The sequence below is a fragment of the Enhydra lutris genome, unplaced genomic scaffold, assembly GCF_002288905.1.
Source record: "Enhydra lutris kenyoni isolate GAN:26980312 unplaced genomic scaffold, ASM228890v2 scaffoldscaffold5, whole genome shotgun sequence".
NCBI lineage: Eukaryota > Metazoa > Chordata > Mammalia > Carnivora > Mustelidae > Enhydra > Enhydra lutris.
The window spans coordinates 28,847,928-28,920,016 of NW_019154089.1; the positions used below are offsets into that span (position 1 = coordinate 28,847,928).

The window sequence follows — 72,089 nt, forward strand, 5'->3', positions numbered from 1 at the left end:
TGAGGCTGTAAATAAGGCAGACCCCACTAAAAAGTGACTTGAGCAATAAGCAGCTATAAGGGTGCCGAACAAGAAGTCTGGAGGTAAGGGGGTGGCAGGATGTAATTCAGCAATTTGATGACATCATCGAGAGCTTAGACGCTTCTCAGCTTTCTTCTCCACTAGCTTTGGTATGCAGGCTTTTGTCCTCATCTGTGCCCCTCGAGATGGCTGCTTCGGCTCCCTGTGTCATTCCTCATATCATCGTGCCCAAAGACTGGAAAGGCAGTTCCTCCTTGAATACTTGTTTTTAATCAGAGAAGACAGTCTTTCCAGAGTCCTTTCCATGGGCAGACATGCCCATGCCCGACCTACTAGGAGGCTGGGAAAACAAGAATCTGGCAATCGCTCCCTCTGAAGTCAGAGGCAGGCCCTGACAGAAGGAGCTGAGTGGGAAATGGTTCTTGGTTAGGCAATCAACAGTGCCACCCATGGGACTGCAAAGGAGGGACCCAGAACCTCGGTTTGAAGGTGGGCATCGGTGGCAGAAAAAATAATGCCCCCCCCTCTCCCACAAGATGTCCATGCCTAGTCCTTAGAACCTGTGAATGGGATGAGATCGTCCCAGATAATCCAGGTAGAATGAAGGTAATCCCATGAGCCCTTAGAAGTCCGAAGCAGTAGAGGGAGAAGGGACCGACGCCTGAAGCACGAGAAGGATTTGACCTTCAAGCTGTTGCTGGCTTGAACAGGAAGGGGCCACGTTTCAGAGAAATGGGGACCTCACTCCCACAACCACACAGAACTGAATTCTGCCAAGCACCTGAATTAGTTCAGCACCAGATTGTCCCCCAAGAGTTTCCAGAAAGGAACACAGCCCTGCCTTGTGAAACACTAAGCAGAGAACCAGCCAAGCCCACCTGGACCTCTGACCTTCGTGACAGTAAATAGGTATGGTTGTTAAGCAGCTAAATACACAGTAGTTTGTTGGAGCAGCAATAGAAACTGAAACAGATTCCCAAATGAGAACATATCCATGTTGTGACCGCAAGAATTAAGAGGAATTGCCAGGTAAAGGGAGTAGCATGAGCGCAAGTCTGGAGGAAAGACATGTTTGGAAACCAGCGAAAGCTCTTCTGAACCGAAGTGAAGTGTGAGGGACAAGAAGGAAAGGAGAAAAATAAAAAATAAGGAAGGGGAGCAAGTAGGAACTAAATCCTCCTAAATAAACTAAAGGAGGTGTGTCCTCAAGTGTCAAGCTTGGGCTTCGCCACGTGGCAAAAGAATGCCGTTGAAAGGTTTTAAGCAGATGGGTAAAATGAAAATCTGAGCCTATCACTTCACTGCTTAAAACCTGAACCCATCGATGGGTTCAGAGCCCATGTGTGAAATGTGGTCTTGAGATAGGGAGCTGGGGATCACCGTTACATGCAAGAAAATCCCCTTCAGCCATTCAGAAGACAACGCCTAGGGGGAGAAGGGTTAAGAACTGAAACATGGGAATGTGCTTTCAAAAGCTTTCACCTCCACTTTGTGCCTTGGGAGCAACCTTGAGTAAGAGACAAACTAAAACTGGGCCTGTCCTCTTCATATCCCGCTGGCTGAGCCTGGAGCCAAGAAGCCCAGGGATGCTCAATAAAGGTTAATTGAATGGGAGAATGACTCAAGAAGGCAAACAAGATGGACCCCAGTGGGCAATTCTCTCTGATTATTTGCTATCAAACGGAGGAAACGTTTACTCTCCACTTTCCTTAAGCAGCGCCACCGCCCCAGGACGCGGTCCCGCGTGATTTGAATCACTGAATTTAATCCCGATATTCACTTAAATCATTTGCTCACTTTCAAAATGGAACCTCTCCTTGGATGACGAACGCTCCTTTCTTGGGAGGACTAAGACGTCGGATGTCAAGTGTTTCCAAATAAGCAGGCATTTGATCTCACCATGCTGGGGTGACCGCAGAGAAACGGGAGGTGAGTGAACAGGGTTTGGCATCCGCATGTGTACTGTACTACTTTTCATCCCTGGGATTTGTATATAAGGTATAAAGAGAAACTCATCAAAGGCGACCATTTGACAGCTCATAAGAGGCCATTGGGAATGAAAGCCAGGGATAAGAAGATCCTGCCGTCCCTGGGAATTCACGGGCGTCACTGTAGAGGTTTTAACCCATTTGGCCACTTACTAGCTGTATGTAGTTCCCTACCACTCTGAGCATCAACTCTCTCGGCTATCATTTGGAAGCAGTAAGAGCACTTTCTGCAGAGGGCGGAGTGGAGATGAAATGAGATAATGCATGTGAAGAGCTCAAAACAGAGCCTTCTGTATTGCACGTTTTCAGTGCACGTTAACTCGTGTGTTCGTGTGCAGCGGCCCATTCACAAGGTACCACAAACCACGTGGTGTAAACAACAGATGCTTATGTCTCACTGTTCTAGAGGCTGGACATCCAAGATCAAGCGGTTGGCAAGGTTGGTTTCTTCTGGGGACTGCAGGGGGGTGGGGGGATGTGTTCCACGTCTCTCTCCGAGCTCCTGGCGGTTTGCAAGCCATCTCTGGTGACCCTTAGCATCTGCTGCATTACTCGGGTCTCTGCCCAAGTCTTCACATGGCATTCTCCCTGTGCCCACCTGTGTCCAAACTTCCCCTCTTCTGTAAGGACACTGCCTAAGAGACTATCCTACTTCAGGATGCTCTCATCTGAATTGCATCTACAATGACCCTATTGCCAAGTAAGGTGATATTCTGAGGATGTTAGAACGTCAACATGCGAACTAGGGGAGGGACACGGTCCAACTTACAGTAGAATTATTACTAGAAACATTACTCCTATGCTTGGTTCACATTGCTGAATCAATATACCTATATCTGTATTTAGCTTTTTTTATTTTGAATTCATTTCAGACAGAGAGAGAAGATTGCAAAATAGTACAAGAGCTCCCTTTAACTATTACCTAGCTTCCCCTAGTATTAACATCATCCATAATCTTAGTACAAGTATCTGGAGCAGGAATTTAATCTTAATACAATGTGATTAAATAATCCCTAGACCTGATTCGAATTTTGTCGATTGTCCCACCAGTCCTTTTTCGGCCCCAGGATCCAATACAGGATGAACACTGCGTTGAATTTCATTCCCCCATAATCACCTCAAATCACAGAGTTTCTTGGTCTTCCCTAATCATTTGTTATCTTGACATTTTTGAAAAGCAGTGATCAGTTATTTTGTAAAATGTCTCTCCACTTGGATTTGCCTGATGTTCCCTCATGATTAAATGTGGGTTCTGCATTTTTGTCAAGAATCCCACACCAGGGGCGCCTGGGTGGCTCGGTGGGTTAAAGCCTCTGCCTTGGGCTCTGGTTGTGATCCCAGGACCGTGGGATCCAGCCCTGCATTGGGCTCTCTCCTTGGCGGGGAGCCTGCTCCCCCCGCCACCCTGCCAACACACCCCGCCCCCCATCTGCCTCTCTGCCTACTTGTGGTCTCTGTCAAATAAATAAATAAGATCTTAAAAAAAAAAAAAAAAAAGAATCCCACACCAGTGCCATTTCCCCCTTCTCAGCAAATCCTAGCAGGAGGTACCCTGAGCTAGATTATCCCAGGACTGGTGACGCTGACTTTGACTACTTGGTTTGGGTGGTGTCCACCACTTTTCCCCACAAGAAAGCTTCTATTTTTTCCTTTAGAATTAATGTATCTAGTAGAGAGATAGTCTGAGAGTATGTTAGTGTGCTCTCTCTTGTCATACTTTAGCCACAAATTTTAGCATACACTGACACTTGCTACAACAATAGCTTTCCCTGGTGGTGATCTTCTATTTTCATTGTTCTTTCTACATTTATTAACTCGCATTCTACCATAAGGAGGGCTTTCCCTTCTTCCTGTATTCTTTTTAACACAACATCCCCAAATCTGAGGTTATATCAGAATAAGCCATTGTGTTGACTTTCCCAGGATCCTTGAGTTCTGATTCTTGGGTCTGCACAGTTCTGAGCTATTCACTTACATGCCTGCAAAATTGGAAAAAAAAAATCTTCCTTATTCTGCATTTCAACCTCATGGTTTTAGTTCCCATTAATAGAATCTTTGAGGGAACCACGTGCTAAACGCTTTGTGAGGTGAAGACGGTGTTTAAATTACTCAAGAGAACTGCTTTTATACAATTTGGATGTACCTATTTGCACATAAAAATTAATGCTAATTAGATATAATTCCCATTTATTCATTAAAACAAATCCCAGAGCATTTCAGAAACTTTAGTTAGCCTCATGTTATTCTAGGCACAACTATTTTTCTTAAAACAGAAAAAAGCCTGACTTCGTCTTTTATGAAAACCCTGTCGCACTAATGGTAATGCCTTGCTGCTTCTCTTTTGTGGCCACCTCCCCCTGTCCTCCTCCTAATCAGGCAGGCACTCGGTCAAACCTACTGTGCGCCAGCCTCCTCTCCAAGTGCTGGGCCAACACCACGAACAAAACAGCCCCAAACCCCTGGCCTATGGAGCTTCCAGAGTCAGGGCGGGAGATAAACTGCAAACACAGTAATGAATCCCGGAAACAGTAGCTTCATGAGGGAACATGAAGCAGCGGAAGAGAAGAGAGTAAGGGGCAAGGGAAGCTCTATTTTCATTCAGATAGCATGGACAGGAGACCCCTCCGATGAGGGTAGGGGGTCAGATGTGACAGAGAGCTGAAGGATGTGAGAGATGAGCACCGAAGTTGGGGGGGTCGGGGGTTGGGGGCTGGGCAGAGAACATTCCAGAAAAAGGATCAGCAGGTGCCGAGTTCTGCTTCAGGGGCAACGATTGGGCCGTATTTGCTAGTGGGAGGAGTTGTATGTCCTTCCCTAAACTGGTGCGCTTTTGCTATACATATACAGTCTTGTTTTACTACGTCTTAAGCTTTTAGTGTTTTATGATTTACTTACTCTCCCCCCACACTCCCGCACTGAATTTTTTTTAATGTGTAATTTTGAATATGTTTCACATGTGGAAGAGTACAGTATATTGGTAGATACATAGATGATAGATAGATATTAATAAAGATACATATACAGAGAGATTCCAACTCTTTTTTTTTTTTGATGATTGACAGTCGATGGATTTTAATCCCCACCCCTCCTTCTTAACTCCTGCCCCACACCCACATTTGGGCAAGCTCATAAGAAAGCCTGGGTGCAGTGTTCATAGCAGCAATGGCCACGGTCGCCAAACTGTGGAAAGAACCAAGATGCCCTTCAACGGACGAATGGATAAGGAAGATGTGGTCCATATATACTATGGAGTATTATGCCTCCATCAGAAAGGATGAATACCCAACTTTTGTATCAACATGGATGGGACTGGAAGAGATTATGCTGAGTGAAATAAGTCAAGCAGAGAGTCAATTATCATATGGTTTCACTTATTTGTGGAGCATAAGAAATAACACAGAGGACATGGGGAGATGGAGAGGAGAAGGGAGTTGGGGGAAATTGGAGGGGAGATGAACCATGAGAGACTATGGACTCTGAAAAACAATCTGAAGGTTTTGAAGGGGCGGGGGGTGGGAGGTTGGGTGGGCCTGGTGGTGGGTATTATGGAGGGCACGTACTGCATGGAGCACTGGATGTGGTGCATAAACAATGAATTGTTACACTGAAAAGACATTAAAAAAATAAAAAATTTAAACTATAAAAAAAAAAAAAAGAAAGAAAGCCTGGTTGCTCCTCCTTTGCTATAGAATCAGAACCAAATTTTGAGTTCAACACACACACACACACACACACACACACACACACACACACACCCCTGCACTGTTCAGTACTAGCACCAGCCACATGGGGCTACTGAGTATTCGAAACATGGTGAGATGTACAATACGTGTAAAACACACTGGGTTTCAAAGATACTATGAAAGAATGTAAAATACCCCATTAATAACTTTATGTTGATTACATGTTGAAATGATATTTTGTATACATTAAGTTAAAGTACTCTTAAAATTCATTTCACCTGTTTCTTTTAACCTTTTTAAATGTGGGTACTAGAAATTTCTACATCACATGCAGAGTTCATATTCGTGGTTCACTTTCTCTTCCTGTTTGAAAGTACTAATACACCAAGGAATTAACAATGGGTATATCTTAGGGTTTTTAAAAAATATCCTTCTTTCATCTTCTCAGTATTTTTTTTGAAAATGTATTTCAAAGTAAAAAAGATACTTTCTTTTCATACAGTTGTCAGTGGAGGTAGGGGAGCTGTTTGGGGGATCAGAAGAGGAGAGATTGCCCTGCTCAAGAATTCCAGACAGTGAAAATATGTTCCAGTCAGTCATGATTCTAAAACTGAAGTCCAGCCCCTCTCTGCACACGCTCTGTGAGGGGCAGGAAGCCTCTTGGAAGCTTTGGAGGAAATGACTTTCCAAGGGTGATTCTAGAGTTTGCAACTGCATTGATGAGCCGCAGGCTGTCAGGCCCTGGGTCGTTAGCTAGAGGACCTGCGAATCTGGGGTGCTGTCTTTTGAAACAAGGCGTGGCTGGCTCCACTTTTTTGTGTACCTCCCTGGGGTGGTCATTTGCACTTAACCCAAACCATGGTCTTTACAAGACTTCAGTGTTTAGATCCTTGTTGACAAACCAGGAGGACCAAGTCAGGATGGGGATCCAGGTACAGACCAGCCTGCTCTCCTTGGTGATGCTTTGGAACAAACTGTGCGTACTTAATCATGAAAAATGCTATTGTTTTGAATAGGTCTGACTTCAGAACATGCCTGACTAGTCCAGCAACTGAGGTCTTTATTGCCACTGACTCTCAACCCAGCCCTTTCTTCCAGAAGAAGAATGGATAGTAAGAGAAGAGGAGCAGAAGAAAAAAAAAAAAAAAAACCCAAATGGATTTAACTGGATCATCGCATAAAAACCACAAATGTCATATCACTTTTCAGAAAAATTCACCATCTGCTTTCAAATTATTTTGTAATTTGTCTCTTTACACAAATAAATTTAGAAAACTCAATCTGAGTAATTTCAATTCTGTAAATTTTAAAACTTGATTGGGTAAGAAAAATACTGAGTACTGAATCTCAAAAGGCAAGTCTATACAGATAAGCAATTTGTGAGTTTACATTTGGCCCAAAAAAGGGAAGAACTGCACTTTGAAATAATGACAAAGTTATTCAAATATATACAAACAAATGCTCATTTTTGGCTTTATTCTTTCAACTCTATAGACTGAAGCCATCATTAGCTACTAGAATTTGAATGCCAAGTTTTTAAAATAGTTCTAATGAGTATAATTCACATATTACACAATTGACCGTTTAAAGCATACAACTCAATGGCTTTTGGTATATTCACAAAGCTGTGCGTCCATCACCGCAACCTATTTTAGAATGTTTTCAATACTCCAAAAAGAAACCCAGCATTCCTTAGCCATCAGGCTTCAATCCCAGCACCCATCTCCTCTCTGGGAGCCTGAGGCAACCACTATCTACTCTCTGTGTCTGTGGTTTTGCTTGCTCTATACATTTCATGTACATAGAATTACACAATACGCAGTCCTCTGTGACTTCCTTTGTAGCATAATGTTTTCAAGGTTCAAACATGTGATAACATGTATCAGGACTTCATTCTTTTTTTTAAAAGATTTTATTTATTCATTAGAGAGATTGAGAGAGAGCACAAGTAGGCAGAGCAGCAGGCAGAGGCAGAGGGAGAAACAGACTCCCTGCTGAGCAGGGAGCCTGATGTGGGGTTCGATCCCAGAATCCTGGAATCACGACCAGAGCTGAAGGCAGATGCTCAACTGACTGAGCCACCCAGGTGCCCCAGGACTTCATTCTTTTTATTGCTGAACAGCATTCCATGGCATTGATAGGCCATGTTTTATTTATGCATTTATTAGTTGATGGACATTTGGGTTGTTTCCGTGTTTGGGCTATTATGAAGAGTGCCCCTAAGAATATTCGCGTACCTAAGAATAATTTTAAACTTAAGTAGTTCTTGCTTTATGGTGTGGATGCATCCAAAGAAAGTGGGTACAAAGCAAACTTCTGCAAAGCAAACTTTGCTTGTCAAAGATTGCCAACCATAAATTGTGTTTTCCCAGGGAAACGTCTCACAGCCTGATTTGGAAACATAAAGAAAGCCTCTCCTAAAACCATTTGGTCCTTTAACATTTTCAAACACACACTACTGCATGCCTACTAAATGTACCATGCTGTTTGTGGTGGGTTAATAGTTTTGAAATATTAAACAATATTTTTCTGTGTATTTCTTTGTACCCCCTTCTCCTCTCTCCAGCCAGCCATTCCCTGTCTCAGGCAATGGATAACTGAGAAGAGGAAGAGAGGGGAGGGGAGGAGAAAGGGAGGGAAGGGGAAGGGGAGAAGTGGGGAAGGGAATGGGAGGGTAAGGGGAGAGCAGAACAAAGTAATTGGCTTTTGGCCTTTGAATCTCAAAAGCCTGGTAATAAATTTGGGAACTTAAGTGATGAGTCAGATCAAAGCTTCCTGTCCCTCTGCCCCCCATCTAGATTAAGTTCTTCCAGAATTGAAGAAAAAGGAGTGTAGGAGGAGGAAAAATGAGCCCAGGAGGGGAATATGAAAGAACTCTATGAAGGTCTGTGAGATCAGAGAGCACAGTTAAGGCACGCCTCTCTTTTCAGGTGGAGCCCATGAGAGGTTCCCCGATCTCAGAGTAGAAATGGCTGCCCGGTGTGCCTGGGGAGGGAGCCTAGACAGCTTCATCGACTTCCTTTGGCTCCGTTTCACCTTCTGGGAAGGCAGAAGAGTGACTTGCTGCTGCCAAGAGCGGCTCTGAGGTAAGCACAGGGTTTTAGCTCCACTGAGTGTCTCAAGACTGAGGGAAGCACAGGTTTTCTGTACATTCAGCACAGACACAAGGGGTGTCCTTCAGACCTGACGCGGAACAAGGGATGATGCAGCACAGACCTATGTGGACTAGTGACGAGGTCTGGCCCAGATTGGGAGACCTTATATCAGCATGGCTAAATACCAACCATAAGACCAGACACCTCCCCATCTCAACCCCATGTCCCCAGTGTCTTGGCATACATTAAGACCACAGACAGACTCAACACTGGGGAAAAGAGAGGCAACTATAGCTGACCAACATTAATTGGTCAATTGGTATAGGTAACAGGCAAAATTTAAAAAAAAAATAGGTAAAACTATAATTTACCAAGATTAGGTTTCTACTACTCAGAAGAATAGGGGCTATTAAGTGACATGTAAGAAAAGTATATTTCTGAGTTAATGGTCTAGGATTTGTACATGTAGGGTTTTTAAAAGAGTACTACTTCAATGATACCAGGAACATAGCTCCGACATTGTCAAAGTTCTTCTTATTCCCTGGATCATAAGATTTTATCTCTTTTCTAGAGGTGACCTACCTGTTCTCCTTGGCCCCCAGAACTTTGATACCTTCCTGTCCTTGGATATTACCTCACCTCACCCTCCTCATTATATCAGGCCTTCCTATAATATACATCCCAAACTTGGAATCATTTAATGCCTATAATCTTTAGTGGACTGTAAGCTCCATGAGGGAAGGGACCATATCTGTCTTCCACACCCAGGACTTAACATAATGTTTGATACCTAATTGGCTCTCAATAGATGGTTGAGTAACTTTTTCCTACAGAAACACTCAAGTGCCTAGATGTAGAAGAATTTTTATTGCAGGATTGCTGGTAATAATACTAAATGATTCAAACTAAATGAGCATCAACAGGGAAAGAGTCAAGTGATTTAGAGTAATTAGACTACTCTGTAATATGGAATAATGTGCCTAAGCAAAACAATCAGAGAAAGAAAATAAATCTTACCATTTATTTTAAAGTCAAGTTAGATATTATTCTTGAAATATATCCTGCCTTAGATAATCAATGCCTTTCTTTGCCTTCCTCTCCATATCACAGATAACTGGTTTGATGCTATCCTTTGAAAGACTCAAGTTCAAAACTCAAAATTCTCTACAGTCTAAGGAGTTCTTACAAGGGCCGTGATTTAGAAAGTTTGAAAGTAATTATCAGAATATTCATGGATTATCACCAATGATTCTGACCATGATCATCACTGACATTTACTGCATGCTCATGATGCCCCAGGCACCATGCCAACACTTCATAAGTGTCATTCATTTTGAATCTAATCACCTTGTGAAGTATTTTGATACCAACTTTACAGATTAGCATCAGGGACTGTGGCAGAGAAACCATAAAATAAACCTCAATGATTCTATCATTCCATCTCCTGGTGTTCACAACTTTGTGTAATTCCCTCCCCTAAGGGTGGGAAGGATTGTCACTTGATTCTAACAGAATATGGCAAATGTAATAGGATGTTGCTCCTAGGATTACTTCGTATTACGTAAGACAACTCTGTTCTGGCAGATTGGAGTCAGAGACTCTCCTTGAAGGCTGGATGAGGTAAGTAGCTATATTGGAGAAGCTCGTGTGGGAAGGAATTATGGGAAGCCTCTAGAACCTGAGAGCTCACAGCCACTAAAAAGTAGGGGGGCCATCAGTCATACATCCAGCCATATAGCCTCAAGGAAATGAATTCTGCCAACAACCCGAATGAGCAGATTCTTGGGAAGCAGATTCTCCCCCCAGGCAAGCGTTTTCATGAAATCCAGCCTGGCCGGTACCTGATGCAGCCTTGTGAGACCCTGAACAGAGGATCCAGCTAAACTGTGCTAATCATGGAAATTGATGAGATAATCAGTGCATGCTGTTTTAAGTCACCAAGCTTGTGGTAATTTGTTATGCAGCAATAGAAAACAAACACAGGGAGGTTAAGCTTTTAATCCTAGATTCTCCCAGAAGTTATGAAACTGGCTGTCTAACCCAGACCTATTGACTCCCAAGTCCATGCTTATGGGCGCCATACCCTCACCTACTGTCCCCAAGTGCTGCCTTCAAGACTGCGTGAGATCCCAACCTGCACTCCAAAACGTGACTTAGCTGAGTTCCTCCAGTCACTCAAACCACAGGATCATCCGGGACCCAGATCCCCCAGGAGATCCATTTTTTCACGTATGCCAAAGCTGCCTGATGCAGCAGCAATCATATGGGGCCATTTCGGGCCCTATTTGAGACGCGTCAGAGCTCAGTGGCCCTGGAAGGAATTCCTCAACACGTGGGCTCCCATGCACATTCACTGCCCTCACAGTGCGGCTGGATGTGTGGACGCTTAGTTAGTTACTCAGTGAACTGGATGGCGGCAGGCAAATTGCAGCACTTTGCTTTCAATGGTTTGCTGTTCAGTGGCATCAGTATAATACCTACCCGTGTCCTATTAATCAGAACAGACAATCATCTAGTCTTGAGCTCCCAGAATTCCCTGAGAATATCAGTGTATGAGAAATAATTGACATTAGATATGGTGCTTGCACTTCTATTACTGTCTGGTGAAGGCATTTGTAAACCACATGAATCAATTTACTACTACACTAAAGGCAAAATGTTATCTAAGAGACAGATGAAAATATCTCTCGTATATCATGGAGACCTAAGACTATTACTAATCCACCCAACATCACTGTATCAGTAACCAGAACTTACAAATTTCTTCTTTACAGTCAGCTTTCATGAAAATATTTTCCTTATATCCTCCTATTAAGGTAGATGGAAAAAATCAATACGGGGATTGATTCTTTTGCAGGGATACAAAACGAAAAGGGAAATAAATATATGTATTCTATTCCGTCATGAGTCGTGTTATAGTTGGAAGCATTTAAAGAAGCAAATGTTAAAAATAATGACATTAAATAAGTGCATATTTTATGGTTTGTTTATTTACACATCTGTTAACTTCTTATTTGTCATAGATCTGCCAAGTTCAGAAATTTACTATGTACCTGGAAGGAATACACAAGCAATAGAAATGCGATCTCTGTTTCCAGAGCCTTTTGATTGTATGTATCTAAAAATAACCACACCGGCTAATTCAAGCACGAAGAGCCACTGAGACATGTCTAGCCATTCTTATACAAATATTTCATCAGTACACATGGACACAGAGAAAAGCCTGGAAGGAAGTGCATCACAATGTTTTTTTTTTTTTTAAAGATTTTATTTATTTATTTGACAGAGAGAGAGATCACAAGGAGGCAGAGAGGCCAGCAGAGAGAGAGGGGGAAACAGGCTCCCTGTTGAGCAGAGAGCCCGATGTGGGGCTCGATCCCAGGACCCTGAGATCACGACCTGAGCCAAAGGCAGAGGCTTTAACCCACTGAGCCACCCAGGCGCCCCATGAAGTGCATCACAATGTTAACTGGGTCACCCCAAGATGGTGAGATTATATATAATTTTAAAAAATTATTTGTATTTCTCAAATAAATAGTGCTTAAAAACGAAAACAAAAAGTCTTTTAATTAGGTCTAACATTGACTAAACAGATTCACCAAATCCACCAAAAACAATGATGTACACTCATCCTTCTTTGAGCAAAGAACCAATTAGGGGGAAATAAAGAATATTCACAGTCCCATATTCTTTCTCTTTGTCTTCTTGAAACAGTAATATCAGCAATGGCACTTAAGTGTTCATTATTTCCCCCTCAGCAGAAGCTCCAGCTTAGTTTTTTATTTTGTTTATGCTTTGACTAAAATTTCAAAGATTTTACAGCAGTGCATGCTCTGAAAGATTGGATTGTAACGCAGCACCTTTGAACCCGAGTGTTGGAGGAAGGGTGTCTGGGACTGAGAGTTGAGGAAACATCTGGCAGTAGAACTCAGCCACTGACTAAGGGCATCCACTGAAGCCCCGTTAAATGCTGGGGAGGAAGCGGTTATGTTGAGCATAAATACAAAGTCCTCCGTAAATGACTTTCTCTGCTGCCCATGTACCAAACAGCTAGAAGGATGTTCTGTACTCCCTGCAACACTCCCTAGAGAAATGGAAAGGGGTCTTTGACCTTTCTGCCTGCCTGCTCCCCTCCACACCGTCCCAGGCCATGCATGCTTACGCTGCCCGCGTCAACACAGGGCCAGCCTCTGGGCAGCAGGGTTGGCTGAAGCTCCAGAGGGCTTTTTCACTATGGGTGTAGATGGAGTAAGGAAGGTTCTTTATGCTGACTTTCGGTAGGCTGAGCTCTCCATTCTTCAGATGACATACCGTAGCAGGTGGTGAAGCCCCCAGAGGGATGAGTTTGCCACGCACTGTCCCAAAGCCACACGCTCCCTAGGGCAGGGATCATGTCTGCCTCATTCACCACTGGAGACCTGGCAGCTCAAACAGGACCTCGCATGCCACGGGGCCTCCACAGGTAGTGAGGAAGTGATGCACGGAAGGAGTGAAGGAATGCAAACTTTCCTTTGGCACTTTGGAAACCTCTCACCTGGATGAGAGTAACCTCCTAACTGATCTTGTCCTTTCTACTTTTGCCCCTCTACAGTCCATTCTCCACACAAGAGCCAGAATGATCTTTTTTAAAAACAAATAAGGTTCTAAAATTAGATCATGGGGATGGCTGCACAACTCTGTAAATATACTAAAAATCACTGAATCGCATACTTCAGATGCATGACTTTTAGGTTGTGTACATTTGATCTCAATAAGGTGATTAAAAAATTATCATTCCCCTACTTAAAACCCTCCACTGGTTCCCCCTATTTCACTTAGAATTCACCAGGTTACCTATGGTGACCTGCAAAATCTTATCCCATGGGCTCTGGCTATCTCTCCTACTACCTCTCCTACCCTCTTCTCCCACCAGCCATCACTTACCTCTCACTAGTCTCTGAACCTGCCTACCTTGCTCCTGCCTTAAGGCCTTGCCCATGCTCCTGGCTCTACCCACAGTACTCTTCTCCATAATATTCTGAGTGATGCCTCTTTGCATTCTGGTCTTCCCACTCTGGCCTATGCTATTGCCAATCACCAACCTTCAACTCTACTTTCTATCATATTGTTTTTATAGCACTTCTCACTCTCTGAAAATTACTATATCATATTGTTCCCTTTACTCAAAGACAAATTCTGTGAGGGAAGAGAATCTTTTGGTGATTACCTCTGAAGAACGGCACCGACACGCAGTAGGTACTAACAAATGTCTGTTAAATGTGGACTGCCCGGTTCCTGCACAGTTTATTCTGCCAAGCCTGTCCAGAAAAACTAGTATCTACCTTAGTACAGCTTTACAAGAAAAATAATGTTGAAAAAAATTCTTATTGCTTTGGAATGATTATTTTTTACATGCATGGCAAAATTAGTTAGCTTCTGTCTGCAAACAGCTGTTCCCAAAATTTTCCACTATCACAAAGAAGTGTGAAGTGTGCGATTTTATATATACACACATATATATATAAAATCGCACACTTCACACATACATAAATATATATATATAGTGTTGATATTCCACTATACAAGCTGTAATTATAATGCCCCTAAAGTTTCAAACATACCTACTTTGGGGGGGTTAGGAGCAGGGCTGGCAGATCTTCCAGTCCAGACAATTACTAAAAGCAGCTGAATACTTAGAAAAACATGTAGACTGTAAGAAGTTGTCCTCATTCTACTTTCCTTGTTTGGAACTCTCAGAAAGCCATGGTGATATTTGTAAAATATACATACTTACAAAAACATACACATATTTACAAAAAGTTTTCCTTTTACTACTACACTCTTGGTAATTATCATTTCAGGAATGATGTAACTCAATCACAGTCACAACCTCTGAACCACTTCTAATAACATCTAAGATTCACATAAGCTCGATCTCCTTCAAAGTACTTCCTCATGAATTCTCATTTGACCTTTGCAACAGCCTATGGCAAAGAAAAGTGTTATTACTAGTACTTTTTTGAGGAAACATAAGTTCAAAGAATTAGAGAGACTTGTGCAAGATCCCTCTGTTAGGAGGGATTCTAGCCAAGGGTTTTTCTGACAAATCACTTGCCTTTTCTTCTTAAGGCCTCATCTGGGAAACTATAGCTGTTGCTACATACTATGTAATAAGAAGTATTAGCAATCAAAAGTGCTCCAGGGAATTAAGATTTGGTAATAGGATTAAGAGGGATTTATATTCAATTAAACTGTTTACTTCATTTTAATAATCGGTATGTTCCTAAAAAGTCCTCAGCTTGGCCTTTACTGTCACAAATTACACACATACAATGTAACTCTTTGTTGTAGCCATACTGACTCATGGAAATAGCACTAATGTTTAAGCAATCTGTTTTGGATAATTTTTGTTTTTGATATTTTTAATGACTGTGTTCCCACTGTTTACAAATGGTTTTATAAACAATAGGTTGAACTTTTAAAGATTTTTCAGAAGGAAATAAGGTTTTAATAAGTAACACTTTATATCAGAAAGTTATCTTCATACCAGCACTTGAGAAGTGCTTGCTTACTTCCAAAGAGTTTTAAAAAATCATCAGTGTCAGAGATTTTCTAAGTTTTACATTCTACATGGAAACTCACGGATATTAAGTAATTGACAGTCTTTTTTTTAAACCCACAGGATGTTTGACATTTCTTTTCTAGTTCTTATCGTGCATTAATTTCTCATAAGTCTTGGATAAATCTGTCAAACTAATCTTCAAGGATTTCTCCTTAAGCTCTAAACATTTAGCATTCCCATCAAGACCGACACAGCTTCTCCAAAGCAATTCCCAAAACTAGTATATCCTTACATAAATTTCTAAGTGTTTATTCTCTAGAGATAACTCTTGGGCTGTTATTCCAGTTAATAAGAGTAAATTCTGATGTAAAATATACTTCAGGGGAAACTGCAACAATTTCTTCCTTGAGAGTTCTGTTGATTACTTGGGATGAGAAAATCCCTCAACCAATCTAGTCACTATTTGCGTGTTTCATTACTATTCTTGGCAACCAACTGTCATTTTAAAACCAAGCAATAACCTACGTAATTTCCATTTTCCTTTTTTTCTTTTTGCATATCCTTCTTTCCCAGTCCCCCTCTCTCTACACAGCTCCACCTCCTCCACAAAACAGTCATTTCACTTTTTGTGAATTAAGAACGTTTCAGGGGCACCTGGGTGGCTCAGTGGGTTAAAGCCTCTGCCTTCGGCTCAGGTCATGATCCCAGGGTCCTGGGATCGAGCCCCACATCGGGCTCTCTGCTCAGCGGGGAGCCTGCTTCCTCCTCTCTCTCTGCCTGCCTCTCCGCCTACTTGTGATCTCTGTCAAATGAATAAATAAAATCTTTAAAAAAAAAAAAAAAAAAAAAAAGAACGTTTCAGTTGCTCACTGTAATGATCCGTGTATCTATTCTTTGCCTTTAAAACGGAGTAACCCCTATGGGTATCATTAGTCCAAATAACTGATTTTCATAAAGGACTTGAGGAGCTACAAGATCTCAAAGTGCCCTCTGAATCAAAGGTTTAATGGTGTTCTGCAATTTTTAGATTAAATATACTTTACTAAGAGCCAATTGCTTAAAAGTTTGGAAAGTAATATATCGTAGAACTAACTTGTTTCATCAGCCTATGAATCTGAATTAAGTCATCTCCTGGTTCTGTGGTATGAGCCACATACACAAAGATAGACTGATCTGCTCAGTAAATCATGAGATGCAGAAAACAAAGTAAAACTCCCAATACTCTATTAGAAAACACATGTGATTTCAGTAAGCTGACACGTGATCTCAGTAAGTGACAATGTTCCCCCAGAACTGCTAAATTGTACATATCAGCTAATAAACTTTGGTTTGAGCACCACCTAATGGCAGAGGATTTTTTTTTAAAAATCCTACTTTGCTTTCTGAGGCTTGCTTACCTTTGTATTTTATATTCATTTAGAAAACGTTCTGCTCTTTATTGAACTGAAGAGTTCTAAGTGTTCAGTTTTCTCAACAAGATTAAAGCCCTTTCCATGCCTACCTTGGAATGATAAACTGCCTTTTATAATGGGAAAATGCCCCAGTGAAATGAATGTTCCAAAAAATTCTACTCCATCTTTAAATATTTAAATTTAGCCTCATAATTTAGTAATATGTTTTTAATTGAATCATTTTAATTATTTAAGTGTTCTCAAACTCTTCTGCACCATATATCTTTATAATAACTTGTCACAAAGAAAACAGCTTATCTTCCCGAAAACATGGTACTTACTAGTAGAACTAAGTAATTTAACATATCTAAGTAGCTACTAAAACCAATTCTGAATGAATAACGATAGGCACACTTTTAAACCATACACGTTCAGTTTTTTTTCAAGAGGTCCCTGCTTCAGCCTAAAGTTTGTTTCACTTTGTGATTCAATAAAGAGGCAAAATATTTGGGACAGTAGAGAGCAAAACCAACGTTTTAAAAAAAAGTATTTATTATTTACACCACTGAAATAGTCCCGTAAGAACAATATACACCAAGTTTATTTGAAAGGGTCAGATTCCTTTCAAATACAAGAACTGTATAAAGCAATACTGTCAAGACAAAACAGTGGTCACATTACATATCTGCAGGCGTAAGCATTGCAAATAATTTTTTTTAATCTTATGGCTAAATATTTTCACTGAGACACAGTGTTTGCACTTAGATAAGATATAGGTGGAACAGAACAAAAACTCTTTGTTCATGCTTTCTAGGGCTGAACCAGTGAGATGTCCCCTTAAAAATGTATTGCCTTTAATTGCTTTTATGACAATGGTTTTAGGCAGAAGTGCTTCTACTTAGCCACCAAAAAAATAACTTTTGTTCCTTAGTTTTTATTCTTCAGTCTTATGTTTTCTATTTCTCATACTATGAGACACACTTGTATCACAGCTGACGTTTTCCAGTTTTACTCAAAGAACACAGACACACATATAGACCAAGCTGAGACAGCTCAAAATTTAGAGATGTAAATAGTGCACAATAAAAAGAGAAACTGTGTCTATGACAAAAGAATAAAAAATTCTTGGTGATTTTAAGCATACCAAACTAGATTCCTTACACACAAAAAATTTTTTTTGGTTTTAAAGGGAAAAGCAGTAGTTTCAAGATGGATTTGGTCTTAGATTTAGTCAGACAATAACACAAGGAGACAAAAACACAAGACATAACTTGTTTCCAAAGCCACAAAATGACATTGTTGAGTATACATTTTTGTCGACTTGTGTGTGTGTGTGTGGAGGGCGGGGGGACTCAGTACTCAATGCTGGAGAAAATATTTTTTAAGAGTAACAGTATATTCATATAGGGGAAAAAAGGATATTTTTAGCATATTGCTATGATCTTCAAAAAATATAAAATTAAATTTACAAAAAACTGGAAGACCAAGTATAAGCAGTCTGATATTCACTGCAGTGTCCAGCACTATCATAATGATTTCTAGCATAAAAGCAAGAAGTTCGTGATCTCAAGTATCCTCAATAACTGCTAGTACAGCTTGTAACTACTGTCCTTGCTTCTTTGACAGATACCTGCAAGAAACAAAGATGTCTTAGCTGAATCATGATACATTCACAATACAATCTAACTCTGCTCCCAAAAGCAGTGGTTCATTTTAATAATAAAACTTCTCCAGATGAGTGATAATGGTTAGTAATCGCTCATATCTGCTGATTGTTTTTATGTGCCAACCACTATTTTAAGTACAGGTATTAATTCATTCATCCCCACAACAGCTCTGTGAAGAGCTTTCTTCTAGAACTTATTCCTATTTTACAAGCACGAAGAGGCTAAGAAATTTGCCCAAGTTCAACCAACCAGAAAGTGGCAGAGCTGAGATTCAAAACAAGGCTCTGGAAACTGCGCTCCCCTCCCTTTGTACTGCCTGACTTCCTAACGTGAAAGTGATCCATTAACAGTGTAATATCTGAAAAGAACCTCAAACTCATTTAAAGATCTTATTTTTCTTGAGTAAAGACTGTGGGAAACAGACACTAAAGGACTCTGATCAAGAGTGTAAAAATAGAAAGACTTTTATTTACTAAGCAAATAATTTTTCCTTCATATTATTTGATAGAAATCTACCATTAAATTCAAATTTTTACATTTCTACTTCTCACGTTTACAAATTACTATACTCAGTAGTATGGGGGGTGGGGAATGAGGTCTTAAAATCAGAAGACCTGGACATGTTTTAATGGTGCAAAACTTGCTTACTTTGTGGCATTTATTAACTTCATGCCTTTGTTACATCATCAATAATTTGGAGATAAGGATAAAAATGCCTGCCTTACCTCCCTAATAGGATTATGAGAATCATCTAATAAGAAGCTATCTATCAGAGTGATCTAAAAAGCTAAACTGTTGTTATTACATGAATAGTTTCTTTTGTTGCTGCATTAATGCAAGCAGATCTTTAAAAATCAAATTCCAAAAACTGACTTGCAGTATACTATAATCCTGTCCACTTCCCCAGAGGTTTTCCCTGCTTCAGAATCTTGATGTTCATATGTGTGCTATATGTAAATGTGTGCATATGTTGTGCTTAGAAAAAAGACTAGAAGACCACACATCAAGATGGTTATGGTGGTTCTCTCTAGAAAGTAAAATCATTAAGTGATTGTTTCAATACTGGATTACAGTTTTGTAATTTTTCTGCTATACAGAAAGGTTACCTATAGAGTGATTTTAACAGGAAACTTTTTAGTGTGTTCTATCGCGACTTTATTTTATAGTATGAGGAACAGGGACTACCTTCCTATATGATTCATAAAACAGTGACCTATCCAGTGTCACAAAATAACTTATAAGTAGCAACACAAGTGTATACCAGTCTCAAATCTTCTCTCCTCTAAGTATTAAAGATCTTAAGAGATGCAGGTTTATGAACAAGGTAGAGATTAAGATGAAAGGGAAACAAACTTTTGGGAGAACAGTCACTGCATTAGAAAATAGTTTTAGAATTCACCCATCTTAAATAAAAGTTCAGAATTATGTGTATACCAGGGTCACCAGACAATGTTTTCATTCACTACTGTGAAAAGGAAATGAATAAGCATTTAGCACTTACCTTTCCCAGTATTTGTGATTTAGGTCCAAAAAGTCATCTAATTTTGCTATCTCCTTGAGGTACTGAGTTAACTTTAAAAGTTCTTTGTCTTTATCTCGATTTAGGTGCGCTTTCATAAAAGGCCTTATCTGTTAGAAAACAAACATTCAACACTTCACATTGCAATAAGGAAACTAGCACAAATCTACACTATCCTCTCATTCAAATTCAGTTAACAAGATGAAAATATTACTAAGGATGTCAGTACTAAAAATGACTTCTGCACTATCTCACTGTAATAAACTGAGAGTCCATGTACAATGTTTACAGTGCCCAGTTAAGAGCCCTTCTACCTCATGTACCTTATTGTTATCTTTGCAGTCTGAACCTGACAACACCAACTTTCTTCTAGCATTTGAGCCCTACATGGCTTCTTACTTTACAAAACTGCTAGATTTTTTTCTCTTCTATCAACTCAGCTGCTTCTTTCTAAATAAATACCTTAATTTATGTCACCCAGTTTATAAAAAGTTAACCCAAATAGAAGCGTGATCCAACAGGGGAGTGAGATAAATTTTAACAATAATGATCTTCATTTCAGTATTTTTCTATAAAATTTTATATAGCTAATATATTATACGCTTATATAACATGTCCTCTCACATTTTATCACATTATCATTAAAGTCTCCATAAAAATATTTTTTTAATTATACAAGAGTTTTCCCATAAAAAGAAGTCTATTTTCCAAATTTTAAAGGCTGATATATTTTATGATTAAAAGTATTCATTTCAAAAGCATGAAAGTCAGGATGGTAGAGCAGAGAATTATAATTAGTAGGGGATATTAATACCTTGACTTAGGTGGTAATTACATGTATTATCTTCATAATGATTTGTTAAATTATAGATTTATTTTAAAGATTTTATTTATTTATTTATTTATTTTTTAAAGATTTATTTATTTATTTATTTGACAGAGATCACAAGTAGACAGAGAAGCAGGCAGAGAGAGAGAGAGGGAAGCAGGCTCCCTGCTGAGCAGAGAGCCCGACGCGAGACTCGATCCCAGGACCCTGAGATCATGACCCGAGCCGAAGGCAGCGGCCTAACCCACTGAGCCACCCAGGCGCCCCTATTTATTTATTTGACACACAGAGAGAGATCATAAGTAGGCAGAGAGGCAGACAGAGAGAGAGATGGGGAAGAAGGCTCTCTGCCGAGCAGAGAGCCCGATACAGGGCTCAATCCCAGGACTCTGGGATCACGACTTGAGCCAAAGGCAGAGGCTTTAACCCACTAAGCCATCCAGGTGCCCCTTAAATTATAAATTTTAAGCACTTTTCTTTATGTCACGGTTCAAATAGTTTTGCTTTTTCAGGTATCAGCTCAAATATCTTTATAAAACTCAAGATACCCTTCCAAAAGTTTTTAATTAATTTCAGATAAGATGATATTCTGGGATTTTCTTCAAAATATTAGAGAGGGAAGTAGGTAGCATACTGAGCAAACATAATCATCTATGAATTAATAAGTTGTTTAAGCTGAATGATGCACAGGTAGGAGCTCCTTGCATAATTCCTATACAGTTCTATTTATATTTGGATTTTTTCATTTTATAAAAATTATTTTTTTATAATCATGCTCCTAAAACACACATATAAGGACTGAATAAATCATACTTAGTAAGGTATTAATATATCCTTATTGTGATTTAGAGAAAATATAAACTGCCTATTAGTTATTAATTTTACACAGTAACACTGAAAAACAGATGACATTTAATTCTGTCTCTGGTTGAGAACAATGAACCTAAAGAAGTCCATACCCTATCAAGAACAGGAAAGGTTTTAAGTATTTCTTTTTTCTTTTTTTTTTTTTAAGATTTTATTTATTTATTTGACAGACAGAGATCACAAGTAGGCAGAGAGGCAGGCAGAGAGAGAGAGAGGAGGAAGCAGGCTCCCCGCGGAGCAGAGAGTCCTGGGATCATGACCTGAGCCGAAGGCAGAGGCTTTAACCCACTGAGCCACCCAGGGGCCCCTAAGTATTTCTAATATACTTTTTATTATTGGAAAAACACACCACTATTCTTCCACATGTTATACTCCCATCAGAATAGCTTGGTGCCAGGGACCTCCACAGCTGTCAGTCAGCCAGGCTCCCATAACTTTAAGGGCACCAGAGTGAGTCTGTGCAGAAGCAAGCACTTGTAGGAGATCCTGCTTCCAAATAGGGAGAGTGGGCAGTGCTGTTTCACAGCAGCAGCAATGAATGTGGGAGATCAAGAGAAGGGTCTCTTGAAGAATCAGACCCTGCTTAAGTCCTGGGGCTGGAAGTAAAGAGGCATGATATCATGATTTGTGAAATGAGTTTCTACATAATCTTGGGTAATATTATAATATTTCAGAGTATTCCTTCATTCAAATAAAAACTGTGAAGACAACATGCTAACTTTTAAACTATTAAGATACAATGTACAATGTGATCCCTAGTTTACCAAGGCCCTGCTAAGTTACTTTTACTTTCTATATATTTGGTTGTAAGCACTATTAAATTGCAAAACTAAAATATTCCTATGACTCTTTTTTAACTTTAAAGGTTAAACTAGTTAAGTGGAAAAAAGTCTACTATTCACTTAACATCACTTGTTCTAGCATAATCACTTACTACTGTATCATTCTTTAAAAACAATGTCACTAGCAGGGCAGAATATATATGACCACTGTAGTCTCATACCAAAGAAACATTTTTAGGAACTTAAGATAGTCTAGATTATCTGCATTCTCTTATATCATCATTTCCTTATATAAATAAAAATGAAATTTTCAGGGTACTGATTTATCCACGACCAAAACTAAAGTTTTTTTAGTTCAGTACTGTACTCATAATTCACAATGCCTTCTATATTGTGTCAAACTTTAAGATTAGCAAGTTTATATCATTAGAAGTTTACTGTTCTAAAAATAAGCAGTCATCTTTAAGATCTCTGTGAAATCTCTTTTGAGACTTCTATCAAGAACATTATGAAACCATAACAAAACACAGAATAGTTCTCAATTTCAAAACTGTTTCTATGTCAATGTGGGCAAATCAATAACCACCTTGTTAAAAGAGGTTTTCAAAAAGAGACATGTGAGAGATTATCAGTGGAATGTTTAAAAATACCTCCCCTGAATTAAAATTTGGGGGGATTGTAGACATGTATTTTTAGAAATTCCTTCAATGATTCTATGGAATACCTAGTTTAAAAAAAAAAATCCTGCTCTAAAGTAATATGAAAAACTAGACATTTATATCACCTCTACCTCCAGAGATAAGTAGGGCCTAAATGTGGGCTGAGAAAATAAAGTTTGTTCTAAACACATATGAAACTAATGACTATTTTTTTTTTTTTTTAAGATAAAGCTTTCCTCAAAAATCATTCTTGAAGATCATGACTTCATCTCTTTTCCTGAACAGGTATTAAACATTAGTTTCATAGAGAATTTGGTTTCGAGCAATTGAAACTTTTCTCAAGAATTTATTCCTATACCTCACACCTGGTAAACTTCTCCCAAAGCCTCAAATAGAAACCATTTTTGGAGAGCAACATAATCACCAATCCACCTCAAGTTCTCTTCTTCCAAGTCAGCAGCTTTTATAAGGGTGGCAATTCACTACCAAGATCAGCATTGTCTCTATTCTTTCCTCACACACTAAAGACCACATTCAGAAATGTCAAGTTTCAAATGTTTATCTTACCAATTTTACAATGCTACCAGGATTAAATGTTACTATCATGCCTACACAAGATTGCATATGACTTCATGCGAAGATCACCACTGGCCTTAGCAATCAAGTCACTTAAATTCTAACTCAGATTCTGTCACTAACCAGTTACATACATGATTTTGGGCAAGTTACAAATTTTCTGATCCTCAGATTGTTTATATAAAGTTAAGAAGGGAGACAAAGTGACTGAAATTCCTAGCTCTGGTATTTTATAACTCTAAGATATCTAACTGCCCTGTATGAATTTTCAAAAACCTTAGTTTCAGTTTAAAAAAGAAATAATAAACCCTTACTGCCAGCTTTCCAGCTAACCAGAACATCAGAAATCCTAAGATTTGTATCCCTAATAAATTGCTGCTTTCACCTGAGATGCTGAGAGTCAATGTGAGTAATCCTATATTGTTCCACAGAGGTAACTAAACAGAAAACACCTGGGTGAATTGGCGAACCAAGAAGGTATCAATGTGGGAGAGAGAATGTTCAACTGTACATGAATTTTCTAAATATGTAAGCTTTCTTGCCTGTGACCATAATACAATACTTCTGAAAATTTATGAAATTCAACAGCGCTCAAGTTCTAGTATAAACTCCAGATTACATAGGCATAGCAAGCAAAATTATGTCTTACCTTTAGTCCATTCTGTGGGTTCATTAGAAAATTTCTTCCTATGTCATCAAACATTATGGTGTTTTTTTTGCTGTAAAACTCCGAAAACTTCCCCCATATAACACCAAGAGGCTTTACCTTAGAACAAAAGTTTAGATTTAACTCAAATTTTATCAATAGTTCATCCTTTCTTAAAAGCAGATATACTTCAAAATGCCCAAACTACATCAGAGCACTCCCTTCCTCCTGTAGGACACTGACCACTCGCTGTGTGAACAGACCACAGCTGAGACGCAACACACTGGAAAGCACAATGCATCTCACAATGTTAACTTCTGAAAGGTCCGCTCACGTCTACCTAACTAAACCCACTACAAGACTTCCCATAATTTTAACATGAAGATTTGGGGTCAAAAGAGGAGTAATTATTTAAAATACAAGAATTTAAAGTAATTGTTTAATTGTCTGCTGAGCAGTCACATGACTTCCTAGGCTAATACATGCCCCACAAAGCTTGAGTGTCACATGGGGGTGTGTTTTCAAAACTAGAAAACCTTTAATAACAAACAATGTGCCCGTTTCTATTAATACAGAACTTAATTATTTTGTAGAGGAAAACCGATTGTCTTAAATTCAGTGGCACAGGTGCACAATTTCCACAGGGCAAGTGGTTAACTTCAAAAGCACTATAATTTGCAAATTATTACTTTTATTTCTGAGTTGTTAAAATGAGCCTTCAAAAAGATAACTCCTTACATATTCTTACCTTTACTTGCATAAAGTCTCTGTAAGACCACACAAGAACAGTAGGAAGAGAAGACTAGGCGGCTAGGACCAGGGGGAGGAAGACTTTTCATCACATACTTTATTTTTATTTTTGAATCATATGAGTTTATTTTACACAATCAGAAAATTTTTTTTTAATAAATTAATTTTTAGAAAGTACTTTTTGCTGAAGACAAGAGTCTCTTTTACGGTAATATGAAGTTATATGAGAATAATAATTATAGGAGACTAAATGGTAGTAAATAAATGGTTAAAAGGTTGTCATTTAAAAACGTTTCTCTTTTTCTTTCTAGAACTTATTTTAATATAGAGAGACACTTTTTTCTTAGTGTCCTAGCTACTGCAAAAAATGTTTTTTAAAATTATTTTATTATTCTAAAATATTTTTATTTGCCTTAGTTTTTACTCTTTGTTTACTACTGAAACAAACCCCCCAAATACTTCAAGATAAATATGGAACTGACACAGTAAACCAGAGTCTTCATTTTCTTAGCTAACAAAAGCTTCAAGAAATAGGACAAGAACTTTAGTTTATGACACCCAGGGTTAAAATCCTACATCCTCTTAGGTAGTGCTGGCATTTTCTAATTATGTCAAGTGCCATTTGTTCCCTAAAATGTGGACTACTTTGTTCTCAATTAAAGAAATAATACTGCTGACTGTTAAAACAAAACAAAACAAAACAAAGAACTGAAAACACAGAAAAGCACACAGGAAAATTTTTAATTACGTATAATCCAGTCATTACCAAGGATTTATTTACCTCTGGTCTTTTCTTTCTTTTAAAGATTTTATTTATTTTAGAGAGAGACAGGGAGAGTGCAGGAGCAGGGAAATGGGTAGAGGGAGAGGAAGAGAGAGAATCTCAAGCAAACTCCATGCCTACCACACCCCTTGTGGGGCTGGAGCCCAGAACCCTGAGATCATGACCTGAGCCAAAACCAAGAGTCCAAGTTTAACTGACTGAGCCATCCAGGTGCTCCTCCTCCACTCTTTTTTATAAACATCAATAGCTTAGAATTCATAGATCTTTTGTTAAGGGGAAACCTGAACGGAATAAGGGTTAAAAACTACTTGTAGGGGCACCTGGGTGTCAGTAAGTGTGCCTTCGGCTCAGGTCGTGATCCCAGGATCCTGCAACAGAGCCCCGCATTGGATTACTTGCTCAGTGGGAAGCCTGCTTCTCCCTCTCCCACTACCCCTGATTGTGTGCCCTCTCTCGCTGTCTCTCTCTCTCTGTCAAATAAATAAAATCTTTACAAAACAAAACAATTTCTAACAGTCTGCAAATATTGCTAAGTACTTCTTTATGAAGAATCATGAAAAAATTTTAATCACTAAATATTCTGTTACATCAAATGGCTTCATTCCATTTTATGGATGAACAAAAATTTTTATATCCAATTCCCTACTATTAGATATTGAGGACTTATTCATTTTTTTCTTTAAGTATAATTATCATACAGTGTTATATCAGTTTCAAGTGTACAACACAGTGACTAGACAATTCTATACCTTACTCAGTGCTCACCATGTAAGTATAGTCACCATCTGTCATCATACAATGTTATCACATTATTGACTACATACATACCTTATTCTGTACTTTTATCTCCCTTATTTATTTCATAACTGGAAATTTGTCTTTCTTTATACCCTTCATCTTTTTCATCCATCCCCTCACCTATATGCTCTTCGGCGACCACCAGATTTATTTTTATTTTTCTAATTTTTCACTATTATAAACACAACTACATTTAACATTCCCCTAAAAAAACAGTGACTATTACAACACCTTCGAGTAAGAACTCAATAACAGGACTGTTACTTGATGAGTAAACAAAGTAAAGAACCCTCATCTTTTTAGCTCAACCCTTTTCTCTGATGGTTATTGTTGCTCTTCTCCAGGGTTACACATACATCACACCAAATTACATGCTTTCTGCTTTTACTTATCAGTTTTATATAGAGCAGGGTGAATATGTTTTGGTTTGCTTCTAGTATCTTCCTTGATGGTATTTCAGTATTTTTTCTCGCCTATTCTGTTTTGAGCAACACTATGCTCCCATCATCAAGGGACAATTATCCATGATCATTCTTGACAGTCTTGCTCAAGATCCTTAATTCTATCATTAATATTCCAATCTATTAACCTTACATACATCTTCCCATATCCAACTCAACTGATACTTTACTATCCACTGATAGTTAACTGATACTTTACTAGTATCCAGATGTACTTCTCAACTTTTTCTGTACTTAATTGCATCAACATAAATACAAAAAGTATACTAGAAAATAAACAAGTCTTTAAACAGAAGTAAAATGATTTCTTACATCTATTAATCCTCTCCTTGGAGTATGCACTGTTATCATAGCAGCACTGTCCAACATGAAGGTAATCTTATAATTTGCATTTGTGCTCACTCCCAGCTCCTATAAATCCAAATATCCATGTGGTTAAAATATAATATGCAAAATTCCAGGTTTTCTGAATATTCCAGCTATAATTTCCCATAATGCCAACTTCCTACCCAACTGGCCACCACACCTTGCTCAACAACTACTAAGTTTTTTAGTTTTGTTTAAGCCAACAAATCAAAGTCCAAAGAAAATAAACTAGAAATAGATTACATCCCATTATATATTTCAGAAGAACATCACTTCTTCATTACACACCAAAGAAAAGAAGGGGGAAAAAAGGCATTATTGTAAAATGGGGGTAAAAAGGAATGGAGCTCTGCTGTACTTTTTCTTGAAAAAGACTTAATTACACAATACATTCCACCATTAATCAGACTTTAAACACACCTCTACTCCTGATAATGGCAATTGTTTATCTATTAAATGCCCTCCAATGAGAATGAGATTAATTCAACTTGAAACTTCAAAAAAGACATATGCAATTCCAAAACGTTCTTAAATGGATTGTCTAACACTTACTTTCATTTTAGCTTCAATCCACTTCATATTTGTTGCGGCTAAAATATGAAGAATGATAATACGATACAAATGAAAAGCTTGAATTTCATTTAAAAACTTTTTCTTCTGTATAAATAAGTTTTCTAAGCAAGATTAAAAGTTCAAATGCATCACAAATAATAATTCCTAATATATTTAGGATATAATTAAATTTTATTTAGGATAAAATATATTTATATATAATTCCTAATATATTTATGGTAATTTTAAGTTTTTATAAACTTACTTTTAGTGGATTAATGCAGAATAGAATGTTAACTTTCATCTAAAAGATACAGGTAACCAATGTTCAAACGAATTTTGAATCTAGGAAATTTATAAATCAAGACCTAAATTCCTGTTTAAAAACAGCCCTGACACTATTCTCTACCAATCCACATATATAGGGTGCCTGGATCTTCAATTTACTTCCATGTTGCCATGGCCACACAATGCACTGGCATATATATCAATATAAGCAAATTAATGTTATGTGCCAAAAGTTGATGTTAAAGATCACTAGGTCCAGGGGCACCTGGGTGGCTCAGTGGGTTAAAGCCTCTGCCTTCGGCTTGGGTCATGATCCCAGGGTCCTGGGATCGAGCCCTGCATCGGGCTCTCCGCTTGGCAGGGAGCCTGCTTCCCCCTCTCTATCTGCCTGCCTCTCTGCCTACTTGTGATCTCTCTCTCTCTGTCAAATAAATAGGTAAAATCTTAAAAAAAAAAAAAAAATCACTAGGTCCAGTAAAAAATCAACATTTTGCCAGGCTCAGGAAACTTACTGAGTCTAGGAGCTTTTAACAATGAGAATGAGACAACTAAATTCATAAATTCTGCTACATACATATCTGCTCACTGTCAGACACCACTGAGTTTTGAGATCACTGATATTAAAATTCAAACTTCAGTTTAATATACCCTTCTGGTCCCAAGTTACTGGACTAAACTACATAGCTATTACCAAGTAAAATGTTTAAAAAGGGAAAAGGAGTTAAAATGTTTACAGCATGTGTATGTGTGTACCTATTTTTTTAAAGACGAGAGAGGTACCTGAGTTCTAAAAATAAGAATCTTTAGCACACAAACACAAACTGGAAGAATCACATTACACATGAAACTGGTCAGTTGAACTAAAATTTTAGAGACAAAAAAAGTAAATAAATAATAAGTAAATAAATAAATAAATAAATAAATAAAATTTTAGAGACTAATATATCTACGATGACAACAGTCATGAGCGAAAAACAATTTTTTAAATTCACTATCTATTTTAGGTCTACAATTTCCAGATGAAAAACAAAAATATTCATAGCTAACTAAAAGGGTTTCCAATTAAGTAATTATTATATATCAGACATAGTACTAGTTGCTATACTGACACTTATTTTTAAAAACTACCCTGTAACACAAGTTTACTTATCTTCATTTCTAATGAGGAACTTATGGCTCAGAGATAATAACTGACCTGTCCAGTATCGCAAAGTAAGGACAAAGTCAGAATTAAAACTCAAAGTCAGAATTAAAGCTTTAAAATTATTAAAATTTATTTAGCTCCAAAGTGAAGTGCCCCTTTTCAACATACTACCATAAAATATCATAATTTACACAAATAACTTATTTTAAATATAAGATTGTCAAAAATTTTCTAAATTTCTAAGTCTACTTTAGTAATATTTAGAAGAAAACTTTTTTCTCAAATATCATCTCAGGTATCAGCTGAAGAAAAATTTGTTCCCAAGAAGCTTTCCTCCCTTAAATTAAAAACCAGAAAACCGGTACTTAATCTAAATGGCTGTGAACTCATATTCATACTGAACAATGGGGATACTCTTATTAAAGGAAAAGTACAAAGGAAATTTAAAGACTGAAGTATTATCTTTGTGGTCACTCATCTAAAACCTAGTATAATTAAATGTAGCATTTTTCATGATGAGATTTTATTTAATTCACAATCAGGATAGCTCTTTTCTGCTTTTGGTTTGCCAAGAAGCAACTTTAAATGTCTGTGGTAGGTAAGATATAAATTAATGCACTGTTTCCCTTCTCAATAAACTCTTGCCACAACAAAATGTCCACTGAACTAAACAGTGTGCTCAGCAATGTAGTAAATTTAGTTTCTGGAGCAAACTCATGATCTTATCACAGACCTGTAAGTTCCTGGAATGGTCCACAGACCACAATTTGAGTAATACTGCTTTAGTCCATTTAATTTTCCTTAAGTTAATTCATATTCCTTTATTTCTGAAGAACATCACTGTGATTTTTTTTATACGTCTTTCTCCAAGTGTTTTGAAACTAGAGTAATAAAGAAAGGATAAAGCAACAAAATCCTGAAGCATCAAAGATTCTACAGTAAAGATAAAAAAGAAAAGGTCCTAATCAAGGTGGGGTTTATGAAAATAAGATCATTTTAATTCTGACACCACAATCTACTCTTTCCCCATATTAATCTACTTCAGTGGTACTGGCAAATACATGTATAAGTTTATACTGTGATGCAACAAAGTCAAATATGTTTCATCAGCTATTTGCTGAGACAAATGAAAAATTTATCATATTTAACCACAAGTCATTTTAAGTCATATTTTACAAAGCAGAATAATTTATAGAACAAGTATATTTGCATGGAAATCTAAACAAAAACTATAGCTTACACCAAATAACAATGTCATAATCCTCATATGCAGATGTTAGGAACTCGTGAAGATATGGCCGCATTAATTCTACTCCAGTCTCTGCACAAGACCTATGGTCTAAAAGAAAACCAGTCATAGATGATTACTAGTTTGTTATCCTGGACAAGTACCTGATATATGAAAATTATGAAATGTAATATAAACATTCAAATGCAAACTACTTGAGACTGAATTGCACTGGTTGACAGACATCTTTGAAAACATACAATTTAATATCACTGTGATTCAATTTTAATTAATCAATTTTATTTATTTTGGAAAGAGCAATACCCAGAGTTCAGGCTTATATAGTAAACTGCAAATTTAGTTTTCATATAGTCTATAAAATATAGACGTTATTTTGTGACATGAAAAACAAACTGCTTGTGTTCTGTCAAATAAATAAATAAAATCTTAAAAAAAAGAATTTGAACATAATTAAAAGAAAAACTAGGGGAAAAATATAAAAAATGATTTTTAAATAATCCTCAAAAAATTTAAATGTTAATCAACAGAGAATGATGTGGCTAAATTAAGATACATTCATAAACTAGAGTAGTGGTGACCAAAAAATATGTAACGTTAATTCATAATGAGTAATATTAAATGACTGAGATACTCAAAATATCATTAAGCAAAAGTAAAAAGGATATACATACAAACACACCTAGAAGATACACTTCAAAATATAAGAATAGTTATTTTGGGGGTTTGGGATTACAGATGACTTCAGGATCTTCTACAATGAATGATACACTTTTTATAATAACGTATTAATATAAAATGTAAGATATTTCATATTGGAAGGAAAAAAACAAACAAAAGGAAAAAAGAGAATTGTTATGGGTAACAGAGGATGAAGCACAATTTTAGCTGACTTACCAAATAACGTATAATCAACATCTAGTACCAAAAGCTTTTTTCCTTCCCTGGGAGGATTCAAAATTTCCACTTTATACTCTTTTACTCTGCGAGAAATTTTCAGTAGGTTTTCTTCCCTAATGGAAAAATAAAATCAGGTGAAACATTCACTTTTTTATCACATTACAACCCATTTCCTTTTATAGTATAAAGCACTTACCTATTTTCTACTTCAACTACTTCATCTTCAATATCAAAGTCGTTAACGACATCATCATTGTCAGGAGGTGGACCTAAGACATCTTCCTATTAAGATGAAAAATAGTTTCGTTTTACTAGACTGTCTTCAACATAACAAATACATGCACAACATAAAAAGCAAATAAAAGATACAGTCTGAGTTCAAGAATCTTTCAAACACACACTATGAGAAAATTTCCATATTTTGTAATCCACTATACACATTTACTGGGCAGATTTACCATGTTAAATTTGACCATTTGCACTACTACTGTGCTTATGGCTAACTATATACTAACAAGTTCCCTAGTATTTGTTTTCCACTGAGTTAATACCACATACACTGAAGTTTTTATTTTTCACTGATTGCCAAACTGACAATTTTACCACAATTAAAACCACGATACAACAATGTAATATAAAATCATATCTTCAAAGGGACAAATGGTAACAAAAGTAAACATTTACCAAGCTCTCCTCACGAGTTCCCATCATCATGATTTTAGTATTTGGTTTCAGTTTGAGAGCTCCAAGCTTAACATCATTTTCTGCAGGTTTGCCTACAATACAAGCAAATGACTGTTTTCTCACTAAAGTTCAGGTGCTAGTTTCACTATCCCATTATATAAAACCCTGACATTAAAGGTTTTGGTACAGATTTCACAGCAGTTTTTTTTTTTTTTTTTTCCCTTAAATTAACAAACGGTCACTGCTGAATTAGCAATGCCTAACACACTAAAAAGTAGCAACTAATACAAGATTTGTTTTTTCCCCAACTCCATCTCAGAGGAACACCTTTATTCAACCAGCTAAACAAAATAAATTCATGTTTTATTTTGTTGTTCAAGATGAAGATGTTCTCCAGAAAGTCTTGAACACTGAGCACAAGATAAAACTAGAATTTATTGCTATCCAAGATTCACCTTTCAGTGATATGACAAACACAAACACCATGAAAGTCCCTTTCAGACTGGATATGAACACTACTTATAATTTTTAAATCATCATTTTAAATCATCATTACTTTTGAAGCAAAAAAGATAATTTAGGGAGAGTACAAGAACTAAGCTGTAATGAAAAATCTGTGCTAGAACACCGATGTCAGAAATTACACTGTTTTACCTGAGACTTCTAGGGCCAAAGATTTAATCAGCAAACACCAACTGTCACAGGAATCAAAAGTAATCTTAATAGTGGTGGTATTTTCAAGTAATTTTTAATATTCTTTTATCATAAAACAATTTTAGGAATATCCCTTAACAAAGAAATCTCCAAGGGAAAAACTTAATAAAGAGAAAAAATAACTAACATAAAAATTCATAAATATATCAATGCAAAAAGTTTAAAGTGAGGAGAGAATTACCTTTAACTTTAAGTCCAAGTAACTTTTGGCGTTCTGGTAGCACTCCTGTAAGGGTCTTCAGAAACTGTTTGAGATCTAGCACAGTATCATCTTCTGAAAGTGTGGTCACTGAATATTCCTGTCCACCCCATTTTACGATGATAGGGAGGGCCATCCTTGAAACATATGATCAAGCAGCTTTCACTCAGAAAAAGACACCTAAAAAGAAAGGGACACAGAAGTAATTAAGTTAAAATAGATATAGCAAAGGTGTAGCCAAACTTGTAACTAAGTTTTAGGAGCAATGCAGTTTGAGTCCCACTTTACAATTTGATGGTGGAAAATAACATTTTCTCCTTACAGAAATGCTACCAGAACACCAAAAGTACTTAGGGCTCAAAGTTAAAATTACTCTACCCTCCCAATTTTTGGCTTAAAGTTACTACTTCCTAAAGATCTGTCCAATTCTCCCTGTTCGACTGTTAAGCTACAAATGATCAGCTACCTATCCCTCCCTCTCTGTTTGACCAGGTTTATGCTATGATGGAACTTTCATACTCATTTAACATTTGAGAAGTGGCACAGTGAGTTGTTAAAACTCTAGAGCCAGAGTACCTAGGTTCAGATCCCAGCTACCCCACTTATTAGCTATTTGACTTTGGCAAGTTGTCTAGGTTTCCTTATCGGTACACTAAAGATAAGAATACTATCTACTTTGGAGTTCTTACGAGAATTAAATTAGCTAATATTTATAAGTCATATAGACCTGGCACATAGTAAGCACTACATAAATAAGTACTGGCCAGATAAATTTTCTTAACAACTTGAGCAGAAGTGTTCCAGGCACTGTGCTAAATGAAAAGTACAGCCATTACGTGTTTCATATTTAACAAACTGGACAGTTTTAATGCAATGTCATTTAACAAGGTTGATAAGAATTGTCCCTCTTTTATAATTAAGGAAATGGGACTTCAGAGAGGTTAAGTAATCTGCTCATGGGCACAAACAGAACAGGTCTTCTGACTAAATCTCATGTTTCTTCCCCTACATCACAACTGCTTCTCTTAAATTGGGACCTACAGGAGGCAAGGTGTCAAAGATCAGTAAATACAAAACCCACAGGCACAGATACAAGCATAGATAGGTCAAATACTGGGTGTTATACTCATCAACAATAGCATGTAGGTCTCTTCTTCCTTGAAACTTTCTATCAATTTTCCTAAATCCATCCCCCCACCTCCAGTTCAGGGAACTGAATTTCCTAATCTCCATTTCCAAATGTTATTGCTTGTTCAATGAAATATTTGATTGCACTCTCCCTGGATTATGACCAGCTGCAGGAAGGCAAATTGTGAATCATAATATGCAAAAGTAACTTAGAAACTTAAGACGTCTTCAACATGTCCACTGGAAGAGAACACCAGAAAAATCACTTATACTTATGCTGTTATGTTTTATCTGCCCTACTGAAATTTACATAAAGAGTTAATTTAGGGCAATGTATTCTGTTAGAGATAACTTTCCCTAACAAATGTTATGATTCTCAATAAAAAGCTAAAGAAGCCTTTTGAGCCAAACTAAAATATGGTTTAAATATTACTTCTCTGTGAAAGTGGAAATAAAAATGAAAATCTGTAAGAACTGAGAGTGCAAACAGCACTTACACAGTTTATGGGGGGGGGGTGGAGTTTGGAGATCACTTGAGCTCCAGATGAGCCTGGACAAGTCATTTCACCTCTAGACCAGTATTCTTAAAGTGTGGCCTCAGATCAATCAACAGCATGACCCTACACGGTAACTTGTTAAAATTACAGTTGGGGTTGGAGAGAAAGGACCTAGCAATTTGTGTTTTAACAATCCCTGCCCCAGCCTCCCCCTCACCCACATCTCGAGACATACTAAAAGTTTGAGAGCCAGTGCTCTAGACTTCAATTTTATCAGCAAAAAAAGAAAATATGCCAGATGGTGTGGGCTCTGCATGCTTAGTAAAGTAGTATACAAATGTTATACATTATACACCTACACCGCTAGTGGGAATTCCAAGTTGGCAACTGCCCTACTGGACCAAGCATAAAAAAACAAACCCCACCAAAATTTTAAATGCATAGTCCTTAGAACTGCTTTTGAACCTCATTTCAGATCATTCACAACAAAACACACAAAGCAAATCCCTGAGTCCTTTTATGTTTTCACATTTAACCTCCTTTCTCACACAATTCGAATATTTTGTATCATTCTAGACCCTATCAGATTTATAAACCGAAAACTGGGGGGTGGGAGTGGTTGGCAATTAAACCCACACAAGTAAGGATCTCATCTTTACGGTGAACATCGAGTCAAGAGCAGCTGTTTGAGTTAGTTCTTCTGTCTACCATACTGTACTGACTTGCCTAGTCCATTCCAAAACTCCTACCTCGAAATAAGGCGATTGATATTTACTTAACAAGAAGAGTTGTTAACGCGTGAGGTAACGCCCGTGACAGCACTTCGCAAACTCTAAAGACGAATGGTGGCAGTGACGGAATAACGACAACATGCTAAACAACGTATCTCACTTGGTTTTCGCAATCCTCATCTCATGACTGCTGTCCGCATTAGACATATTAGAAAACTGAGAAAGAAAACAACTTGTCCCAGACCACACGACTAAAACGTACAGCAAAGGCGAAAATTTGAAACTAACAGCATTAAAAGTTAACAGCTGGGGAACTGAGAGGTTAACTTTTCAACAAGCCTACAGCACACCAGCAGCCAACCGCGAGGTAGCGCAGAGACGACAGCTATGGGAAGTGAATGGTCTCGGACAGCATACAAGCATGGGAGAGGCTCAAAACCCCCGAGGCCGGATGCCTTCAACAGGGAGAGTGAGGACGACGGATGCACAAACCCCAGAGGAGGGAGGAATGAAGTTAGGGGACGCAAACCCCACTGGGGATCGAGAAGCCCACGACAGAAGCGAGAAGGCCGGATGGGCGGGCAGAGGCCCCTGCGACGAGCTGGCCGGGGCCAGAGGCCTGGGCCGCAGACTGGGTCGGACGCAGCCCAGGGCGCCCAGGAGCAGCCTCCAGCCCGCCGCGGCCCGCCGCAGTGGTGGCCGCGTCGCGCGAACAGAGCTACTGCGCTGCGGTCCCCCAGCCCCAACGGCCTCTCCATGGGCAGCGCCCCGGGGTGTCCTGCGTCCCCTCACCTGGAGCGCGGCGGAACCCGCAGCAGTGGACGCAGGAACCAGCCGCAGCGGAACCGAGGGCGACCGGAAGTGAAAAACGGGGCCCGGAACCGGCTAACGAACCGGAAGTTCAGGTTGGAAACGGAAACGCGCTGGAGACAGCGGCTCTTTCCCGCGTTGGTCTTTGGAGAGGGTAATCCTAGATGGCCGCTGCCAGGGATCTCCTCACCGGGCGAGGGAGCCGGGCCTTTCCGAGACTTTAACCACTGTGCAGATAGCTAGGGCCCCGGCCGGCTGCCGGACCTCCCCTGTTTTGCGCATGCGCCTGGTAAGGGGCGCTGAGCTGGGCGGGTACTTCAGGTGTATGACGTCTCTGGTATTGTTTCGCTGAAGTCGGAGGAGTGTCGGTGGCGTTACCCTGGCATCTCAGGTGTGCTGAGACCTTCGTAGGACTCGTGTGGCTTTGTCCTGTTCCGGATGAGGGCTGAAAGGTGACTTTTAAGACTGAAGACTTCACACACACACACACACACACACACACACCCACACACACCACCGCCACCCGCCCTCCCGCCCCCGCGCGCCGGCACCAGGGGCCTCCAACATTAGTAATTTTAGGAGCTTAGACTTCTACCCATTTTACCCAAAGCAAGGGTAAACTGAGGACCAGCGGGAAAGGGAAGGGGCTCCCCCTAAGTCACTCAGAAAACCAAAGACGCAAATCTCAGTACGGCAGCTGCCTTCCAGATCACTAAAGTATTGTATCGAATTTTATCTCCACTTGTCCATCCCCGCCCCACCTCTGAATTTGAGGAAGCCAATTACAAATCCTGACGAAAGAATTGTAGACTTTTGTGGAAATTCAGAGCGGTCCCTATCTGATTCGTACAGCGAGCTTTCAACGTGTATCACTTTTGCCTTAAGGCAGAAGAAGAAAAAAATCATTGCAGCTAGATTGCTCTGTATGGCACCAGACAAGACTTAGATTTTGAAAAGGAAGGGAAAATGCGAACACAGTATTGGCTTCAGATATGCACCGGTCTTTGAGTTACGTATATTTTTCCTTCTCCTGACAGTGATGTAACCGATTCATGTTTCCCTTTTGGCCGGGATGGAAGGGAAGCAAAGAGTCAAGTTTTGTGTCTTAAGAGTTTTTTAGTTAAGACAAACACTATTTTATGTTCTTCTTACCTCTGTCTTTTGGTAACTTTTATTGCATGAGTAGTGCATGAGAAGCTGCTCATTTTTTAAATTGAAACATCTTCAGTGAAAATAAAAAAGCACCTTCTCCTTAAAAGGGGGGGGGGGGGGGCTAATGCCTGGGTGGTTCAGTTGATTAAGCATCCCAATCTTGATTTCAGTTTAGGTCATGATCTCAAGGTGGTGAGATAGAGCCCCCCACCCCACCCCACCCAACCCTCTTGGCTCTATGCTGGTCTTGGAGCATGCTTAAGATTCTATCTTTCCTCTCCCCCTCCACCCTGGCTCCCAAGTAACCCACACACATACAGACACACACACACACTCACTCTCTCAAAAAAAAAAAAAAAAAAAAAAAGGAAAAACCCCAAGTTAAAAGAATTTGTAGAAAAATCACACATTAACAGTCCAGTCAAAGAGATTGTCAAAAAAACAAGGGACTGAACTCCAGAATGAATTGTAGTTTCCTTTCAACGCAGTCTGTTCCTTGTTCATGTGCTAACCAGCTGCTTGGCCACATTATATTTTTTAATGTTAGTAGAGAACCTTGTTTTTGTTAATCATAAATGTCAACTAAGACCATTTAAATTTTAAATCTAAGCGAAAGGATGCATAAAAAATTCTTTTTAATGATAAAATAGCCATTGTGCAAGGAATCTGATAAGTTTGATGTTACTCAAGTGTAGATAATTTAATGATTGCAAGTGTTGAACAATGATATCTAATGGTAGCAGCCTATTTTGGACAAATCATCCATTTAACAGATGATTTGTCCCTATCTCTGTTTTTCCAAGTCCATTTCTACTTATCTAAACATTCATGAAATAAAAAATTATCTTAAGAACTAAAGGAGCTGGAAAATTATGAAGAAAGAAAACATATTGGTGCAGATGGGGAGAAAGGGGAGCCCTCTTACACTGTTGGTGGGAATGCAAGCTGGTACAGCCACTGTGGAAAACAGTATGGAGGTTCCTCAAGAAGTTAAAAATACAGCTACCCTATCACCCATTCTACTACTAGGTATTTACCCTAAATAATGTACATTACAAATGTAATGATCCAAAGGGGCATGTGCACCCCAATGTTTATAGCAGCAATGTCCACAATAGCCAAACTATGCAAAGACCCAGATGTCCATCGACAGATGAATGGATAAAGAAGATGTGTTACACACACACACACACACACACACACACACACACACACACACAAAATGAAATATTATTCAGCCATCAGAAAGGATAAATACTTAAAATTTACATTGATGTGGATGGAACTGGAGGGTATTATGCTGAGGGAAATAAGTCAATCAGAGAAAGACAATTACATGGTTTCACTCGTATGTGGAATATAAGAAACAGCACAGAGGATCATAGGGGAAAGGAGGGAAAAATGGGAAGTCATCAGAGAGGGAGACAAACCACAGAGACTTAACTATAGGAAACAAACTGAGGGCTGCTGGAGTGGAGGTGGGTAGGGGGGTTGGGTAATTGGGTGATGGGCATTAAGGAGGGCATGTGATGTGATGAGCACTGGGTGTTACATGCAACTGATGAATTATTGAACTCTACATCTGAAACTAGTGCTGTACTATATGTTGGCTAGTTGAATTAAAAAAAAAGGAGCTGGACTCCTGGTAACTAGTAATAAATACAAAATGAACTTTAAAAAAAAAGGTGCTCAGAGCAACTCACAAGTGTCATTAGGAAGAGAATAATTAAATTTCTGCCTCCTGTTGCTCACTAGATCTTTCCTTCTAATGTGTGGAGAGTAATATACTTGTGCCTCACTCGTAATTCTTTGCAGCAACTAAAGATGCCTAGGAATTCTTCCCTAGGTTTCAGTAAGTTATTAGGTCTAAGAGACTAGAGGAAATATGGAACTGATTTCATAAAACCAGATGATAAACTGCTGACATCACTTTGATCATGTTTGGATTAGAAGGCTAAAGGACTTTTCCTGCACTCAAGCCAGAAATCCACCACCACCTTACTTTTATGCCCACGTTCCCCTAACCCATTTACTTTCTTACCCTTTTCTCAGGCTATTTTCACTCTCCTCCCTATTGAAAAACTATCCTTTCTTCCTCCTTCCCTTTCTTCTCTCTCTCTCTTTTCTCTTTTTCTTCCTTCCTCCCTTCCTTTCTTATTTAGTTACTATAGCACTTTGTTTCTCCTGATACCTGTTCCCTCGCCTTTTCTCTGACTGCAGTCAGTGTGCTGAAAATGATTAGAATCTGCCCCGTAGGGCACACTCTACAGGCTCTTAATTCAGCCTGTCAAGTTTACTATCTTTCTCTATTTAGCTTGCTTTCCCAAATGACAACTTAAAACCACAACTCTCTTTAAACCTCAGATCTTCCAGTTTACATCCTTGTTCTTGGCAGATGACCTTGTCTTATATTTTTGATAAGAAAATAGAAGGTCTCTGGGCACCTGGGTGGCTCAGTCAGTTAAATGTCTGACTCTTGATTTCGGTTTGGGTCATGATCTCAGGGTCATGGGATTGAGCCCCATGTCAAACTCTGCACTCAGCAGGGAGTCTGCTTGAGGTTCTGTCCTTCTCCCTCTTCCCCTCCCTGCTCAAAAAAAAAAAAAAAAAAAAAGAGAGAGAGAGAGAGAGAAAGAAAGAAAATAGAAGATCTCAAAGAGAAATTGCCTTAACTTCAGACTCTGAATCTATGAACTAAGTTACATCCTGCACCTGTCTTTGCTTATTTTGCTTCTGTTTTTATATGGCAATTTCCTTCTACCTGAAGCCAGCCCTTATACTTGTGCTCTGGCTCCTTACTTGTCAGCCTTCTTTAAATCTAGTATCCTTTCTGGCACCTGTATTTTTAAGCTTTCTCTCTACTGGTTCATTTCCATCAATGATAAGCATGTGATGGTATCTTGCCATCAAGATATCTTTCCTTTCACAGTTGGACATTTCAAAACATTGTTTACATTTGTCTAAACTTGACACAATCTGTAATTCCATATTTATTTCAGAAGATTATTTTTAGTGGCAGTCTCTCACTGTACTGTAAGCTTTGTGAGGAACCAGACCATGTCTGATTAATTCACCATTATATTCCCAGAGTCTAGCATGATGCGGGTTAAAGCAATGGATGAATATTCATGAATAGAATGTCAAGTAATGAGAACTTGTTATATATGATGCATATAATAATGCATATCCATGAATGATTATAATATGTATATGGCTCCTGCTGCACAGGAGAGTTCTGAAATATACACCAATATATTAACAGTTCATGGCACCATAGGATACATTCAGTATTCATTAGTGAGTGAATTGAAATTATCTCTTGATGGCATCAGAGCAAGTATTTTTTCATCTTGTTTATGTTTTCTATATTTGGATTTTTTACAATAATTTTGCATTCTTTTTCTTTTTAATATAAAAAAACTCATGAAGGCATTTTTTTAAAAATTCAAATAATACAGATATATCCTTAACACATAATTTTATGCCTATCCTTGCAAATCTTTTTTATACTTTAGATGTATATATATTTGTATATACAGTTTGTATATACTTTTAAAAAATAATTATAGATTTATAGGAGGTTGCAAAGAGAGAGATCATGTGCACCCTTCACCGTTTTTTTTCTAATTATTATGTTTCTCATAGACTTAGCGTCAAAACTTGGACATTGGTATATTAGTATATGCATATAATTCTATATCATATGTTATCAGACATAGATTCACAAAGCCACTACAATCAACATACAGAACTCTTCCATCACTACAAAGATACTCTTGTGCTACCCATTTATACCACCCCACCCCCATTCCTCTTACCATTTCTAACCCTTGGTCATTAATCTATTTCCCATCTTTACGTTTCTGTCATTTCCAGAATATTATGTAAATGGAATCCTACATATATGCCTTTTGAGATTTTTTTTTCCACTCAGTATAAGACAACTGAGGTCTATTCAAACTATTGTCTGTAGCAAAAGTCCATTCCCTTTTGTGGCTGAGTAGCATTTCCTGGTATGGATTTAACACAATTTTTCTAATTATTCACCTGTTTGGATTTTTTTTTTCAGTTTTTGACTTTTACAAACAATATAGACCATTTGTATGTAATATAATTGATATGTTAAGGCTTCCAGTTCATTGTTTAAGTCTGCCAGTTCATTGTTTTCTATTTGTTCCTTCTGTTTTTGGCTTTTCTGTTTTCTTTTTCATATCTTTCTGTTGGTTATTTCCACATGATTTTGCAATTCCACTTTGATTTGTCTGTAGTGTTTTTGAGTATATCTCTTTGTATAACTCTTTCAGTGGTTGCTCTAGGTATTCCATTACGTATACGTAACTTACCACAGTTTACTGGTGATGGTGTTTTACTAGTTTGAGTCAAGTATAAAAACCTTAACTCCAGGGCGCCTGGATGGCTCAGTTGGTTAAGCATCTGCCTTTGACTCAGGTCATGATCCCAGACTCCTGGGATCTGTCCTGGGGTTGGTCCTGGGATGGGGCCTGCATTGGGCTTCCTACTCAGTGAGGAGCCTGCTACTCCCTCTTCCTCTGTCACTCCCCCTGCTATGCTCCCTCACTCCTTCTCTGCTTTTCTCTTTGAAATAAATATATAAAATCTTAAAAAAAAAAAAAACTTAACTCCATTTATGTTTCTTTACTCTCCACAGTTTATAATTGTCTTAAACATTTCTTCTACATACATTGAAAGCTGTATCAAACAATATTATAATGTTGGCTTTAATCATTGATTATAATTTAGAAAATTCGAGAAGAAAAGTCTATTGTATTTACCCATATTTTCACTCCTTCCATTGTTCTTTCTGCCTAATGTCTCAAGTTCCTTCTATCATTCCCTTGTTGTTTAGAGAACTTCTTTTAGCCATTCTATTAAGATAGGTCTGCTGGTGACAAAATGCCTTGAGACTTTCTTCATTTGAGAATGTCTTGACTTCCCCTTTATTATTAAAGGATAATTTTTTTAAAGATTTTATTTATTTATTTGTCAGAGTGAGCACAGGCAGACAGAGTGGCAGGCAGAGGCAGATGGAGAAGCAGGCTCCCGCTGAGCAAGGAGCCCAATGTGGGACTCGATCCCAGGACGCTGGGATCATGACCTGAGCCGAAGGCAGCGGCTTAACCAACTGAGCCACCCAGGCGTCCCATTAAAGGATAATTTCACTGGATACAGAATCTGGGTTGATATTTCTTTTGGCACTTGAAAAATGTGCTACTCTCTTCTGGCCTCCATAGTTTCAGAAGAGAAATCTCATGTGAACTGTTCTTTCCTAGTCTTTGTAAGCTGTTGTTTCTTTCTTACTGCTTCAGGGTTCTTATTGCTATTATTATTTTTGTCTTTAATTTTCAGAAGTTTGACTAAGATGTGTCTTGGTGGAGATGTATTTAGATTTATTGTTTGAAGTTCACTTAGCTTCTCTAATCTTGGCTTATGTCTTTTTCTAAATTTGGGGAGTTTTTCTGAAATTATTTAAATACTTTTTCAGGCCCACCCTCTTTCTCCTCTCCTTCTAGGACTCTACTGAAACAAATATTAGATCTTTTAGAGTAGCCCACAGGGGCCCAGAATGGTTAATTTTTTAAAAATACATTTTCTTTATTGTTCAGATTGGGTCATTTCTATTCTCTGTGTTCAGGTTCACTGATTCTTCTATAATCTGCCATTCTCCTGTTGAGCCCATCCACTAATTTTTTTAAAAATTTCATTTTAGGATATTGTAATTTTTCAGTTCTAAAATTTCCATTTGCCTCTTCTTTATATCTTCCATTTCTTTGCTGAAACTTTTTTGTTTGTTTCAAACATGTTCCTAATTATTTATTGAAACATTTTTATGCTGGCTGTTTTTTTTTTTAAGATTTTATTTATTTATTTGACAGACAGAGATCACAAGTAGGCAGAGAGGCAGGCAGAGACAGAGAGAGGAGGAAGCAGGCTCCCTGCTGAGCAGAGAGCCCCATGCGGGGCTTGAACCCAGGACCCAGGGATCATGACCTGAGCTGAAGGCAGAGGCTTTAACCCACTGAGCCGCCCAGGCATCCCATATGCTGGCTGTTTTAAAATCCTTTTCATATAATTCCAACATCTCTCTTATCCCTGCTGACATCTGTTGATTGTCTTTCTCATTCAAATTGAGATTTTCCTGGTTGTTAGTATGACAAGTACCTTTCTGCTGTAGACTGAATATTTTGGATATTATGTTATGATACTCTGGATCTTATTTAAATCTTCTGTTTAAATAGGCCTTTTCTGATACCACAGAGTGAAGTTAGATGCCACTTTATAACTTTCTGTTTGGGGTGCATGCTCATATCCCTGTTAGGCCTTCTTTGTTACCCCCATGTGAGTAGGAAAGGGCACCTCATTACTGCTGTGTAGGAGTGGGAGTTCAGGTTCTCCACCAGGCTTCCACTGACGCCACCCGCCTAGTTGGGAGATTGAAGGATGCCTCATCATTACTCCCTACATGGCCTCCACTGACATTATGGGTAGTGTGGGGGAGGACCTCATTACCACTGGAAGATGGTAAAAGTTCTGGCTTCCCACAGCTTTCTCTGACACTATCCTCATAGAGGGGTTGGGATAACTCATTATAGTATGACATGAGTGAAAGTCTGTGTTCCCCCATGAGCTATTGCTGACAGAGGTGGGGGTGGGACCATGACTTTTTCTGTGATACTTGGTTGGAGTATGGCACTGTGTTGGGCGTCTCCACGAACGCTCTTGTGTACTCACTGGACTCAATGTACGGTTGAATTCACTGATGATATTTTCAGCAAAAGGTTACAAAGCACAATCAACAAAGGGCAAAGATTTATAGAGTGAACTCTAGCAAAAACCAGGCACAAAATTCGAAGAGTTCTCTCCCAATAGAATTCCCAGGATGCACTTAATTTTTCCATCAGTGAATTGTGGCAACAAGTATTAAGTATTGTATTCCAGGGAGGTTTTTATTTTTAATTTTTGGGGGGGAAGTTTTTATTTTTTAAGATTTCATTTGTTTATTTTACAGAGACCACAAGCAGGCAGAATGGGCAGGCACAGGGAAAGGGAGAAGCAGGCTCCCCAGGGAGCCTTATACAGAGCTCCATCCCAGTGATACCCTGAGCCGAAGGCAGATGCTTAACCACCTGAGCCACCCAGGCACCCCGAGTCTTCCAGGAAATTATTAGAGACTCAGTACCAAAGGGTTTTTTTTTTTTTGGCAGTTTCATATATATACCAACTGCCTAGCGCCAATTCCAGACTCCCAGAAGGAAAGCAGGTGTACAGCATAAACCATTATCACTTGCGTGAATAGTCTAGGCATAGTGAGACATCCATATCATTTGCAGAAAGTTTAGTATCAATGTAGGGAACAGTTTAATCAGTGATGCTTCTAGACTGTCTAAAGGCCAACCTTCAAGCAAGATTTTCTATGGCTCAGACCTCCCCTGTTAATTTTTTTCTGCACGAGTAGTTATTAACCGAATGTTTTTTGTTTTTGTTTTTGTTTTTCCTTGCTAGGCTGTGCCTTTCCCGGTCCTTTGTCTAGAGAGAGCAGGCTTTTGGGAGCATTTTTTATCTGAGCCTGCTGACATTTCTAGGTTGCCTGCATCTGTAGCACCCAGTCTGAGGAATATGAAGCAAAAGGAAAACCCAGGGAACTCACTGCCACGTCTTTTGAGGTAACTAGCCAGTCTGCTTTCTCTATCTTTCAGAGTCCTCATGTTTTTGTTTCCTAATACCATCCAGAGTTTTTAGTTGTATCTAATAGAAGGAATGGGGAGAAGAGCAACAACTCCATCTTGTCTGTGACCTGCAAGTCTCTATATTACTTTTATAATTAAGAAAAAAGAGATTTTAAAATTATTCATTGAAAACAAAATGTGTATATGACATAGATTTAATTTTTTTTGTTGAATTAAGAATACTTAACATGAGATCTCTCCTCTTAAAAAAAATGTCAAGTGTACTTTATAGTACTGTTACCTATAGGCATAAAGTTGTATGGTTGATCTCTAGAACTTAATTTTAAACCTGAAATTGGTAGGCTTAATTTAATATGGGATCTAAAAATTACCAGCTGTAGGAAAAAAGTCATGATTTGATTCTACTTATGCTAATAGTAAAGTTTATTTTTCCCAATTATGAAAATCATACATATTCATCATAGAAAGTTGGTTTTATTTTTCTTTATTTAGTAAATAGAATGAGACTTATAAAGTCAATAAAGGTTACAGGGTCACAGATGATCTAGATTCATTTAACTTTGCCATCATCTTATAGGGAAAATATTAAGAGGAGAAGTTTTCCTGTAGTTGAAGTATAAAAACTTAAACACAGCCCCATAGTTGACTCTGCAGACAGTTTCCTATACCAAGTGTTAATAGCAAAACCTGTGCTTCTTGTTTATATCCAAAGTTCATGCATAGGAGATAATACCTTTTCAGTCATGGGAGAAATAATTATAAATGTCCCTACCCACCAATTCTAGACTAATGAACTATTTCTGAAATGAAAATTTTAGTATAATATATTGCTAACTAATCAATATTCAACTTGAAGTCTTAAACAAGAACATCAAATTGTCATAATGTTGCAGCATTTCACATTATGAGGGCAATTTCATTTATTTGTTTTTTATATCCATGGTGACTCATAAGTGGATAAATTAATATCTCCCATTCTTCAAGATATATTAATGAAATGTCTAGACTGTTACAATATAAACATTTACAGCATGACAAAGCAAGCTTTGATCACCAATAAGCTATCTGTAATGAATAGGCTACCATTATTTTATTCATTATGCTTCTAATTGTCAGGAAACATTTCTTTAGCAATGTGTTTATGTCCAAAGAGCATTAGACAGGGTTCTAGAAGCAACCTTGCCTAAAATTATCCTCCTGACCTTGAGGTAGTCAATTTCCCCTGACCTCAATCCCTGTTTATAAAAATGAGCTTATTGAATAACCAAAAGATTTTTTTAAATTCTGTATTTCAGAATCTCTAGGGTTTAATTCAATAGCTCCCAAATAACAAGTTATAGACCTCTACTAGATTGTAACATAGTTTCCATCAGTCTTCCACTTACAAAATGAGAAAAAAAAAAGATCATGTAGTGCATTGGTCATAAAGCCAAATGGAAAAACCATGTTCTTTCTTTTTACTGATAACTATTATTACCTCTCTCTTGTCCACATTTATCTTTCCTGGAATTTCCAGAACGTCATTATTCATTTTGAAATAAACTTCATAGAGAATCTATATTTACTATTTAGAATTTCATTGGTAATGTAAAAGTGGTACATTTTTTGATGCTGTATAAATATTACTTCAAATGATTTGTTTTGAAATATTTTTTTCTGATTTTAAATAATAGAAACTTAATCAGCTAGCTTGGGCTAAAAAGATGGGGCTGGAGAGGGAAGAGAGGTGTCAGGAGGGCACAGTACCCGGCATAGGGAATTCATTGAATGTTGTTGAACCAAGAGCCAGGGCAAGTTTAAGGTCCTTAACAATAAATCTATATACCTGATTTATCCCTAGACTACCACTACTAATATCACTCTGATTCCAGTCTCTCTGTCACTCAGCTCCAAATCCCCAAATCCTGAGATAAGATCTTAGTAGCCTAACTTAGATCACACTGCCTCTGAACTGATCACCTCCTCAAAGTGCATCCGGTCCTGCCTGAGCCTGCCCCTGTCCACTGGGGAGGGGCTTCTTGGGGAAGAGGCTTCTCTGCAGGCCAAACAGCCATTCCTGAAGTGGCCTCTACACTGACAGTTAATGGGGTCAATTCTCTTCCCGACCATTCTCAATATTATTCTTTTTCTCTTCTTAGCATTCTAGCTAAGTCAGTATTCATTTTTCCATTCTCTCGTTTAATGATAGTCCCATTTTATCGATAAGCAAATCATTCATTTTCTTTCTCTCCACCCATATCGCAGCTTTTTGGATTTACATTAATTTTAAATTTTGCCACCAGCAAATGTATTTTATGCTGTCACTTACTAGCATTTATAAGAATTATTGAACCATTCCAAATTAATTCATGGTTCTCAAATATTGAAATGTTTCATATTTTAAATTAACGTGAGTCTCTCCTTTAACTTTTTCTTAGAGTTGTACCCTCTGAATTTGATTACATTTTAATAACTTCAATTTTGACATGAGTCACAATTACTATTCTCTTTTTGGTATAGTGAATCTAACTGTAGCTTTTTTCTCTTCATTACTTTCCCATAATAACATTTCTAACAATGATAGATCTAATAATGATATTCCTGCAAGCACCATGTTTGTGTTATTTCATTTAATTCTCACAACAGCATTATGGATTCAGATTAAAATTTTTTTGTCCCAAAACAAAAAAAGGGGGCAAACTATGTTCTGCATTTGGCTATGGTTTGAGAAAATCATTGGCAGCCAGTCTGTTTAAAACTAGAATCAGATGCTTGGTGCTCTGCTTCTGACCTTGGTTCAATTCCGTTTCTACTGGGGAATGCAACCTTAGGACTCCAGTTAATGTCCACAGATATCTCACTGGCATTGCTTTGTACATGTATTGATTTTTATTTACAATCAGCTGTTAGCACATCTGATGTTTGATACCATTCCTTCCAGATTTCTTTCATAAAGAACTAATATGGACATGGTACTTTAATGACCATGTTACTGGGAAGTTTAAGTTAAACAATTGAAATACTATCTTCAGACTATCTAGAGACAGAAAAAATGACATTCACTTTTAAATAAAATTATAAACACTATCTTAAAAATTACAGTTCTATTGAGCTTCCATTTGCGCAGTTGTGTAATCACATAATGACAGCAGAAAGACTAAAGAGGAGAAAATTGAAAAATACTTTAGGAGACAAAATTATTGTGTTTTTCTGAATCAGTAGAAGAGGCTTGTTGAGTAGCAGCATCAAAAATACTATACTTTATGTAGAAATTGAATAAAATGCAAGCAATTTACTAATGAAATTCCCATTTATGTATTGTATATTTGTGAAACACTGTCCTGAGAATTGTAAGTCTATCATGTTTCCATTTGAGCACTTGTATATCACTTAACTAACGGTAATAAAGCTAAAAGAGAAAATACTCAAAATTATTGTATAAGGTAAAATTCTTGCTGTGTTCCTGGATTATTTTAGTGGACTTGTCAACAACAACAACAAAAATAGTGTAATAACCATACCTACAAATAGAATAAAATGGAAGCAATTTCCTTTTAAGATTCATGTTTACATAATCTACAATGGTAAAACAGTATCTTAAGATTGAAATTCTCTCCATCTTCCACTTGAAGGCTGGAATGATCACTTAAGAGCAGTGAAACTAAGAGAAAATATCAAAATTACTTTAGGAGAAAGCAAAAGTGCATTTTTCCTATGATTCTGATTTTTGGAAATATTAGAAAGCTAGATCAATTATGAATGTGCCTCACTTCTGTTTTCATGTAGTGTTGGCAAAAAAAACCCCAAAAAACAAAAAACCCAAATCCAGCACTTGTTTAGAGATGTTTCTTGTTGCCAGTGGAAAATGTACTAGGCTATGACTATCCCTCTGTGGAAAGGATTCTTGGGGAGGCCCAAACTGGATTTCCAGAAAAAATGACCATGAACAGGAGGTCTCTTGTCAGGAACCGTTTCCTGGGACCCACCTGTGATACCTGACCTCTGATAGGCGGATGACTTAGAAACTGGGTCAGCTGCCTTCCATTCAGGTGAGAGGATTGAATTTGGCATATTTAAATGGCCAAAATCATATGTGGTATCTTTCTATTGGCCTGTATTTCTGAAAATTTTACATTTCTTAGAGTTGTCCAAGGAAGGTCTTGAGCATGAGGCCAGCATGAGGAGCACCAGGACAAGTTTTCTGTCTTGCTGTTATGGAGGAAATGTGTCAGGATGGAGCTGGCCTGATTTGAGGAATGTGGTCCACACAGGCACAAGATTCTGGATCTTTGAGCCATCCTAATTTAAGAACGTCCTTCCTCATACCAGGGAATTCCAGCACCTCTTTGAACCTCTGCCGAAGTCCTCTTTTGGAACCTCAGGGACATAAAGATACTTTTTGCAAAGTTGAGATTTAAATTCTTCCTAAATCATTATTTCTCTGAAGTATGGATTTTATTTTCTTACTGAATTTTTTTTTCAGCCCACAGGTATCTCACCAAATATAATGAGCCTTTTTTCTCATGATAATTGATAGTCAAAGACTCAATGATTCCTTCTGGTTTTCTAAAAGGATTTGACTTATATTCTGTAGGTGTCTACCTCTTCACATGCATAAAGGATCTTTTCCTCTGCTTTGGACAGATTCTTTTCTTCCTTTCCAAAGTAAATCACTTTAGGTGGAGTGCTTCATAGTCATTTTACTTTATTGATGCAGTTTAGAAATGACTAAGTTTCTGCTGAAGCTCTGGAATCTCATTTTAAAACTGGACTTTTCTTTTTTTTTTTTTAAGATTTTATATATTAATTTGTTAGAGAGAGAGAGAGAGGCAGGTAGAGGGAGAAGCAGGCTCCATGATGAGCAGGGAGCCTGACATAGGACTTGATCCTAGGATCCTGGGACCATGACCTGAGTAAAAGGCAGATGCTTAACCAACTGAGCTACCCAGGTGCCCCCAAAACTGGATTTTCTGACTGCAATGAAGCTTGTGAGTTTTTGTTGACTACTTAATATGATCTCTAAGTACACTTACTATTTTTACTTCTTCAGATAATTTAATGTATATTTTGTTGCTTTTTTTTCTTTAAGTCTTTAAAGTCACATTTACTTTAGCCACATAAATCCAGTTTATTCAAAACTCCAGTTGGCCAACATAAATAAATCTTCATGACCTTAGATTAGGCAGTGGTTTCTTAAGTATGATACCAAAAGTGCAACCAACTAAAGGAAATATTGATAAGTTGCATTTCACCAAAAGTAAAAACCTTAATCAAGGACACTATCAAGAAAGTGAAAAGACAATCTACAAAATAGGAGAAAGTATTTGCAAATCCTTTAAATCCTATATCTCATAACAGTCTAGTATCCAGAATATACAAGGAGCTCTTACAACTCAACAGCATAAAGACAAACAACTCAATTACAAATGGGCAAAGGAGCTAAATATTTTTCCAAAGAAGATATATAGATTACCAATAAACTTATAAAAAGATACTCAACATCATTAGTTGTTAGGGAAATGCAAATCATACCTATAATGAAACTTCACGCCCATTATGATGGCTATTAAAAAAAAAAAGATAAATGTTGGCAAGGATGTGGAGGAAATGGACCCTTGTAAACTATTGGTCAGAATGAAAAATGGTGCAGCTAGGGAAACAATCTGGCACTTCCTGAAAATGCTAAACATAGAGTTACCGTACGATCCAGTGATTACACTCTTAAGACGTATACCCAAGAGAATTAAAAATATATGTGAATGTTCATAGCATTATTCATCATAGTCAAAAAGTGGAAACAACCTAAATGTCCATCAATGGATGAATGAGTAAACTGTAGTAGATCCATGCAATGGAATAGTATTTGGTCATAAAAAGAAATGGGACTGATACATAGATAAACCTTGAATGCATTAGGTTAACTAAAAGAGGCCAGATACAAAAGGCCACATATTGTACGATTCCATTTATATGAAATGTCCAGAGTAGGCAAATCCATAGAGATAGAAAGCAGATTAGTGGCTGCCAGGTGGTGGTGGGGGGCAAGACTGGGGAAGCCGGCGAGTGCTTACTGAGCATGGGGTTTCTTTTTGAGGTGATGAAAGTGTTCTGAAATTAGAGAGTTGGGATGATTACACACATGAGTGTAGTAAAACATTGTAAATTGTAGTGTTATAAATTGTAAACTTTAAATTGGTGAATTTTGTGTGAATTTTACCTCAATTAAAAAAATTTGTTAATATCCTATGAACTCTCCATTGTCTGATGCATTCATTATATCCAGTTCCAAGATCTTATTCATGTTCTTTTTTCTAAGAACAGCAACCCAATCTCCCATCTTCTGCAAGTTTTTTTTTTTTTTTAAGTTCATTCACTCTTTCTTTCCATCCTTCAGCTTAGGGAAGCAGATTTATGCTTTCCTGCAGGTATGCATTTTCATCCAAATCATGCTTTATTGCCACTTTGTGTTTTTCATTAGCTGTTGTATTTTTAATAATGTTTTGGTTGCAGCTACTTGAAACTGGATTCATTCTGATGCTTTTTTTTTTTTTTTTTTTAAGTAGGCTCCATGCCCAGTGTGGAGCTCAACAGGGGGAGTAGGGGGAGCGGGGGTGATGGGGAGGGCGTTGAGCTCACCACCCTGGGATCAAGATCTGAGCTGAGATCAAGAGTCAGATTCTTAACCAACTGAGCCTTCCAGGTACCTGTTCTGGTGCATTTTTAAAAGATTAAGTCTCTCTTATAATATCAGCCATCCACTTAACTTGTTCCAAATGCTTCGATAATCTCTTCGAAGTCTCTTTTAGCCCCAAGTAAAGAGTTGGATATTTCCAGGTATTAATTAGTGGCCACCAGTTTTTGTATTGGTGATCTTGTTGTCAAGCCAGGTTTACACTAAAAAAGATTGAAACCCCCAAATTCTCTGTGAATAAGGCTAAGCTTCTGAAACTATTGATGTCTTTTCTCCATAAGGGCAGGAACTCTGATGGGCAGTCTTCTGTTTTTATTTGCATAAAACTGTATTTTTAAATAAAAATCTGACTATGACTAGAAATACCATTATATCTCACAGTTACTGGTGGAGATCTGTGAGAAGCGTTGTTCTAATTGACTTTTATTCTTCAGCTCTTAGCTCAAATCCCTGTTCCTCTTGTAGGCTTTTGTGAACTCAAGAGACTAGGTGATTATGAGCTCCAGAGAAACACAATCCTTTCCTTCAGAAACTTACCATAGTTCATAATAATCACATGCCCCATCTCCACTGAGAGATAGCCATCCTCCTGAATTTGGTGTTAAGCATGCCCTTCTTTGCTTTAGAGCATGCCACATATGTACGTACTTCTAAACTATTACTCAGTTTTGTCTGTTCAGCTACATCAGTTAAATCGTATATGGCATTCTCTGACTACTTTTACTCTTTCAGGGTTCAGCCATTTTATGGGTGTGCTTGTATTAATTTTCACAGCTGTATAAAAAATCCATGACATTGATAGATCTCAATTTTATTGTTTATTTTATTGTCCATAGAAATTTAAATCTTTCCAAAGTCTTTACATATTGGGAACTATTATGGGCTATTATACATTGGAGTTTCTTATGGTGTCTTTTGCTTTACATGTAGACAGATATTTTAAATTGATACTTAGGGAAAGAATTGCTTGGTATATAATCCGTGCTTGTTTGACTTTACTGGGTGATGCCACATTGCTTTCCAAAGTTGTACCAACCTTTATTTCCATGGAGAGACTATGAGTTTACCCTGTCCTAAAAACCTTGGTAGTGTCCCATTTGTGCCAGTCTAGTGAGTTGAGTGGTTTCTCATTATGGTTTTAATCTGCACTTCCCTGATTACAGATGGGATTAAGCTCTTTTCCCCCATTATTGACATTTTGATTTCTGCTTCTGTGAAGAATCATTTTGCCTATTTTCTATGTGGTTGTTTGTCTTTTCCTTATTGGTTTATCAGAGTTGTAGATTATGGATACTAATATGTTGTGCATTATATGTGTTGTGAACTATCTTCTTCCAGTTATGCTTTTCCTTTTCATTCACTCTATCATGTCTTGTTGAACAGGAGTTCTTAATTCTGAGCATGTTCAGCGTTTTACCTTTTCCATTATGGGGTGCTCTCTTTGTATCTTGTATAAGAAATTTTTCCTTAGCACAGGTCATAAAGATATTCCCTATTTTTTTTAAAGCTTTCAAATTTACCTTTTATATTTGATCCATGGAAATTAAATTTGACTATGGTATTAAGTAGGAATCCATTTTTCCATGGTCTTGTTTCTCTCTCGTGTAAAACAAGTCTGAAGGTAGGCAATCTAGCAATGCTACTCCAAGGTATATACCCTGGAGAGAGACTACTGGACAGATGGACCAGGAGACATGAACAAGTTCATTGTAACATTATTCATAAGAGCAAAAAAAAAAAAAAACCCTGGAAGCAACAGAAAGAATTTAATATTTAATATGGAGAACTAGTTTAGAGCACAGGCAGAGCTGAAAATGAGGTGAGGCATCTCCAAAATCAACAACTGCAGGGAGCTGCAAGCCATCCCTAGGGAAGAAGACAAAAGGAGAGAGAGTGTCATTACAGCCTAGGAACCAGGGTATATGGCAGGATCTGGAGGTTAGAAGAAGAGCCTCCAGCACCACTGGAGCCTGACTGTGCAGTTGCCCAAAAATGCTGGAGCCATGGCAGGGTATGAACAGCAAGAGCTGGAGTGGTCACTGCCAGAGCTGCTGCCCAAAGCAGAGAAGTAAGGAGAAATACTCTGCCTTCTTCCCATCGTTCTGCTCTCTATTCTACCACCTGTACCTCTATTGGCCAAACCTAGCCAGAAGCTAGTGGGTAAGGCAACCCGAGAAATGTGGGCTATGAAAGTCAGCACCCTGTGATACAGAGGTAAGCAGAGGGACGGGGAATGGATCTGAGCACTAACAGGCCCATAACAGGCACAAGAGACCTCTCACTTCTGGCCCTAATGTATCTTCCTTCTCATTTCTATCACTCCTTGCCCCCTTGTACTATTGTCTCAGTCACGTCAGGTTATTCAATATTTCTAGGCTATGCTGTGCACATTCCCATTCTCTAGCCCTTTGTTCAAACCATCCCCTCAGCGTGTAATGCTTCCTTCTTTCCCTTGAAGTCTTACTCATCCTTCAAATATTAGTTTATGTCCTCATCCTTGAAACCTTTCTTCCCAATCACATTTATAAGTTTCTCACCTTTCAAACATCCTTTAAGTATTGGGGTTCCTAGGATTCTGTCTTTGGTCCTCTTTTTATCTCATGTTACTGGGTGACCTTAGTGAGTGATTTCATCCATCCCCATGACTTGCAACTTCCACTGAAATAGTGATGATTCACAAATTGTGTCTTTCCTGAACACCAGACCCACATATATAGCTACTTATTAGACATTTCCACTTGCCTTTTTAAATAATGCCTCAGACTCAGTATGTCTAAAACTTAACTACCAAATTTCTTCTCCTTGTATACTTCTACTATATTTTACTCAGTAGCCCATGGCCAATATTTAGAAATCTCCCAGTGCTACTCCTTTCCTCTGACCCTTCCCCAATTATAATCAATCATACCAGGTTCCATCATTGCTACCTCATTTACATTTCTCAAAGATGTGCTCTAAAAATTTGGCAATGTATATTAAAGGTCTTAAATATATGTCATGGGTTGAATTTTGTCTTCCCAAAATTCATATGTTGGAGTCCTAACATTTAACACTTAAGAATATCATTTTATTTAAAGATAGGGTTATTGTAAATGAGGTCATACTGGAGTAGGGTGACCTCCTAATACAATATGGCTGGTGTCCTTATAAAAAGGGAAATTTTGGACACAGAAAGGCGAATAGGGAGAATGTTATGTGAAGATAAAGACAGATTGGGACAAAGCAATAGAAGCCAAGGATGGCCAAAGATTCCCAGCAAACCACCAGAAACCAGGATAGAGTCATGGAACAGATTCTTACACACAGCCTGCAGAAGAAATCAACCTTCTGACAGCTTGTTCTTCGATTTCTAGCCTTCAGAACTATGAAACAATAAAATTCTATTGTTTAAGGCTCTTGGCTTGTGACACTCTGTTCCAGCAGCCTAGAAAATGATTATAAATATGTGTACTCTTTGACTAGAATTATCACACCTAGTAATTAATCCTTTGAAAATAATTGCACAAATGAACAAAGGACAGCAATAGTGTTCACAATTGTATAATGGGAAATAACTTAAGTGTCTTAACAGTGGGACACCAAGTTCATCAATTATGGTATATTCAAACAGTGGGATGTCATACAGTTTTCAACAGTAAAGTATGTATAATGGTTGAGAGAAGAAAATATTCACAATATAATTAAGTTAAAGGGGGCTACAAGAGCTATTATGAGGCTGTGTTTTTGTGTAGCTTAAGTGTATGTGTGTTATAAATGCATAGGGAAAATTCAAAGTATAGTAGACATATTTGCGTCATTTAGTAGAGACATTATTTATAGTAGTAGAATTTCAGGTAATTCACATTTTCATCGTTTTGTTTATCCACCTTCTCTTAAGAGATGTGGTTTAAAAATTACCCAGTGTTTCTAGTTTTCTTTCCCCACTAGTCTTTTATAAAAAGGATATGGTCTTTGCCTGGTTAAAGTCATAATCTCTCCCTATCTTGGGAAGGAGGAAGGAAGAAAGAGTAGGAGGGAGAGGAGAAGGGGAAGAAGGAAAGGGAACTTAAATTGATTAAAGAATTAGGATACAAAGATTAGGGAATTTAGAAAGCAGACTTGTCAGTGTGAACTGTAGGAGAAAAAGTTTTGGGGAGGTGGAGTTATGAATGAGAGAATCCAAAGCAATACAGGTTGTGGGAGAGATGTGGAAGAAAGAAAAAGGACATAGGAAGAATGCACCTGGGGGTCAGAAATGAGATCCTCTGAGGATCTGTTGATAGAGCACATAACTCTTGATTTTGGGGTCATCATGAGTTCAAGACATTGAGCCTAGAGCTTGTTTAAAAATGAAAACTCTAGAAGAATAATAACAACAAAACATCAAAAAGGAGGGGGGGCGATCCTCTGTAAAGATTTTTGAGCAATGGCAATTAAAGCTCAGAATTTCATTTCATTTTTTAATCATTCTTAGCTGTTTAGACTATACATTTTTTAATGCAATGTCCATCGAGAGAAAAGACCCAATGAGTCTAGGATTTATAGTTTATTATCTTCTATAGTAAACATACAGACTCCAGTTCACAAACTGAAGTATGCAAGAAATGTGACTTCATTTTTCTTTATCTGAGCTTAATTTTTATTTTTTTGTAATTATGCTACCAGTGGCAGATGTTGCAAGTTTTCTGAGGTAACATTTAAGTGGAGGTAGGGGGTAATCACAGGCTTAGTTAGTGTGATCATATAGGAGGCCCACCTCGGCCTCAGTTCTTAGGATAGTGGCATCTTTGAGATGGGCATCATCCCATCTTGTCTTTGGTCATCTGTCCACCCATGTCTTTTCTGGTCTGGTGAATCTCTTTGCTAGGGACATGCTGTTTTTGAGGCAAAGAGGATACTCACTGGCTCTGCTTTATTCCCTGAACCACAGTGGGCCATAATTACTTTACTCCTTACCACATTGGGCTGTGGGTAAACTCTGGGGTCTTGTCACATTCAGAGCTTAATATGGGACTGAGGTAGAGGCCCATAAATCCACTTAAGTTACCAAATGAGAGTCTGTCACTCTCAATTCTTTCTAGGGTTTCTGCCGTTACATCTTATACTCCCTAGCAACCTCCCAGCACATGCCATGAGTCCTTCTGACTTCTTTCTCAAGGACACTTAGCAATATTTATCTCTTTTGCATTATCTCCAATTCTCCCCTGCCCCTTGGCCCTGGGAAGTCTTGTCACAATTTTGTGCTTTCTAGATTTGTCTTACGATTCTGAGCATCCCTTCAGTGTCTCTTTCTTAGACTTTCATTCTGTCTTCTGTCCATGAAATACTCAGCTTCCTAGCATTCCATCATTGGCCCACCATCACTCTGTTTTTCCAGGTTCCTCTTCCACTCCCAGAGATTTAACTACTACTTCTATGCTGACTCCTGAACGTAAGTTCCAGCCCCAAATCAATGTCCAGTTGTTATATATCTCTTCTTGATCTCCCACAAGCCAATAAAAACTCAACTTCTTTCTGTCTTTGTCCTGCATATTCTCTCTCTCTCTCCCCACCCTCTCTCACTTGGATATGATTTTAAATGATGAGGTTATTAAGGAAAAGTGCTTAGTGCTCTGAGGGTGTTCAATGGAACTATTTGTTGGAGATAGGGAATGGGGATGCAAAGAAAGGATTTCTTACTTAAATATAACTGCAGCTGGTGTTTCTGTACCTGCACAGCTCAGGAATCTGACCATGTAATTTCTTTGCTCTGTAACTTGAGGAAGAACATGCAGTGGTCTACCCAGGGGAGTGGCCACTTGACGGGCTATTTTATCTTGTTTAGAATTGTTGGCGATGTAGTCATTCTTATTATTGTTTTCAAATATTCCATAGACAAATCACCCCATTTTTGTCTTTTGGTCCACCCAGGATGGACCATTCTAGTTGCCTTCTCTTTAGTATGTCATTGAGAACCTGGAGGTCTCCAGCCTCTTCTCCTTATTCCCTTCTGCCTTTCCAGTAAGGATCTGAAGATTGCTTTGCTATTTTTCATTTCTCTGGTTTTTATCGTGCTCTCTCCTCTGCCTGAAATTCCCCCTCCATATACATACTTCATCTGGTTTCCCCCTACTCTTTAAGTTCAGTGTCACCTTATCCAGGAGGCTGCCTCTGCTCACTCAAATCTGAGTCCTATGCCCCTTCTTGGGCTTCCATAATATCTTCTAAATACTGAACTCCTGCATTGTCCACATTGTACTCTAATCTGTTCATGACTCTGTCTTCCTTGGTTATTATGCACAGAACCAAGACAGTCTTACTTATTTATATCTCCAAGATCTAAGGAAATACTTGTCACTTAGTATGCCTTCAACAGAGGCTTACTGAAAGAATAAGAAAATGAAACCATTTTTTGTTTTACTTTTTTATATTATTAAGGGTTAACACATTTAGTGTTTCTGAACTATTAGATGTACAAGCTGACAATAAAGGGTGTTTAGTATTATTCTTAGGACACAAGTTATAAATTCTACAGAACACTTATTTTCATGGAAAAAAATGTTTGGAGCAATCTCTTAGTATCTTAGTATCTTCTTCTACTTCCTTTCCTGATGCCTTTTAAAAACCCTATATGAACTTTCCACATATCTTTTTAAGGCCTGGGTCAGTCTTCACACAGACTGCCTTGATTCTGCAACATTCACAAATTGGAGGACATTTTTGACTTTTAAAGAATGTTCTCTAGATCTCTATAGAGCTTTTGTTTTAGCAAGACAGTTATGCTCAATGACTGAAAGTTTGGGCTTTAATTATTATTCCATTCATTTAACTATACCAGTAAATGGTGGTAGAATTCAGAATTCTGAGCTACAATAAGGTGGAATTTTAAAGAGACACTTGAAATCCTTGACAGCTGAAGCAGGGAAATTTAAAATACACATGTCAGGGAACCAAATTTTGAACTATTCTCTTTGCAATCTTCTCCAAAGAGATGTGCTTGGAAATGACTCCTTTCTCCAGGGGAGAAAATACAATCTGCTTCTCTTTCTCTATTGCTGCCATTAAGAAACCACCAAGTCTTAGAGATTTTTTTCTCCCAGTGTCCCTCATAACTATCCCATGTATTTTAACTACAGCAGCCTTATGAATGTTCCACCACTTCTTACCAAATTTTATGTAGGATTCTTTAGTGTTGAAATATTTTTAAAAAGCTGGAAGCAGTGGTGTTCTAGTAAATATATCACAACTGGCTCTTTGGGGAAAGAAGCTCTGTTTGTAGCACTTGCCAATTTCCATGGTGTAAACACTCCCACCAAGGCAGATTTCAAGCTACCAAATTAATGTCATTAAATGAAAAGTTGGAGAAAGGTGCAAACATTTAGCTTTCACGAGCCAGTGCAAGCCGCTACAGGTCCATTCCAGCACACCACTGTCTGGAGATTAATTGTTCTCAAGCACCATTTAAATCAGGCTACTCTCAAATTCAGGAATCTGCCTGGACATCTAATGCTGATTGTGGAAACTGCAAATATGGTCTGTTCACTTTTCTCTATCATAAGTCCTATGCAGGCCACTTGATGAAGACTGCATTAGCCATTTAGATGACCCCTCCCCCCACTCTGGCCATAAAATTCTTCTCCAGACAGCACCCAGAGTGATCTTTTAAAACGCCTTATTTGATTATGTCACCTGGAGGGAGGCAGTGTTGTGCCAAACCAGGGACTCTGCCAGCTCTGTTCCGTGAAGTTCTGTAGCCCCCAGGCTATACACTCAGCTTTACTTAGCACCTCTGGCCTCTGCTTAAAATCCTTGGTGGGTTTTCTTATCTTCTGGGATTGTGTAATACTTGTATTTGTGTAATAGATGGTGTAACGTGGCCTCTGAGGAGCTATATGATCTGACCTAAGGCCCCTCTCAATCCAGCTCTGTCTATTCTGTTCCAGCACATCAGGCCTTTCCCAGGGCCCCACCTGGAACTCTCCTCTCCTTGATCTTCCCATGGCAATTCCTTTTTCTGAAGTCTCTGCTCTTGAGACACTTTCTAAGGGAAGCCTTCCTTGAAGCCCTAATCTAAATTAAGTCCCTTCAATTAGTCTCCTTTTTCTTCTAGACAAAGACTATTTATTAAAAATACGAATAATTTATTTTCACAAAAGAAGGCTTTGTAGTTTACTGTTGTCTGTTCTTACATGTAAGTTAAAATGAATGCAGGGTCACCTGGCTGGCTCAGTCAGTGGAGCCTGTGACTGTTGATCTCAGGGTTGTGAGTTGAAGCCCGATGTTGGGTGTAGAGATTTCTTAAAAATAAAATCTTTAAAAATAAAATAAAACACAATCTTGGATTTTTTTTTTTTCTATTAGTCTCTTCCATGACACCATATTCTTTCTCTTTCAAGACACTAGAGTGGGTACTGTCAGTATGAGTTTTTTGGTGTCAATGGCAGTTATGTCCCGAAAAGATTATATATGATTAGTTTATTTTTTTTTAAGATTTTATTTATTTGACAGACAGAGATCACAAGTAGGCAGAGAGCCATGCAGAGAGAGAGGAGGAAGCAGGCTCCCTGCCGAGCAGAGAGCCCAAGGCAGGGCTAGATCCCAGGACCCTGGGATCATGACCTGAGCCAAAGGCAGAAGCTCTAACCCACTAAGCCACCCAGGTGCCCCGATTAGTTTGGTTTTAAAAATTAATATTCTTCTTAAGGTTATAAGATCAAAAATCTATTCATCTATAAGCTTTTAAATTCCAAATTAAAATGACATCATTCTATTTATAAGTAAATAAGACTTTTAACATTCCCCTTTATTAAAAAAAATTTTTAATAGCCAATACACAGTGAGTATTACATTAATTTCAGGTGTACAACTTAGTGATTTGACAAGGTTATATATTATTAACATTTGCTTTTAAGAGGGACTTGATTAATGTGTAAGCCCAGTTACAAACTTAAGTTTCTCAAATATCTAAATTACATTTATAAATTTAATGTAATTGTTTTTACTTGAAGACATTCAGTGCCTAACAAAAATACCTTAAGTAACTGTAATATATTAAACACATAGATATGGCAAATATTAGGTTCTCTTAAACATTCCAGTGCTGTCTTTAATAAAATTTTCTTATTAACTGAACTTAAAAATCACAAGTCTAATCAACTGTTCAATTACATAGTATAAATTGAAACCACAATTGTTTGATTCATTAATATACTAAATTCTCTGAAACACAACAAGTATTCCAAATAGTAAGCATACCCCTATTATTCCTCTACTTACCAAAGATATATAAATACAATGGGTATGAATTAATCAGTCATCATCATTTATCCCATTATCTTTAATCTCAATTCTAAATTTTGCTGGAATTAAAATGGACATATGAAGCAGACAGTTATACTATACCACACAATTTAGGGTTATCTTTTGAGGAGGAGGGCACTGGAGATACTTTGACCCATGATTTGGCTGGAACTCAGGACTTTGTGTTCTCCCAACACGCCAAGGCATGTCTGAGTTCACAGTAACAGGGATTCCATAGCCAGCAAGGGTCCCATATGCACTTCTCTAATTCTTGTCAAATTTGAATCTATAGCCCTTCACCTAGGTTGTTTCACTTAATGATTGGATTCATTTAATCTCTTAAATTGTTTTCTAAATTAAATTATTTCTAAATTCTTATTCTTCCTAGCATGCAGGCTCAGCTCTTTTTGATATTTAAATAGGATTTTACCTATCTCCTGTAGTTTTGTTCACTTGTATTTAGTCACAGGGTTAGATTCCAATCTACAACTCAGGTACGCAAAAACTCTTACTTTTTATATATATATAACTCACCTTAATCAATAATTTGACTCTTCATTCAACCAGGAATTGAAAACAATATTTGAGTCAGTACTCACCCCTCCTTTTCTCCCTGGGGTTTTATATAGGTTCCTGGGAGCTTATTGAGTGCCATGACATTAGGGAAAAGGAATCTAGTTTCTGACAGCCATCCATTCAAGCTAATCTCTGCTGTGAAGTCCCTCGTCCCCTCAGTTTCACAGGAGCAGCTCTGCCTTGCTCCTTCCAAACACCCCATAGACCTGAGACTATCCATTCTGCTACTCCTGCACCTTGCTGAGCTATGGAAAATTCTTTGAAAATCCTTCTAACAAACAATGTGTGCTATGATAAATAAAAGTATATATATTTGGCCTTTGTTTCTGGTTCCTGGCACAGTGCTCCTAAAACTCTAGAAATCTCCTGATAGTATTTAGTGTCTTTTGTCATTCATAACAAGCCCCTTTCCACCATACCTGAATTTATTCTAATGAGATGATTCTTGGCCTTTAGATAGCTCCAGGAAGGGGGCTGTTTACCAGAGGAATCAACTACATGATTAGAAGGTTGGAAATTTCTGCTGCAGCCCCAACCCTGGTGGGAGGAGAGGGGCTAGAGATTTGAGTTCAATCACCAATGCCCAGTGATTTAATCAGTCATGCCTCATCATTAAACTTCAGTAAAATCTCTAGAACAACAAGGTTTGGCGATCTTGCAGGTCGGTAAGCACATCGTTGTGCTGGGAGGGTGGCAAGCCTGGAGAGGACATAGAAGCTCTGTGTACCACTCCCCACTCCTTGTCCTATGCATCTCTTTCATTTAGCTGTTTCTGAGTTACATCCTTTATAATAAAACTGTAATGGTAAGTACACAATAGTTCCCCCCTTATCTGTGATGTTACTTTTTGCGGCTTCAGATATCTGTTGTCATCTCTGGTGGTAACCACAGTCTGAAAGAAGATGGTCTTCCTTCTGATGAATCATCAGGATGGTAGTAGCCTGATGTTATATCACAATGCCTATGTCCTTCACCCCACTCCATCTCATCACGTAGACATGTTTTCATATCACATGATCACAAGAAGAGTGGTGAATATAGTACAATAACATATTTTGAGAAAGAAACCACATTTATATAACTTGTTTACAGTATATGGTAATAATTGTTCTATTTCATTATTGTTGCTCATTTCTTACTGTGCCTAATTTATAAATCAAATCTTATCATAGGTATGTGTGTATAAGAAAAACATAGTATATATAGGGTTAAGTACTATCTGTGGTTTCAGGCCTTTCCTGGGGGTCTTGAAAAGTATCCCCCATGGATAAGGGGGACTAGTGTAGCACTTTCCTGAGTTCCTTGAGTCATTCATTCCAGTGAATTACCAAACCTGGGTGGAGAGGGTTCATGGGAACTCCCAAACAGGTAGTCCCCTGGACAGGTGCAAGTAGCTTGGGGACCCCATTTGTGGCAGGCATGTGAAGTAGGGTCATTTTTGTGGGACTGAACTCTCAACTTGTGAGTCTGGCTAATTCTAGGTAGTTTGTATCAAACTTGAGATGGATTGTTGGATGCCCAGTGAATATCAGAGAATTAGAGAATTAGTCGTCAGAAAATAACAGAGTTGCTGTCAACAAAACAATGCAATGCTTCTTTCGAATATTACTCCTTTTAGATCACTTTGGGTTTCTGCACCAATGGGAAGCACAGGTGATTCTGTGGGGCTCTAAAGGTCAGGTGCTTAGATCTATCACAAAGCCATTTCTTCTCTGAAGGTCAACTTTCTGAGAAGGGGAGCATTGTTCTTCTCCACTCTCATGTGCCAGAAACCTATCTTGGATTTCTGTCACTCAATGAAGTATGACATGGGCAAGGAGATAGGATTGAGGCTCCCTTTTCCTGAGATCCAATAGCACCTAAGCTCTAATGACTTTCCTTCTGACCTACCTCTCCTCCAGTCTTTGGAAATATTTCTAGTCTGTAGACCCAGAAGCCTTTCTAACTCATCAGGTATTTTTCTAAATTGCTGTTCATCCCATGTTCTGTGCCTTCTGAGACCTAGATTTTGAAACTCAAGAGCTACGACAAGATTCCTGTTAGTTATGTATTGTATTCCACTGTGTTATATCTTTTTTGAGTCATTACATACAGAATACTGGGCTGAATGAATGGGTAAGGGCCAAAGGGAAACAGATACTACTAGGGATAAAAAACACATTGATTAATGTTACAAAAATATTAACCTTGTTCTATTTCATTATTGTTGTTGCTCATTTCTTACTGTGCCTAATTTATAAATCAAATCTTATCATAGGTATGTGTGTATAAGAAAAACATAGTATATATAGAGTTAAGTACTATCTGTGGTTTCAGGCCACGCTTTGGCAGTTTGTTTGGCAATTCCAAAAGTTCACGGAATACTAATATTTGATGTCAGGGTTATACTAGTTTATAAACACTGTGAGGGCAGAGATCATGTCTCTTGTTTATTATTGTATTAAAAATGCATAGAATAGTACCTAACACAGTAGAAATTCAATATTTGTTGAAGTCATAAATAAACGTAAACCCCTTAGGTTGGTATTCAGTATGTTTAACCAAATGATGTTAAATCCTTGCTTTGATAAGCTAATTTTACTTCTCTATTGACCAACTTTCTGTGTCATAGTCTAGTTATAGCCTCTGTTTGTCACTTATTCAAGACTACCATCACTATTTTGTTTTCCTTGCTAAAATTATTATCTCTCCTCTTTAATAGTTAATCAGCTTTTCTTCTTTCAAACTATGCCTTAAAACTCACCTTCAAAAAACTTTCTGTGATTGACATTACTTGTCTACTAACTCAGTTTCATTCATTCTTCCTTTTAAAATATATATATTAAACAGTTGCTATGTATTAGACAATTTGTGGCATTAGAGGCAAATAGAAGATGGAGAAAGTCTTTGTTCAAATAACCGAATACATAATTAAGGTATTTCCAAATAGTAGTGAATGCTTTTAAAACAGAAACATAGGATAGCATGTTAGAAAGTGACTGGGCATAACATTAGGTCAGGATTTAGGTTGAGAACTTCTTGAGTGATGTTTGAGGTGATGTTTGAGCTCATGGGAAGATGTGACGGTGCAGCATTTTCAACAGCATTTCTGGAGTGAAGGCGAACAGGTGCAAAGTGCCTGGTACAGGCATAAAGTACTCCTGGGAATGCAGGGGTGAGATCATGACTGGGGTGCGTAAGCAAGAAAGGGAGTGGTAGGAGTCAGGGTAGAGAGGCAGACAGTGCTGGATCAAGCAGGGACCTGTAGGCTAAGAACAGGAGTGTGCGTTTTGGTCTCAATATAAGCTGGCATTTTGGACTCTTTGAAACTTGGGCATGTCACGTTCTGATTTATGTTCTAAAAAAACTCATTTGGCTGTTGCGTTGGTTATACAGACTGCAAAAGTGGAAGCAGAAAGACCAGGTAGAAGATACTTGCAGTCACTCGAGAGATGGAACTAGGGTGGTAGCGAAAATGGAGCAGACAGATTGGGGATCTATTCTAGAGGTAAAGCAAATAGGCTTCCTTGGATTTGTTAGGGGTGGGTGGGAATGGAGGCTGGGATGGATGTGGAAAAAGCAAAATCAAATTTGATTTCCAGATTTTTTTTTTTTTAATTTGAGCAACTGGGGATTGGTGCCATATACTAAGATGTGGAAACAGGGAAAGAAAGATAGAGATGGGAATGGTGGGGGGGTGGGTTGTCAAGCATTCTATTTGGTTCTTGCCTACGATGCATATTAGACATGTAGGAGCAGATGTCAAGTTTGAAGTTGAATGTTGTATGAGCCTGGAGCTCAGTGGAAAGCCAGAGTACATAGCAGTCAAGAGAAACAGCTATGGATCCTGCCTACCAAGTTTTAAATCCTGGCTCCTTTTATGTGGGCTTGAACAATTTACTTAACCTCCTTATGCTTCACTTTCTTCATGGGGGATAAAATAATATGCCACAAATTTGTTGTAAGGATTAATTAATTAATATACGATTAACTACAAGCTTACAAGCAGGTCTGGCACAATAGTAAGTATTCAATAAGTATTAACTACTATTATCAGTATGGGTACAGGTAAGGGCCAGAACATACATTTGGGAGGCATCAATGGAATTTTAAAACTGTGGGATTAGATGATATCCCTCCAGGAGAGAATGTATTTAGAGAAGGCAAGGGGCCCTGAGCCAAGCCTTATTAGGTACCTACAACATTGCTGAGATAGAGGAAGCAAACTAGCCCCAGAAGGAGAATGGGGAGGAGCAGCCAGGAGGAAGGAGGAAAACCAGCAGTGTGCAGTTACGGAAGTTATATTGAGTTGAATAGTGCCTGCCCCAAGTCATTTCCATCTGGAATCTCAGAATGTGACCATATTGGGAAATATAGTAGTTAATTCAGATAAGGTCATATTGGATAATGGGATAATGGTGAACCCTGAATCAATGACTGATACAAGAAGGCCATTTGTGACAGGCAGAGATTGGAGTAATGTGTTATTTCTAAGTTGAGGAATGCCAAGGATTCTGGGAGCCACCAGAAGCTGGAACAGGTGATGAGTGGTTCTTTCCTTGAGCCTTCAGACAGAACATGGCCCTGCTGATACCCTGATTTTGGACTCCCAAGTCTCCAGAACTGTGAGAGAATAAATTTCTGTGGTTTTTAGCCTCCCGACTTGTGGTTCTTTGTTACAGCAGTCCTAGGAATCCACTGCAGAAATCAAGAACTAGAAGTGTTTTCGAAAGGAGATGACAGACTCTCTGGAATGCTATTGATAGTAGAAGTGAGTAAGATGAGGGCTGGCCAGGGACCACTGGGACTGCTGATAAGGAAGTCTTTAATGACCATGCTGGGAATGGCTTCAGTGAGGTATTTAGGGTGGACTTCCAAGTGAAGTAGGTTGAGAGGCAAATGGAAGGTGAGGAAGTCGACACAGCGCCTGTAGACAACTTCTCAGATGATCTTTGTACTGTTTTGGGGGTGATGGTTGTAGGACATGAAGTTAAGGGAGGGATTTTTTTAAAGCTTGCCATCCTTAACATGTTTGTATGCTGGTGGCAGTAATCCATGAGAGATGAAGAGAAGTTCATGGTACAGGGAAGAGGGGAATTATTGCAGGTTCTAAGTCCTCGAGACAACAAGAGAGGTTGTGATCCAGATGGCTAGAAGAGGGTATGACCTTTGAAAGGAGCCAGGAACCCTATCCCACAGAGGAGAAGGAAGGCCTAGAATATCACCACAAAAGCTGATCGATCATAGCAGAAAGACGAGGAATTTGATTGACTGTGTCCATCTTCTTAGCTACTTACTAAGCTACTACTACTAAGCTACTTACCAAGCTACTACTTGAATGGAGGAGAGTGGGTGGTTTTGGAGTTTTGAGAAGAAAGCAGAGTGAGCCCCTCTGGGGAGTAGAGAACAGTCTTACCAAGGCAATGCAGTGGGTTTGTGGAGCAGTGCTGAAGGCTAAGCCTTGAGATTCATGGTTGCTTTTGTGGTTTATCCAGCAATAGTAGCCTCTCAGGTGCAGCTGCCCAGCAGACAGTGGGGAAGAAAGTTAAGGACATTTATAAGTGAGAAATTTAAAGGATACACTGTAGAGTCTATGCTGGGTAAAGAGAGATGTAAGGACATAAATGTATGTAAAGAGTTGGTAGGGTCAGTGGATTAGAAGCTTGAGGCTGAAAAGAAAACATGAGTATATATAGAAAAGCATCACAATATTTGTAGGAGTGATCAGAGAAAAAGTTGCTCAAAATTGAGGGTTTGGAAATTGATGTTAATGACAGTTTAAGACATAACTATGAGAGAAAATGAAAGGGAAGAAAAGATCATTTAAGTGAGAGAGTTAAAGGAAGAGATTAAGAAGGGGAGAATGAGAAACAGCTGCTTAACAGGCATGGGGTTCTGTTTGGGGGCAATGAAAATGTTTTAGAACTAGGTAGAGGTGGTGTTTGCACAACATTGGGGATATATTAAATCCACTCAATTGTTCACTTTAGAATGGCTAATTTGATGTTAGGTGAATTTCACCACAATCACAACCACAACCCTTAAAAAAAAAAAAAAAAAAAGAAGAAGGAAAAGAAAAAAAACCCTATATGGATTATCTATTTTGAAGGTTGAAGTCACCAAGAATAAGGACACATTTAATCCTATAAAAACTCAATGAAGTGAATAGGATAATTATCTTCATCCTAAAAATGAAGGAATATAGAAGTTAAGTAACTTGCCTAGTGTCACACAACTAGTCAAGAGTAAAGCTTAGATTTAACTGGAGTTAGGGTTCTAGACTCTGAGATGTGGGGGCACCTGGGTGACTCAGTCAGAAGCATCTGACTCTTGGTTTTAGCTCAGGTCATGATCTGAGGGGTCCTGGGATTGAGCCTCCTGCTTTGAACTCTCTGCTGAGCACAGAGTTTGCTTGTCCCTTTCCCTCTGCTTCTCCACCTACTCGTGCTCTCTTTTCTTTTTCAAATAAATAAAAGTCTTTTAAAAAATTAAAAAATTTAAAAATAGACTCAGATGTGACTCTGTGAATAAACTAGTTACTTCTTCTGGTATGGTTAGTCTGATAGGAAGCAGGGTACATTGTGGTAATTCATGTGAACCACCAGTACAGAGCCAAGAACACAGTAAATCCCCAATAACTATTAAACTCTTTGGCACAAACTCCTCAGTATTGCTTCATTTCCAGTTAAAGGCAGACTCCATAGCATGGCATGGAAAGTCTTTCCCCAGGTTCTAAATAGACACCAGTTTACTTCATCTCTCCTTACATTCCTTCTGTATACAAAATCTTAGATCTGGTCATAATTGTATAGCTTTTTATTTCTTGCATGTACTTTACACTCTGGGGGGTATCTGATTTTGTTACCTGCTAGCCCTTAACATTTTTATTCAGAAAATTTATTTTATTTTCCCTGCCCTCCAGGGCAAACTTGGACAGATTCCAAGACTTCTTAATTAATAGGCAGTCCTACTCACTTTAAGTTACAAACAAAAGTCTTGATTTGGTAATTAGAATGTGTCCAGTCAAGAGATTAATTAAACGCTTCAATCTCCCTTCAAACATTGAGGATTCTCTCCATATGTGAAGTGGTGGACTTCTGCTCTGTCCCCACTTCCTTCCTTCCTTTGTACCAGCAGCCACATCAGACCCCACCTGAGTGGAAGCTGCCCCAAGCAGGGCAGGTCAGGGATGGGGAAGTTCACACTCGTTGGTTGCCTTCAACTTCTCTGAATCTGTCAGGTAGCTAAACTTCAATCTTTCTCTCCTGGTGCCTGGTACACATTCTTCTTCCTCTCTCTCTCTCTCTCTCTCTCTCTCTTTTTTTTTTCCCCACTAGAAGTTGATTGAGAAGGATATATGGATAATACACCAGGAAGTGACATAATTGATGAGAGAGGACCCACAATATCTCTGATTTGCTAATGGCTCCAGGATGCTAGCCTGTGCAGTGACTTAGAGGGGGGACCTGGTTATAAGTGTACTTAGGCTGCTTCCAGAGTGGTTACTAGTTATTTTGTAGAGTCGGAACAATCAGTGACTGCTACTGATATATCAACAAGGAGAAGCTAGCTCGTGTTTTATAACTGATCAACTAAGGCAAGAAACTGGTGACCCTTCATGGGTTGTTTGAAGATTCCCAATTATAGTATCAATGACCTTGGTGGAAGCATCTCCATTCTAGGTGGTCACATGTGACCCTTGGAATTGTTTTTTAAATCTCTATCCAACTTCTTACTGCCAGGCCCCTCTTCTTTTTAGTCCTGTTGTACAGGACCCCAGACAACTGGGGCCAGACCTGTTTCCCATGTGGTGCACATCTGCCCCATGGGAAACACCCACATACCTCTTGCTTCCTTTGACAAACTCTAACAATGATCATCTACCCCAAGACAATCACAGGTGGCTTTCTCTCTCTCAGATGTGCAGCAGGCACCAGCCCTTTGCAGGGGACACATTTCAAACTCTGTGAATGGTCCCATTGAAGATCTCAGCACCATTAGACCAGAGGAGGAGGCAGTGTCCCCATGATGTCTCCTTTGCTTGGCAGTACTGAGAGCAGAAGCTCTTTCCAAAGAAACCTTTCCCAAATCCTCTTTCTGCTCACACTTTTACACCATTTAATAACCTTGTCTGGCTAAATCGGTCTAGGAATCTTGAAACTAGCTTGCTTACATTCCTTTTATAAATTATGCCCACAGGAGAATTTGCTTCACACCCATGCTGACATCTGATTCTATTGTTTTGGCACCTCACTTGACCCTGAGGCAGGAAGTGTCCCATGCTAACATCCTGAAATGTGTATGTGAAATGTGTGCTCTTCCCCTCCTTGCCTCACTCTTTGCTCACCAGCTGATTCTTATCTATTTTTCAACACTTAGAATGCCTTTCCCTTCCTTCCACCCTAGGACCCCACAGAATGGGCAGTTCCATCCCATTTGTATTTCCATGGTCACTTTTGCCCACCTTAGTATAACCAATCCATTTCACTTTATAGTAAAACCATTTATGTATCTGTCCCCAAGCCCAAGAGATTGGAAATTCTTGGGGACAGGGACTCTGGAGATTTACTGTTACATATTCGAAGACTAACATAAAATGTAAATTACCATTAGCAGTAGCATCAAAAACATAAAATTCCTAGGAATTAATGTCATAAAAGGTAATATAAGACCTCCATGTTGACAACTAAAAGTCTCAACTAAATCTCAGGAAACTTGACAAACTTGACAAGCCAAAATTCTAAATTTGATTCTAAAATTGATAAGAAAATACAAAGAACCCCTTCTTTCTCTTGAAGAAAACAAAATAAAACAAAGAAACTCAAGGGAGAGAACTTGCTTTACCACCTCTCAAGAATTGTTGTTTAGCTACAGTAATAGAAACAGTTTGGTATCCACACAAAGATAGACAGAAAAACCTGTGAGATGGAATATTAAGTTCAGAAACAGACCTACTGAAATATACACACCCAACTAGGGATGGCACTGTGGAGCCGGGGGGAAACAGACTTAAAAGAAGCATTCAACATAAAAAATACATTAAATTAAGAATTTATGTTCATTAAAAACACCATATAAGGAAAGAAAAGAAAGTTATGGAACAAGAGATTTTTGCAGTGTATATATTTGACAAAGGGCTTGCATTCAGCATATAAAGGATTATAAAACAAAAAGCAAAAGACAACCTAGGAGAAAATTGGGCAAGAGACCTGAACAGTTCACAAAAGAGGAAGTCCAAAAGGCCAGTAAACATATGAAAAGGTATTCAACCTCATCAGCAATTGGGGAAATGCAAGTTTAAAACCCCACTAGAGTGTTTAAAATTTGGAAGACTGACAATATCAATTGTAGGTTAGAATATAGAGCAATAGGAACTCTGAGGGATTGCTGTTGGGAGTGTAAATTGGTGTAAGCACCTCAGAAGACAATTTGGAGTCATGTAAGAAAGCTGAATACCTGCAGACTATGGCCCAGCCATGCTCTTCTAAAGAAATGTGTGCCCGTGTGCACTGGAGACAAGTGCAAAAATGTTGATAGCAGTATAATTTGCAGTAGCCCCAAACAGGAATTTGGGTATTCGTGAACCCAAATGTTCATATATAGCAGAATAAATCAATACATAATGTTCTCTGTGTGTGAGAGAATTGTATGCTGCAATGAAAATGACTGAACTACAGTTTCACACAAAAATATAATTGACTCTCAAACACAACGTTAAGCAGAAAAAGCTGGTCACCAATCATACATACTGTGTGATTCCATGTATATAAAATTCAAGTACACACAAAACTAAACAACATTGAGAGATTCACCCTTAAGTGGTTAAACAAAGAAAAGGAAGTGACTATATTAAAGTCAGAAAATGGTTACCTTTGTGGTGAGATATTGTTATGGGAAAGAGTATGTGGGGGATTTTCCAGAGTATTAGCAAGCTTCTATTTCTGGAGAGTGGTTAAATAGTTGTGTCTTATAATAAATTTGTTAAGTGGTACAACTGTGTTTCTACTTAGCATAATTTTTTAAAGTTAAATCCTATGTCTATAAGAGCATATTACTCTAACAAATTAAAAGGATTGAATGCCTTAGGATTCTTTTAACTGCAAATAACAGAAAACATAACCCAAACTGACTAAACAAAAAAAGGTAATTTATCAGCTATTATAGTTAACAAACAGGAGGGGGACATGCTGGCTTCAGATGAGTCTTAGAACAGGACTCAACACACTATGACCAGGTCCTGGTTTCTTTTTATGTTCTTTTACCTGTATTGAGACATTTTAAGATTCTTACCTTTTGGATCCAAGATGACTGCCTGTAGTCCCTGAAATTATAGGATTCCTTTTTTAGATCTAGCAGGAGGGAGAAACTTTGTTCTCTCAATAGTTCAGTCACAAGTTCTGGTGTTAAGTCTTGCCCTGAATGACTCAGTTCA

General features: G+C 38.2%; 1 protein-coding gene across 1 annotated transcript; it reads right to left on the minus strand.

The window, feature by feature from the left end:
• Nucleotides 1-17,250: 17,250 nt before the first annotated feature.
• Nucleotides 17,251-36,638, minus strand: LOC111141139 (ubiquitin like domain containing CTD phosphatase 1). The gene is made up of 11 exons (XM_022493487.1): nucleotides 36,299-36,638; nucleotides 33,133-33,330; nucleotides 32,238-32,329; nucleotides 31,750-31,835; nucleotides 31,551-31,666; nucleotides 30,648-30,746; nucleotides 27,976-28,013; nucleotides 27,370-27,468; nucleotides 24,268-24,384; nucleotides 19,888-20,015; nucleotides 17,251-18,349 (listed from the first exon to the last, which is right to left on the minus strand). The coding sequence occupies exons 2-11, from the start codon at nucleotides 33,284-33,286 to the stop codon at nucleotides 18,322-18,324; spliced, it is 957 nt and encodes a 318-aa protein (XP_022349195.1). The 5' UTR covers nucleotides 33,287-33,330; nucleotides 36,299-36,638; the 3' UTR covers nucleotides 17,251-18,321.
• Between the last annotated feature and the right edge of the window lie 35,451 nt (nucleotides 36,639-72,089).

Excerpts from the sequence above, each read along its gene's own strand:
- LOC111141139 (XM_022493487.1), bottom strand. The coding sequence starts at position 33,286 with ATGGCCCTCCCTATCATCGTAAAATGGGGTGGACAGGAATATTCAGTG. Across the intron at positions 31,836-32,237 it reads GAACTCGTGAGGAGAGCTTG|GAAGATGTCTTAGGTCCACC; the intron begins GTAAATGTTTAC and ends TCATCTTAATAG. Across the intron at positions 30,747-31,550 it reads TGTTGATTATACGTTATTTG|ACCATAGGTCTTGTGCAGAG; the intron begins GTAAGTCAGCTA and ends GTTTTCTTTTAG.